This window comes from Nycticebus coucang, chromosome 1 (genome assembly GCF_027406575.1).
Source record: "Nycticebus coucang isolate mNycCou1 chromosome 1, mNycCou1.pri, whole genome shotgun sequence".
Classification (NCBI taxonomy): Eukaryota; Metazoa; Chordata; class Mammalia; order Primates; family Lorisidae; genus Nycticebus; species Nycticebus coucang.
This window is the reverse complement of record NC_069780.1, coordinates 93,316,256-93,388,344: the sequence shown is the minus strand read 5'-3', so window position 1 is coordinate 93,388,344 and position 72,089 is coordinate 93,316,256. Positions and strand designations below refer to the sequence as shown.

At 39.5% G+C, this 72,089-nt stretch overlaps 1 protein-coding gene and 2 pseudogenes across 1 annotated transcript; 2 read left to right on the top strand and 1 right to left on the bottom strand.

Annotated features, from left to right (window-relative positions):
• The first annotated feature begins 18,880 nt into the window (after positions 1-18,880).
• On the top strand, positions 18,881-43,706 carry FRG1 (FSHD region gene 1). Its single transcript, XM_053584034.1, has 9 exons — positions 18,881-19,083; positions 21,189-21,259; positions 28,807-28,932; positions 29,673-29,730; positions 31,454-31,568; positions 34,723-34,827; positions 41,146-41,237; positions 42,245-42,355; positions 43,608-43,706. Exons 1-9 carry the CDS (start codon positions 19,022-19,024, stop codon positions 43,642-43,644), a joined length of 777 nt encoding a protein of 258 aa, XP_053440009.1. The 5' UTR covers positions 18,881-19,021; the 3' UTR covers positions 43,645-43,706.
• A 3,515-nt stretch (positions 43,707-47,221) lies between these two features.
• On the bottom strand, positions 47,222-49,429 carry LOC128590746 (ceramide synthase 6-like; annotated as a pseudogene).
• A 304-nt stretch (positions 49,430-49,733) lies between these two features.
• On the top strand, positions 49,734-50,654 carry LOC128590735 (bromodomain testis-specific protein-like; annotated as a pseudogene).
• The last annotated feature ends 21,435 nt before the right edge of the window (positions 50,655-72,089 follow it).

Genomic DNA, 72,089 nt, shown 5'->3' with positions numbered 1-72,089 from the left:
ACTGCTTAGCACACTGTGGTCTCAGGTCAGCAGGCCCAGATTCCCATGTCACCGTTGTTCCTGGGATGCACAGTAAGTCCCTGCCTAGCAGTGAACACTGAACACAGACTATGTGGCCACCCCCTCTGACCAGTGTCCTCTCCCCTATACCACCTGCCAGCCAGTCTGACTCCCCTGCAGCTCTAACAGTGGCATGCACATGGCTTACTGTGGCCACCAGTGACTTAGTTGACTAAGTGAGAGTGCAAATCAGCTGGTGCTCATCCAGGGCTCTACTCAATGCATCAGTACACGTATTCAACAACTTGCCTCACTTTATTCGCATTTTTTTCATTTCACTACTTCTGAGAACTCCCCGTTTGGACAATACTGACCTCCCCATGCCCCATAAGCTTTATGAAAATGACACAGCAAATACGATGCCTGCACAGTGCAAACCGTGGCTGCATTCAATTTCTATCATCTACAAAACACAGAAGGTAATTTCTAAACCAGCAATAAAATCTATTTATAAAGAATGCTGATTTGTCTTTGGCAGTTCCCAGCACAGAGTTTCAATTTATTTCCCAACCATAAAAAGAACCATTACTCTTTTTTTAAACAATAATAATATCTTTTTGAAATGTTTTAATTTCCAACAACAACAAAAAAAACAACTTGAAAATTGCGGTGTAAATAGCTTTCTTAAAATGGAAACTAGACCCAGTTTGCTGATGGATGATTCCACTGTGCTTCAAGGGAGATGATTTCGTTGTCATTAGGAATGTGATATAATGTTTTCTAAAGCAATTGATATCCCTAAAAATATAATTATTATAACGGACTTACAGGGAGAAATGGTAATCTTCACTCTAACAATGCCAAATTTTAAGCTAACTCAGCACTGAAAATTATGTTTCTACAAAAAAACAAAAGCCCTACACACTCCTCCTAAACCACGTAATATTCTGAAACGTAGTGATTATGGAAAAGGAAAGGTGGTTAACTTTTGAGACTCCCTTGTGTTCTCAGGAGGCAGCTGCCTTCTGTTATTAAAAAGGAAACAGCACCACCGTGTGGAAAAATCAAGAAGGTGGCTAAATGTTGCTCAAACTGCATTAAGAATACCACTCAGGTTTGTGTCCAGGTTTTTTGCAAGGGAAATAGTACCATGTTTGTATTTAACAGATATCTTAACACTGCTTATGGAGATTTATAAATGATTCCAAAATGTCTTCAGGGAGCTACGTAGAAATATAACACAGACACTTTCTAGGGAAAAACAGGAGGCTGACTTCTTAGAATGTACCAAAACTCAGGAAAAAAAGACAAAGCGAAGCCCTTTAATTAGGCAGTATCAAGGATGCCTGTTCACAATACTTCTAATTTATGAATTCATAAACTAAAAATGGAATCTCAGCAATAATAGCCTAAAGAAAAAGGAAAGGAGATGACAATGATAACTATCCTCTCTGCACCCACAAACCTTCCCCTATTCAACAAGTCCGCATAGGCTGTAGTCCTGGCTACTTGGGAGGCTGAGGCAGGAGGATCATTTGATCCCAGGAGTTTGAGGTTGCTATAAGCTATAATGATACCATGGCACTCTACCCAAGTGACAGAGTGAGAGTCTGTCTCAGACAAAACCTACTTAGCTTTGTTTCAGGAGAGTGACTTCAGACTGAATCTGGCTTCTCTTCCATATTTTAATAGCCTTGAATAATGTCTTCCTTACTTGTTTAACTTGGTAAATTTTTTCTTTGACACCTCCACTCTCTCTAACTAAAACTTACACTGAAATCATAGTAGGATTCAAGGCAGCCAAAAGTGACCCACAAATACATTAAAATATCTCTTTAGGTTTTAAAAAACCACAATTCCCTCAATAAATGGTTTCTCCAGACTGTTGCCTTGTCCAGAGTGTCAAGTTCTTATTTTGAAATTGAAAAGGAGAATGCTGGTTTTGTTAAAGAGTTCCTACTCCTAATTTCTACTGTCACAATTTTCTTGCTTGTCATGGTAACAGATTCCTCTGGCTGAGCAAGATAAAGGTCAAAACAAAGAAGCACATAAATAACTGATTAATGTATCTTAGAAGGTCATCTCCACCATAATAGACAGTGTCACTTAATATTCTCAACCTCTTTATTAAATACAATATGCTTTTAATATCTTTTTTTTTTTTTCTTGAGACAGAGTCTGGCCCTCAGTAGAGTGCCGTGGCATCACAGCTCATAGCAACTTCAAACTCCTGGGCTTAAGTGATTCTCCTGCCTCAGCCTCCCAAGTAGCTGGGACCACAGGTGCCCACCACAATATCAAGCTATTTTTTGTTGCAGTTGTCATTGTTGTTTAGCTGATCCAGGCTGGGTTTGAACCTGCCAGCCTTAGTGTATGTGGCCAGTGCCCTACCCACTGAGCTACAGGCACTGCCTACTATCCCTTTTTATAGAAAATTAAAACTTACATATTGTAAACACCTAGCTTAAGGTCATGTGGCATGGTAGGATATGGTAGGAATACACAAGAAGATGTCCTTAAAAGTGGGAGGAAGGAGTGAAAGAATGAACTTAGTCTGGGTTAAGAAAGGAAAGAAAATTAAGAGAAGGCAAATTCTTGTTAGAAAATGCCCCGGCCTGCGGGTAATTCAACGGGGACCTGGGAAACAAAGGGGTCAGTCGAATGAGGGGACAAGAGACACGAAAGAATGAGAGCAAGTCAAGAGTCTGATCAAGCTCCGTCGAGTTTATTTTTCAGCTGGACTTATAAGCACACAAACGAGGAAGTAACTAAGGGCTATTCCTAACAGGGCGGGTAGGGGGCTAGTTTCTGGAAAATTACTAGGAGAAGGTCCCTAAGGCAGGGGGTGCATTTTTGAAGAGATACGCAAGCAGAAAGTACCGTTGCTGTTATGGTTGAATTCCTGAGAGTAGTTTGCTCGTAAAACCGCAAATCAAGCAGGCTAGCAAGGGACATTTTTGTGAGATGTTTTGGCTCCCGGAAAGAAAAGGTAAGGGCGTAGGGGAGGCCAGGGGCTGTGGTTCAGGCATGAAATCCCAGCACTCTGGGAGGCTGAGGAGGGTGGATCACTTGAGATCAGCCTGACCAAGAGCAAGACCCTGTCTCTACTAAAAATAGAAAAACTAGATAGGCGTTGTAGTGGGTGCCAGTAGTCCCATCTACTCAGGAGGCTGGGGCAGGAGGATCACTTGAGTCAGGAGTTTGTTGTGAGCTATGACACCATCACATTCTAGCCTGGGAGACAGAGAAAGACTCTGAGACTGTCTCAAAAAGAAAAAGAAAGAAAAGGTGAAAAGGTAAGGAAGGAACGGAACAGATCCTTCCAGCTATTGTATCCCCACAGAAACATCCGTATGGACAACGATCCACACATGAAATAATGTTCACAAGAGCTAAGAGAGGCCTGAATGCATGGATGAAGCTGTGAAGTCCCTTTCGACTGGACAGATGAGTGAAACCATGATTGGACAGTAAGGGACGCATCTCATGGAAAAATGAAGCCAAAGAAAATATGAGTAGCTATAATTATATCACATAAAAATGACTTCATACCAAAAACTATAAGAACAGACAATTCTATTATACATAGAATGATAAATGGGTCAATACAACAAGACGATGTAACAAATTGTATATAGATGAGGAGGAGGAGCAAGATGGCGGCCGAGTAACAGCTTCCTTGCATCTGGGCACCATGAGTCTGGGGAGATAGGACTCCAGGCATCTCTGGCTGGTGGGATCTGCCTATCATCACCCCTCTGAGGATACAGGGAGTCAGCGAGAGACTTCTGGACCCCAAGAGGAGGACTAAAACAGTGGAAAAATGGCAAGTGGTCGCGTGTGTTCAATACGTCTAAACCCGCCCACAACTGTAAGTTCAGTAGCAGCGAGACTGCAAACCAGAAAGGCCTTACCTGTGAACTGTTTTGGTGTCTTTGGACTTGGCACTCAGTTGAACTGCCTTGGGAGAGCCTGAGCGGGAGTGCGGAGAACTTTGGCCATTGTCTAGGGCCCCAGTCTGAGACGCTGAGCCAGACGGAGCTAATAGTGTTTGGCTGTGGGTCACAGGGAGCCATTGTGAGTGATCTGCCCCAGCAAGCTCCGCCCTCAGGGTCGCAGAACTAGAATTGGGTGGGAGCTGGTAACCCAGCGACCAAGTAGCCTAAGGGTGGGGTCTGAGACGCCTTGCAGCCCCAACCCTCAGGGGCAGAGTGAGACCGGTTTTGGCACACTGGGTAAGTGGATAGCCACTTCAGCAGTAATTCCAGTGACAAGCACTTTCCTGGGAAAACTTCTGCTCAGCAAGTTTACAAGTTCAAAGTGCCTTTTAAGTGGGCTGAAGAGAGATTTAGGGTGTCTACCTGCTGGGGTTTGAGAAATCAGCAGCCTCCAGTCGTATCAGAACTGTGATTAACATCTCATACCCTGGAAGACCATGTGTTGCCCAGACAATATTCAATAACTTATACATACTGCTTTGTTTTTAGTTGTGCTTTTTTTGTTTGTTTTTTTCTTTTTTGGTTTGGTTTTTTTGTTTGTTTATTTTGATGTTATTGATGTTGTTTTGTTTTTTAATTTCAACCTTTTCCATACAGGTCCTTTTTCTTTCTCAATTTTTCTAGTTTAATTATAATTTCCCATTGCTGCCTTTTTCAATAACTAGAACTTCATTTTTGCTAGTGTTTCTACCACTATTATTTGGTTTTTCACCCAATTTTATCCTGTAAAGTTTTCTGTTTGCTTGTTTTGGTTTGATTTATACCATTTTTGTCTTTCCTCTCTACTTGGTGGAAGTGGGGTACTGTGTCTGATCAGGTTAGCAAAGAGCTGCTGACCTCAAGGGAGCCACCCAACTGGGCACCCCTAGAAGGTGGGGTTTTTTTAAGGTTGGGTCAAAGTACCCTACTGTACACCTATATTGCTCTGTCTCCCTCTTTCTTTGCATCTCTTCGTTTTGTCAATATTCCTTTTACCCACCCCCTCTCCTTTCTCTATTTTTCTTTTTTTGTCTTATCACTCGGTCCTCTTTTCTTTCATCCCTTTATAGCTCTTCAACCTTCTCACCCTTCTGGTCCTGTAACTCTTAGTCCACAGGCACAAGAACTTAAAGAGCAAGAGGAAATGAAATGAAAATTAGGGCAAGGAAACAGATAAAAGAAATCACTCATGAGGAAGAATCAGCAGAAAACTCCAGGCAACATGAAGAACCAGTCCAGAACAACCCCGCCAAGGGACCATGAGGTAGCTACTGCAGAGGATTCCACCTATAAAGAAATGTTAGGAATGACAGAAAGGGAATTTAGAATACACATGTTGAAAACAATGAAAAAATGATGGAAACAATGAAGGAAACTGCTAATAAAGTGGAAAATAACCAAAAGGAAATCCAAAAACAGAATCAAATAAGAGATGAACGATATGAAAAATATAAAAAGGACATAGCAGAGCTGAAGGAACTCAAGCAATCAATTAGAGAATTTAAAGATGCAATGGAAAGTAGCTACTCGGGAGGCTGAGGCAAGAGAATCGCTTAAGCCCAGAAGTTGGAGGTTGCTGTGAGCTGTGTGAAGCCACGGCACTCTATTGAGGTCCATAAAGTGAGACTCTGTCTCTACAAAAAAAAAAAAAAAAAAAGATGCAATGCAAAGTATCAGCAACAGGTTAGACCATGCAGAAGAAAGAATTTCAGAGGTAGAAAACAAAGTTCTTGACATAACTCAGATAGTAAAAGAGGCAGAAAAGAAGAGAGAGAAAGCAGAACGTTCACTGTCAGAATTATGGGACTTTATGAAGCATTCCAACATACGAGTTATAGGCATCCCAGAAGGGGAAGAAGAATGCCCCAGAGGAATGGAAGCCATACTAGAGAATATTATAAAAGAAAATTTCCCAAATATCACCAAAGATTCTGACACACTGCTTTCAGAGGGATATCAGACCCCAGGTGGCCTCAACTCTAACCGAGCTTCTCCAAGACACATTGTGATGAACCTGTCCAAAGTCAAGACAAAAGAAAAGATTCTGCAAGCTGCCAGGTGTAAGCGCCAGTTGACCTACAGGGGCAAATCCATCAGAGTGACCACAGACTTCTCTAATGAAACTTTCCAAGCAAGAAGACAATGGTCATCTACCTTTAATCTACTTAAACAGAACAATTTCCAGCCCAGAATTCTGTACCCTGCTAAGCTAAGCTTCAAAACTAACAGAGAAATCAAATCATTTACGGATATACAAACATTGAGGAAATTCGCCACAACAAGACCAGCTCTACAGGAAATACTTCAACCTGTTCTGCACACTGACCACCACAATGGATCAGCAGCAAAGTAAGAACCTCAGAAATTGAAGGACAGAAAAACCTCCACACTGATGCAAAAGATAAAACTAAGCAATGGAATCACACAAAATAAGATGAATAGAACACTACCTACTTATCAATTATCTCAATAAATGTTAATGGCTTGAATTCCCCACTGAAGAGACATAGATTGGTTGACTGGATTAAAAAACACAAGCTATCCATTTGCTGTCTGCAAGAAACACACCTGGCTTCAAAAGACAAATTAAAGCTCTGAGTCAAGGGTTGGAAGACAATTTTTCAGGCAAATGGCATTCAGAAGAAAAGAGGAGTTGCAATCTTATTTTCAGATTCATGTGGATTTAAAGCAACTAAAGTCAAAAAAGACAAAGATGGTCACTTTATATTGGTCAAGGGAAAAATACAACAAGAAGAGGTTTCAATTCTAAATATTTATGCACCCAATTTAAATGCTCCCAGATTCTTGAAACAGACCTTCCTCAGTCTGAGCAATATGATATCTGATAATACCATAATAACAGGGGACCTTAACACTCCTCTTACAGAGCTGGACAGATCCTCTAAACAGAAATAAAACAAAGATATAAGAGATTTAAATGAGACCCTAGAACAACTGTGCTTGATAGACGCATATAGAACACTCCATCCCAAAGATAAAGAATATACATTCTTCTCATCACCCCATGGAACATTCTCCAAAATTGATCATATCCTGGGACACAAAACAAATATCAACAGAATCAAAAGAATGGAAATTTTACCTTGTATCTTTTCAGACCATAAGGCACTAAAGGTGGAACTCAACTCTAACAAAAACTTTTGACCCCACCCAAAGGCATGGAAATTAAACAATCTTCTGTTGAATAACACATGGGTGCAGGAAGAAATAAAACAGGAAATCATTAACTTCCTTGAGCATAACAACAATGAAGACACAAGCTACCAAAACCTGTGGGATATTGCAAAAGCAGTTTTGAGAGGAAAATTCATCGCTTTAGATGCCTACATATGAAAAACAGAAAGAGAACGCATCAACAATCTCACAAGAGCTCTTATGGAATTGGAAAAAGAAGAACAATCTAAGCCTAAACTCAGTAGAAGAAAAGAAATATCCAAAATCAAATCAGAAATCAATGAAATTGAAAACAAAAGAATCATTCAGAAAATTAATGAAACAAGGAGTTGGTTTTTTTGAAAAAATAAATAAAATAGATAAACCATTGGCCAGACTAACGAGGAATAGAAAAGTAAAATCTCTAGTAACCTCAATCAGAAATGATAAAGGGGAAATAACAACTGATCCCACAGAGATACAAGAGCTCATCTCTGAATACTACCAGAAACTCTATGCCCAGAAATTTGACAATGTGAAGGAAATGGATCAATATGTGGAATCACACCCTCTCCCTAGACTCAGCCAGGAAGAAATAGAGCTCCTGAACAGACCAATTTCAAGCACTGAGATCAAAGAAACAATAAAAAATCTTCCAACCAAAAAATGCCCTGGTCCAGATGGCTTCACTCCAGAATTCTATCAAACCTTCAAGGAAGAGCTTATTCCTGTACTGCAGAAATTATTCCAAAACATTGAGGAAGAAGGAATCTTCCCCAACACATTCTATGAAGCAAACATCACCCTGATACCAAAACCAGGAAAGGACCCAACCAAAAAGGAGAATTTCAGACCAATCTCACTCATGAATATAGATGCAAAAATTCTCAACAAAATCCTAGCCAATAGATTACAGCTTATCATCAAAAAAGTCATTCATCATGATCAAGTAGGCTTCATCCCAGGGATGCAAGGCTGGTTTAACATATGCAAGTCCATAAACGTTATCCACCATATTAACAGAGGCAAAAATAAAGATCACATGATCCTCTCAATAGATGCAGAAAAGGCATTTGATAAAATCCAGCATCCTTTTCTAATTAGAAACTGAAGAGTATAGGCATAGGTGGCACATTTCTAAAACTGATTGAAGCTATCTATGACAAACCCACAGCCAATATTTTACTGAATGGAGTAAAACTCAAAGCTTTTCCTCTTAGAACTGGAACCAGACAAGGTTGTCCTCTGTCACCCTTACTATTCAACATAGTGCTGGAAGTTCTAGCCAATACAATTAGGCAAGACAAGGAAATAAAGGGAATCCAAATGGGAGCAGAGGAGGTCAAACTCTCCCTCTTTGCTGACGACATGACCTTATACTTAGAGAACCCCAGGACTCAACCACAAGACTCCTAGAAGTCATCAAAAAATACAGTAATGTTTCAGGATATAAAATCAATGTCCAGAAGTCAGTAGCCTTTGTATACACCAATAACAGTCAAGATGAGAAGCTAATTAAGGACACAACTCCCTTCACCATAGTTTCAAAGAAAATGAAATACCTAGGAATATACCTAACGAAGGAGGTGAAGGACCTCTATAAAGAAAATTATGAAAACCTCAGAAAGTAAATAGCAGAGGATATTAACAAATGGAAGAACATACTATGCTCATGGACGGGAAGAATCAACATTGTTAAAGTGTCCATACTTCCCAAAGCAATCTACCTATTCAATGCCATTCCTGTCAAAATACCAACATCATACTTTCCAGATTTGGAGAAAGTGATTCTGCGTTTTGTATGGAACCGGAAAAAAACCCGTATAGCTAAGGCAGTTCTTAGTAATAAAAATAAGGCTGGGGGCATCAGCATACCAGATTTTAGTCTGTACTACAAAGCCATAGTGCTCAAGACAGCATGGTACTGGCACAAAAACAGAGACATAGACACTTGGAATCGAATTGAAAACCAAGAAATGAAACTAACATCTTACAACCACCTAATCTTCGATAAACCAAACAAGAATATACCTTGGGGGAAAGACTCCCTATTCAATAAATGGTGTTGGGAGAACTGGATGTCTACATGTAAAAGACTGAAACTGGACCCACACCTTTCCCCACTCACAAAAATTGATTCAAGATGGATAAAGGACTTAAATTTAAGGCATGAAACAATAAAAATCCTCCAAGAAAGCATAGGAAAAACACTGGAAGATATTGGCCTGGGGAAAGACTTCATGAAAAAGACTGCCATGGCAATTGCAACAACAAAAATAAACAAATGGGACTTCATTAAACTGAAAAGCTTCTATACAGCTAAGGAGACAATAACCAAAGCAAAGAGACAACCCACAGAATGGGAAAGGATATTTGCATATTTTCAATCAGAAAAAAGCTTGATAACTAGGATCTATAGAGAACTCAAATTAATCCACATGAAAAAAGCCAATAATCCCATATATCAGTGGGCAAGAGACATGATTAGAACCTTCTCTAAAGATGACAGATGAATGGCTAACAAACACATGAAAAAATGTTCACCATCTCTATATATTAGAGAAATGCAAATCAAAACAACCCTGAGATATCATCTAACCCCAGTGAGAAAGGCCCACATCACAAAATCGCAAAACTGCAGATGCTGGCGTGGATGTGGAGAGAAGGGAACACTTTTACACTGCTGGTGGGACTGCAAACTAGTACAACCTTTCTGGAAGGAAGTATGGAGAAACCTCAAAGCACTCAACCTAGACCTCCCATTTGATCCTGCAATCCCATTACTGGGCATCTACCCAGAAGGAAAAAAATCCTTTTATCATAAGGACACTTGTACTAGACTGTTTATTGCAGCTCAATTTACAATCGCCAAAATGTGGAAACAGCCTAAATGCCCACCAACCCAGGAATGGATTAACAAGCTGTGGTATATGTATACCATGGAATACTATTCAGCTATTAAAAAAAATGGAGACTTTACATCCTTCGTATTAACCTGGATGGAAGTGGAAGACATTATTCTTAGTAAAGCATCACAAGAATGGAGAAGCATGAATCCTATGTACTCAATTTTGATATGAGGACAATTAAAGATAATTAAGGTTATGGGGGGGGAGGAAAAGCAGAAAGAGGGACGGAGGGAGGGGGTGGGGCCTTGGTGTGTGTCACAATTTATGGGGGCAAGACATGATTGCAAGAGGGACTTTACCTAACAATTGTAATCAGTGTAACCTGGCTTATTGTACCCTCAATGAATCCCCAACAATAAAAAAAAAAAAAAAAAAACATTCAGTGGGGAAAAGATTCCCTATTCAACAAATGGTGCTGGGTGAACTGGCTGGCAACCTATAGAAGACTGAACCTGGACCCACGCCTTTCACCATTAACTAAGATAGACTCTCACTGGATTAAAGATTTAAACTTAAGACATGAAACTATAAAAATACTAGAAGAAAGTGCAGGGAAAACTCTTGAGGAAATTGGCCTGGGTGAATATTTCATGAGGAGGACTCCCCTGTCCCGGGCAATTGAAGCAGCATCAAAAATACACTACTGGGACCTGATCAAACTAAAAATCTTCTCCACAGCTAAGAACACAGTAAGTAAAGCAAGCAAACAGAATGGGAGAAGATATTTGCAGGTTATGTCTCCGACAAAGGTTTAATAACCAGAATCCACAGAGAACTCAAATGTATTACCAAGAAAAGAACAAGTGATCCCATCGCAGGCTGGGCAAGGAACTTGAAGAGAAACTTCTCTGAAGAAGACACGCACGGCCTACAGACATATGAAAAAATGCTCATCATCTTTAATCATGAGAGAAATGCAAATCAAAACTACTTTGAGATAATATCTAACTCCAGTAAGATTAGCCCATATCACAAAATCCCAAGACCAGAGATGTTGGCCTGGATGTGGAGAAAAGGGAACACTTCTACACTGCTGGTGGGAATGCAAACTAATACATTCCTTTTGAAAAGATGTTTGGAGAACACTTAGAGATCTAAAAATAGATACACCATTCAATCCTATAATTCCTCTACTACGTATATATCCAGAAGACCAAAAATCACATTATAACAAAGATATTTGTACCAGAATGTTTATTGCAGCCCTGTTCATAATTGCTAAGTCATGGAAGAAGCCCAAGTGCCCATCCACCCATGAATGGATCAATAAATTGTGGTATATGTACACCATGGAATATTATGCAGCCTTAAATAAAGATGGAGACTTTACCTCTTTCGTGTTTACATGGATAAAGCTGGAACATATTCTTCTTAGCAGAGTATCTCAAGAATGGAAGAAAAAGTATCCAATGTACTCAGCCCTACTATGAAACTAATTTATAGCTTTCATAAGAAAGCTATAACCCAATTATAACCTAAGAATATGGGGAAAGGGGAAAGGGAGGGGGAAGGAGAAAGAGGATAGGTGGAGGGAGGGTGATTGGTGGGATTACACCTACGGTGCATCTTACAAGGGTACATGTGAAATTTACTAAATGTAGAATATAAATGTCTTAACACAATAACTAAGAAAATGCTGTGAAGGCTATGTTAACCAGTTTGATGTAAAGGCTATGTTAACCAGTTTGATGAAATATTTCAAATTGTATATAAAACCAGTGTATGGTGCCCCATGATTGCATTAATGTACACAGCTATGATGTAATAATAATAATCTGTTTTTGCCAGGCACGGGGGCTAACACCATAATCCCAGAACTCTAGAAGGCCAAGGCAGGAGGATCTCTTGAGCTCAGAAGTTCCAAACCAACCTGAGCAAGAGCAAGACCCCGTCTCAACTAAAAATAGAAAAACTACTCACTGGGGATGGTGGTGGACACATGTAGTCCCAGCCACTTTGGAGTCTGAGGCAGGAGGATCATTTGAACTCAGAAGTGTGAGGTTGCTGTGAGCTATGATGCCAGGGGATTCTACACAGAATGACAGAGTGAGACTCTGTCACAAAAAAGAAAGAATTCAGTTTTGAGTTGATGAAGCAAATCTATTTCCGTGTCCCTTAGTGCCTAGTAGGTGTGGCTCTTTTTTTTTTATCATTTGTTTTCTTAATTTATTTTTGGATTGACATAAGGGAGGATAGACTGTATCTTTGTGAAGGGGATACTCTAGGATAGGGCAAAAAGACCAGATAATAAATATCATAGGCATTATAAGCCATACTGTCTCTATAGCCACTATTCAACCCTACCCTTGTAGCAGGAAAGCGTCATAGATTTGTTCCAATTAAACTTTATTTACCAAAACAGGTAGCTAACTGGACTGCCATGTACAGAACTAACTTTTTTGTTTGTTTGTTTGTTTTTATTCCACAGACAAACCACATGGACCAGGAAAAGCTAGCTCTTTTTTGTACCATTTTCTAAATCTGTAGTTCTGAACCTTTTTATCCACCAAAGATTGCTTTTAATGTCCTCCAAATGTATGTTTTGAAAACCTTAAAAAAAATCCAAAGAATATTTATTATATAATTATTTTGTGGACGGTGTCTGTGGCTCAAAGGGGTGAGGCGCCAGTCCCATATGCTGGAGGTGGCGGGTTCAAACCCAGCCCCTGCAAAAAAATAAAACCAAAAAAAAAAAAAAATTATTTTGTTTTCCTATTTTGTTTATTTTTTTGTTTGTTTTCCTATTTTAATTAATGACATATAAGGCTAACCAATAGACCAGAATGTGATAGCCAACATTATTCTGTTGACTTAATTCTGGATAGAAATGAAATATTCAGCATATATATATTTTTTAATCTATGTAGCAGTATCTAGGATAAATGCACAATTTGTTGAGATTCTTGAAATATTAAGTACAACTTTTGGACACTCCCACAACTGGTCCTCATTATGACATTCAAGGATTCCTTAGGATTCTGGGGATCTTAGACTGCAAGCCACTGCTCTGTATGAATAAATGAATGAGTGAATGAATAGACCAACAAAGAAAAAATAAAGGGAAGGCTCAGCACCTGTAGCACAGTGGTTACAGAACCAGGCAGATGCACCGAGGATGGTGGGTGCAAGCCCAGCCTGTGCCAGCTAAACAACAATGACAACTGCAACAAAAAATAGTCGGGCATTGTGGCAGGCACCTGTAGTCCCAGCTACTGGGGAAGCTGAGGCAAGAGAATCACTTATGCCCAGGAGTTGGAAGTTGCCGTAAGCTGTGATGCCACAGGGCACTCTACTGAGGGTGACATAGTGAGACTGTCTCAAATAAATAAATAAATAAATAAAATAAAGGGAAGAAAGACATGTCTGATAATCATAAATTAATAAAGTGTATTTTAGCAATCAGTTTGTCAACTTTGGGTTGCCATAGCCAATAAGATGCCAACATGGACTTCACAGTGATTTGGCCTACTCAAATTTTACTTTAGGCAGGGCACAGCAGCTTACGTGTGTAACCTCAGCACTTTGTGAGGCTGAGGAAGCAGGATCACTTGAGGCCAGGAGTTTCAAGACCAGCCTAGGCAACACAGCAAGACCCTGTTTCTTTAAAAAAAAAAAAAATAGAAAAACTTACAGGGCACCATGGCAGGCACCTGTAGTCCCAGCTACTCAGGAGACTAAGGCAGGAGGATAGCTTGAGCCCAAGAATTCAAGGTTAACATGAAGTATGATGGCACTACTGCATTTCATCCTTGGCAACAGGGTAAGAACCTATTTCTAAAAAAAGAAAAAGAATTTTAATTTAGCCCTTTGACTGCATTAGTAACATCCTGAAACACTCCAAAATTCTCACTTAATTCTGTGAATAATTCAGTTAGTAGTCATCCTACACATTCCTTAATGAAAGAAACGGTGCTAGAAATCAGACTGATTACAGAACCAAAAGAGTTTTATTTCTTTGTTTTTTTGCAGGGAAGGCAGGTCATTATCTAGCTTAAATGACACAAAAGTAATCAGTCAATATTTTTCAGCAACCAGTGGCTTTATAGTTTACTTGTACATATCAATTCCTGAGTTCAGCTCTATTTCCTCCAGTCTTCTTTTTGTTATCATAAAATTTACTCATCTAGGGCGGTGCCTGTGGCTCAGTGAGTGGGGCGCCGACCCCATATGCCGAGGGTGGCGGGTTCAAACCCAGCCCCGGCCAAACTGCAACAAAAAAACAGCCGGGTGCTGTGGCGGGCACCTGTGGTCCCAGCTGCTCGGGAGGCTGAGGCAAGAGAATCGCTTAAGCCCAGGAGCTGGAGGTTGCTGTGAGCTGTGTGATGCCACGGCACTCTACCAAGGGCCATAAAGTGAGACTCTGTCTCTACAAAAAAAAAAAAAATTTACTCATCTATTTTTTTCATATCAGATCTACAGGTTTCCTGTTTTTGTTTCATCCAAACTACCAAATACCATTTTAGTGGAGATAGTACAATAAATAGTACAAACCTAATATAGACTTCACTATTTCTATTTACATATCCTCTACCTTTAAGCTGAAATCACTTTTTTCTTTGAGTTTTCCAAATAATATTTTATTACTGAATATCTTTTCCATGTTATACTTGGTAAGTGTAAAACATACTTTGAATTGGCCAGTTTAATAGGTTACAGGGTGTTTTAATTTTGGGAGTAGAAAGTAGCTTCAGGGAACCAGAAGCTTCTACTTCTTTCTTTTTTTTTTTTTTTTATTGTTGGGGATTCATTGAGGGTACAAGAAGCCAGGTTACACTGATTGCAATTGTTAGGTAAAGTCCCTCTTGCAATCATGTCTTGTCCCCATAAAGTGTGACACACACCAAGGCCCCACCCCCCTCCCTCCGTTCCTCTTTCTGCTTTTCCTTCCTCCCCACTTTTTTGTTTTTGAGACAGAGTTTCACTCTGTTGCCCTTGGTAGAATACCATGGCATCAGAGCTCACAGCAACCTTAAATTCTTGGGCTTCAGCAATCCTCCTATCTCAGCCTCCCCAGTAGCTGGGAGGTGCCTGCCCCCACACCCAGCTAGTTTTTCTATTTTTAGTAGGGATGGGGTATCGCTCTTGCTCAGGCTAGTCTCAAACTCCTGAGTGCAAAAGATCTGGCATGATGAAGTCTAGGAGCCATAATGCCAGACGCATGGTATACAGACACATGAAAAAATGCTCGTCTTCTTTAATCATCAGAGAAATGCAAATCCAAACCACTTTGAGATCCATCTAACTCCAGTAAGAGTATCCCGCATAACAAAATCCCAAAACTACAGATGTTGGTGTGGATGTGGAGAAAAGGGAACACTTCTGCACTGCTGGTGGGAATGCAAGCTAGTATGTTCCTCTTGGAAAGAAGTTGGGAGAACACTCATCTAAACACTCATCTAAAACTTGACCTGCCATTGGATCCTGCAATTCCTCTACTAGGAGTATATCCAAAAGACCAAAAATCACTTTGCAAAAAAGATATTTGCACCAGATTATTCATTGCAACTCAATTTGTAATAGTCAAGTCATGGAAGAAGCCCAAGTGCCCATCGACCCATGAATGGATTAATAAATTGTGTCATATGTATACCATGGAATACTATGCAGCCTTAAAAAAAGATGAAGCCTTTACCGCTTTTATGTTTACATGGAAGGATCTAGAACATATTCTCCTGAGTAAAATGTCTCAAGAATGGTGGGAAAAGTATCCAATGTACTCAGTACTTCTATGAAACCTGCTTGTATTTACTCACACTTTCTTATGAATGATAGAACTCAACTATAGCCCAGGATGAAGGAGAGAAATCAGAGTGGGAAGGGAGGGGAGGGGGAAGGTTTTGTGGGTAAAAGGCGGGACCACTCCTATGGAGCATATGACAAGGGTACAAGTCAAATCTGTCAAGTGTAGAACATTGATATTTTGGCACAACAATCAAGTACATGAGGTGAAAGCCATGTTGATTGGTTTGTTCTAACCACATCAGATTGTATTTTTAAAAAATCAGCACATTAGGGCAGCGCCTGTGGCTCAAGGAGTAGGGCGCTGGTCCCATACACCGGAGGTGGTGGGTTCAAACCCAGCCCCAGCCAAAAAAAAAAAAAAAATCAGCACATTGTACCCCACATGTGCATGAATGTATTCATGATCTATGTGTATTTGACTTAATAAAAAAAAAAAAAATGAAAGTGCTTCTCCAAAGATTGCCTCAATGTCAAGTCAAGATGCCCAATGGCCATCTTGTTCTCCTAAACTTCTACATTATTAAGTAACTTTACTCCTCTGGAAATTCTTTGTCTTGATTTTTGTAATTTTACTCTAACCCTGATCATTCCTCTTTCACTTCCTTATCTTGATTTCTTCTTTGCATCACCATTTGTAGACTCATGTTGCATGGCTTAGTTTTTGATCTTCTTTTCTCACCATCTCAGCCTTTCTATGTGATGGAACATCCAATATTGATGTTGGTGATGATCACAGCTAACATCCACTGAGGACTTAAGTGTATTGTAAGCACCTTTGTAACTTACACCATTTAACCCTCACAGCTGGAAAAGATACTATTTCTAAACTCATCTGTTAAGATGAGGAAATTGAGAATTTTGTCAAAACCCTGAAAAGCCAACAGGAATAGCTTCCCTTCATCTTCTTTGTTGATGAAAATCATGGCATGTGGGTTCCTATGGTGTAAGGAATAGGGAAGTGCAGTATTGTGAAGATACCAAAGGTGTTGTAATAGTAGGTAAGGACGGTAATCTATAAATCACTTGTGATGGTTTTGTTTCCAGAGCCAGGTTTGAGATGGGCCAATTCTGATTTTATGATGCCACAGAGAATCACAAGTTTAATAATATCTCCTAAGATTCTTGCAGCCAAACTGGTCTCTATGTTTTCCATTTTATGTAAAAAGCCATGGCTTGAGTGGGACGATCTTGGCATCACACGCACAAATTATCAAAACCACTGCTGAGAATAATAATCCCAGTTCACTGCTCTCTTCATCTCACTCTCTGGCTAGGTAGGTCTGTACAAAAATTCTGAGACAGAAATCTGTCTCACTTCTAAGAAAAAGTCGACAGTGTCCTTCGTGATTCACTGGTGCAAATTTCAACTTCCTCAGTTTATGGGTGTTACTGGGAGAGCTCCAATTGTTTCTATCCACGTAGATTTTACATTTCTGGATTTTTGTGTAACGCAGAACTTTCGTGATGACCCATGTATTCCATCACTTTCAACAGCTTACTGCTTTCATTAAAACTTTCCAACTATAATAGGACCCCAAGGTACCTTCTCAATCCTAGTTCCCACACCCCACTCTACAGGCCCTGTCCTCCTGGGCAAGAGCCCTGCCCTTTTCCACCTCCAGGTCTTCTGCCCCTGCTGCTTCTGCCATGTGACCTGCTTGCCCTGTCCCCATCTCCATCTGTCAAAATTCCACTCATTGTTTAAGCCCCTTCTCACAGGCCACCTCAAACATTAAGTTTCTCCTGACCCTTGAAACAAGACATGGACACCTAGTCCTTTGAACCTGAAAGCATGTTGCCACCATGTCACGCTTTATTTTCCCGTACTTCTCTCAAGGCATTCTGCTGTCTAGAAATAAGAGGTAACCTTTACCATGCACTCTGTGCCTATCACGGATTTTTAAAGTGTTATGCTACATTGAGGTCTCACCCCATTTCATAGCTGAAGAAACTTAGCTAGATTGAGGTCAAAGAACTTGCCACACACATCACCCAGCTTGGGAAGAGCGAGGTAGGTCTGTGTGCCCAGGTTCTGCTCCATCCTTACCTCAGATGAAGGCCCTTAACACCAGCCCTAGAGTGCGAAGCATTTTCTGCATCCCTCAAGCACAGTGGCTTACAGAGAGGGCTGAGACTTCTAAGGGCCCCATGATGTGGCATTTCCACTCCCCTCTAGTTTCTTCCCAGTCCGACCACATCCCTGACCATCCCTTCACTGACCCACAGCTTAACTTTGGGCTTTGGGAGGTGAACACTCAACAGCCTGAGGTGTGCAAACAAGGACTAATAAGCTACAGCTCCTGTCCTAAAGAAAAATAAAAGCGCACAATTGTCTAAGAGTTAGTTATACAGCAGGGAGCTGGAGGAAGCGCGGGTCACTTCGAGATGGCCTTCCGGAGAAAGGATGCTGCAGTTCATCTTAAAGGTTGAAAACGATTCCAAGTGAGGTTAAGAATTCAGGGCGGCCGAGGGGGCCAAATCAGGAACAGTTTATTAACTGACGCTGGGCCCCCATCCCCACCCCACCCACCTGCTCACAAGAAACGCGAGATCGACACAGGGGACAGTCACCGCCAGGGGTCGCCCGGCGGCCCGCGGAGGCGGCGGAAAAGGTGCCGGGCGCACCACCCAGACCCACTGATAGCCTCAGCCTCCCGGCCAAACCCTGCCCCCGCCCCCCCAACTCGGCTGAGGCCCCAAATATTTGATATTGTCTCCTACTTGTCACCTGCACAACACTCACTAGTTAAACAAGCCCAGGAAGGTTCGCCGGAACCCGGACCCTCGTGGCGCGCCGGGCTGCTGATCTCCTTCCCTCTCCCTTCGACCCTCAGCCTCCTCCCCTCGGTCTCCGGTCCCCTCCGCCCCCCTCGGCGCCACCTTCCCTCTCCTCGGCTCTCGGTGCCCTCTCCTTACTCCCTCTCCCCTCGGCCCCAGGGTCCCCTCCCCGCGGCGCCGTCTCTGCGGCCCAAGCCCCGCGGCTTCGGCGATCGGAGGGGCGCGGAGCGGCTGACAGACTTGGTCCTCTGCGCCCGCCTTAGCTCGGCGCTGGTAAACAGGAAGTGGAGCTTTCGGTTCCGGATTCCCGCGGCGCAGGGGCGTGAGGCCCTGGAGTGTGGGAGGCGCGCAGGCAGCTGAGTTGCTCTCTTTGCCCGCGTTTCCACTCGCCCTTAACTTTGCGCTCCAGCTTCAGGTCAGGTGTCTGGTCCCTTCAGAAACATGGCGGAATATTCCTACGTGAAGTCCACCAAGCTGGTGCTCAAGGGGACGAAGACAAAGAGGTGAGACAAGGAGCTCGCGCGGGAGACGCTTCTGCTGCTTCCTGACAGCCCCTCCCCGCCGGCCCTGGGAGCCGCGTCTGTTTAGCCTTTCGCCCTTGGGCCTCGCCTCCTGGGCCTCGCCTCCTGGGCCTGACCGAGGCTACGACTCAAGTCTCGGAATCCCTGCGGAGCCGGGGAAGCTGTGGCGCCCTGGGAGCGGAGAGGGGGCGGGGACGGGGACGGTAGCCCCAGAGCTGCAAGTTCGGTTCCCCGGAGGCCTCCTGCAGACTTGTGCGTGGCGGCTGTGCATGAGTCGGATCACACAGGTCGCAGTAATAACTCCCTTTTTTAGGGGTGATTATTTTCATTATTATTTCCTATCCCCTTAAAAGAGAACATTGACTCATTTCTTTAACGTAAGATACGGAGTGGAACTGGGCTAAATCAGTGGTTTAAGGATAGGGGCTGTGATAGGGATATGGGCCCTACCGTTTCCTAAATTTTTCGACCTATGACAGATTGGTTAATTCTCTTCTACTCATTTATACTTTAAAAGGATTATGAGAATTAAATGAGGTAACGTGTGTTCAGTAAATAAATTGAGCCAAATGCAAGGACGTTTGTGATTTATGATTATTAGCTATTGAGGGAAAGATAGCTGTCCATTCAGATCTGCACCTTTTTTTTTTTAACTGATAGATTTGTTCATGGTGACTCTACATGCGAATGTTTTGGGTACTTTTAGGTGAGATGAAAAGAAAGCATCAAGGAGGCAAGCTGAAGCCACTGCCCTTGAGAGGAGGAGAGATTTAGCCTCCTTCAAAAATCCATAGCTAAGAAGTGACAAAATTAGGTTTTAAAACCTCGCAGTCTGGCTTCTAGGGGTCTGGCATGATGATGAAGAACTTAACTCAATAAATCTGAGACTTTTACTGTCTGAATTTGCTGGGAGAAGAACAAAGTTATCTTCTGAAAACTTACTTGATGATGGAAATGCAACAAAGTACTATCTGAAACTTATCATAATGGTTGAATTTATTTATGCATGTATTCTGTGTGCCAAGAATTGTTCTAAGCACTTGTACATTAACTTTTTTAAAAAAAATCACCCTTGTATTTTTCATTGACATACAATTTATGTATTACAAAATTCACCTTCTCAAAATGTATAGTTCAGAGGTCTTTAGTACGTTCATGAGATTCACCACTGTGTAGTTGCTCAACATTTTCTTCACCACAAAGGGAAGTCTCTTAGCTGATGAGCCGTAATACCTGGTTCTCCCCTGGTCCCACTCCCTGTCAGCCCCCTCTCTGCTTGTATATATTCTGAATATTTCATAAAAACAGAATCATGTATGACTTTCTGTATCTGGCTTCACTTTCTTAGCATAACATTCTTGAGATTCATCCACGTTGAGCATGTACTTATTTCATTTTATGGCTGAGTTTTAATATACCGTTATGTGGATATAACACATTTTGTTTATCCATTCATCAGTTGGTGGATGCTTAGATTGTTTCAACTTTTTGCCTGAATAATGTTGCTGTAAAAAAATAAATAAATAAATAAAAAATGTTGCTCTAAATATTCTCTGTAGGTATTTGTATGGACATACATTTTTGTGTTTGTCTTGGATATACATATTTAAGAATGGATTTGCTGGGTCATTTGGTGATTTTTTTAACTTTTTGAGGAACCCCAATCTGTTTCTGAAGAGGCTGCTCCATTTTACCTTTCCACCAGCCATGTGTGAAGGTACATATTAACTCTAAATCCTCACAGTAACCTTAAGAGGTTATTATCTACATTTTCTAAGTGGGAAACTGACTCACAGAGAGATTGTGTAGTACCTTCCTCAAAAATCATAGAGCTAAGAAATGACACAATGAGGATTTAAAACCTGGTGATCTGGCTCCAGAGTCTGCTTTTAACTGTAACCCAAATGTACAGGGCCAGAAGCAACATCTCAGTACTGTAGGTAAGAGGGCATGTCAGTATAAATCACTGTAAATCAATAATTTATAAATGGACATACACTTAAAAGACTCTTTAAGTTTCCATCTTGTGATATTTAACATACAAGTCCATATACCTAAACTCCTCTGTATAAATTTATCTCCTGTAGTAAAAAGAAAAAAAGCAAAGATAGGAAGAGAACTAGAGAAGAGGACGAAAAAACCCAACTTGATATTGTTGGTAAGTCAATTTCAGATTCTTTATTCTGAGAAAAGTGTTTTTTGAGATGTCATTTAAAATATTTTCCTGGTTAGATGTGTATGACCTATTCCTATTTGTCTTAAAGTGCTCAAATATGAGTTATAGTTGTAGATTCCTTTTATTCTTTAGTAAAGAGATGGCACTGATGCCTTTTTTACAGTACAGTAACAAAGCGCAAGAGACAGGAAACATAACAGTCTGATTTAATAGGCACCATTAGACTACATAACAGCCAGAGATTAATTTTAAGTGCCTAGTGTAAATAAATTATTATATAAACAAATGTTTTATGAATTATTTTCTCAGAACACATGTGCATCTTAGTAGATGCATTTAGTTGATCTACTTCTAGTAGTAGAAGTAAGTTATTTGTCACTAAAAAAAGTATATTCCCAGTAAAAACCATGATTTTATAAACAAGGAAATGAATGGAAATCTTAAACAGAATAAAACATCGAGGTTGCCTATAAATGATACTATAAACTGATCCAGATGTTTTAGCCAGCCTATTTTCCATTTAGTCTTTACCTTTCCATACCTATACTTTAAAGCAATTTTTTTTCCTGTTTTAAAACTTGACAAGTTTCACTTCTAAACTTCATATATTATGATACCTTTAAGCATATATAAAAATATGAAATGGTATAAAGGTAATGTCTTGAAATCAGGTAGTAAATCTTCCAACTTTTAACTTAACTTTTTCAAGATTCTAGGTCTTTTACATTTACATATGAATTTTATAATTAATTTATTAGTTCTTGCAATAAAGCCTTTTGAATTTTCTGAGAGTTTCATTGAAACCAGATTATTTGGGGAGAATCAACATTTTAATATAGAGTCCCAATAATTTGTAGTTTTTAATGTAGTAGTCTTACATGTCTGTTTAAAATTTATTCTTAAGTATTTTATAATTTCATACTACTGTAAATAGAATTTTTTAATTTTATTTTTCAGTTGTTTGCTGTCAGCAGATAGACACACAGTTGATTTTGATATATTGACCTTGTAGTCTGTAATGTTAAATCCACTTATTATTACTTCTAGTGTTCTTGTTCATGTAGAAAACTTCAAAAATCTACAGTCCCGTCTCCTGTGGCTATAGTTTTACTTCTTTGTGATTTTTTTTTTTTTTTTATTGTTGGGGATTCATTGAGGGTACAATAAGCCAGGTTACACTGATTGCAATTGTTAGGTAAAGTCCCTCTTGCAATCATGTCTTGCCCCCATAAAGTGCTTCTTTGTGATCTTTGTCTTCTGTCTCTCGCTCTTTTTTTTTTTAATTTCAGAGTGTTACAGAGGTACAAATGTTTTGGTTACAAAGTTCGTTTTGTACATCTCAGGTCATAGTTATAAGTGTGCCCTTCACCCACAATGTATGCTTTGTACCCATTAGGTGTGAATTAACCCAGCCTCTTCTCCCTTCTCACCTATTTGATGCCCCTTGAACTTTACTTTCCTGTGTGCACATTAGCCTTAATCAACTATCTCCCATTTACTATGAGAGATAGTCATTTACTACTCCTATTGGTGTTTGGTGGTTTTCCATTCTTGCTTAGTTCACTTAGAAGAATTGTCTCCAGATCCATCCAGGTTTATTTCTTTTTATTGCTTTACTATACTAGCCAGGATTTCTGTAATGTTGAACAGAAGTCGAGAGTGTGGACTTCATTACTTTGTTCCCAGTATTAGGCAGAAACCTTTCAGTAGTGTGCCTTATGGTGTGACATTAGCTGTAGGATCATCATAGGTACTCTTCATCGAAACAGAGACGTTCCATTTAAACTTGATTTCTCCGAGGGCACCTGTGGCTCAAAGGAGTAGAGCGCCGGCCCCATATACCGGAGGTGGTAGGTTCAATCAAACCCAGACCCAGCCAAAAACTGCAAAAAATAAATAATAAACTTGATTTCTTGGGAGTTTTTAGCTTAAAGGTATTTGGTTCTATAAAATGATTTTTTCAGCATCTGTTGAGATGACTATGCAGCTCTCTTCATTCTGTCAACAAATTACTAGGTTTCATTTTCAATCCTAAACCAGGTTTACTTTCCTAAGATAAACCCCTCTTGGTTGAGATGCATTGTCACTGATGTGTTGCTAGATTTGATTTCTGGTATTTTTTAAAGGATTTTTACATCTGTGTTGATAAGAGGTATTGGACTATTGCTTCCTGTTCTTATAATGTCTTTATTTGGTTTTGGTATCAAGGTAATATTGGTGTCGTGTAATGAGCTTGAAAGTACTCTCTCTTTCCCTGTTTTTGGAAATAACTGTGTATGATTGGTGTTTTTTTCTTTACATGCTTAATAGAATTCACTAGTGAAGCCATCTGGACCTAGAGGGTTGGGTTTGGTTTTGTTGCAGGACCAGTGAATTGAAACCAATAGACTCTCACCAAAGATCATAAGGGAAGGAATTTTATTTATTTTAGCCAGAATCCTAAATGGCTGAACTCCTCAATCAGCTTTGTCCTCGTCCTTTTATTGGACTCACAGGTGTACAAAGGAATTGCCATATTATTTCTCATTGGAGGTGTCAAATCATGTGCAGGGTTTGTAGAAGCAGAAGCAAGCAGCAATTGTTAGTTTTAAGGACCTAGAAAGCAAAATTTTACAAATTCTTAAGGGCTGGGTTACCTTGGGGAGGACCTTGCAGGAGTGTTCCTGGGCTTCTCTGAGAAGCCTGTTTTTTTTTTTTTAGACTTTACTTTTCCTGGGTATCGACCCTCGGTTTGGTTTGTTTTTTGTGAGGAAATTGCATTTCTTTAATAGATATTTTATTTTTCTATTATGTCAATTTTGATAATTCGTATCTTTGAAGAAAATTTTTCTTTCATTGTTGTTGAATTTATTGACATCAAATTATTTAGGACATTCCCTTATTATCCTTACAGTGTCCTTTAGAATTTTTTGCAGTCTCTTCATTCCTCGTATTGATAGTGATTTTGCTATTTTTTCCTGGGTTAGTCCATCTGTTTAACAGTTGAGGTTAACCATTTATTTTCTTTACTGTTTGTTCATTTTCTATTTCATTTATTCATCTTTAATTTTTTCTTTCTTTACCTTCTAATCAGTTTACTTTGCGATTGTTTTATAGCTTCTTATGGTGGGACTTTGAGAACCTTTTCACTCCACTTTAGCTATAGCCCACAAATTTTGATGTTTTCTTCTCATTTTCTTTTTCTTTTTTTTGAGACAGAGTCTCACTTTGTCGCCCTCAGTAAAGTGCTGTGGCATTACAGCTCACAGCAACCTCCAGCTCTTGGGCTTAGGCGATTCTCTTGCCTCAGCCTCCTGAGTAGCTGGGATTTTCTTCTCATTGTCATTCAAATTTCCCTTGTGATTTTTTTTTCTTTGACCCATTGGTTATTTTTAAAGGGCACTGTTTAATTTCTACTACTTGGAGGCATTGTAGCTATCTTTATAGTATGGACCAGAGACCAACCTTCCTTAGTGAATTTCCACGCACACTTGAAAATAACTGGTATTGTACAGGTATTGACTCAGTCAGTTACATTAGGGGGCGGGATAGCTGTTCACATCTTCTGTGTCTGATTTTTGACTAATTCTGCAATGTACTGAGAGAGTCGTGATAAAATCTCTGGCTGTAATTCTGGATTCACCTGCTTCTGTCAGTTTTTGCTTAAAGTATTTTGGAAGTCTAAGGTACATACACAGTTAAAGATTGCTAGGTCTTCCTTACAAATTCAGCCTTTCACTTTGATAAAATAGTATCTTTATTTCTGATAAATATTTTGAAGTCTAGTTAAATTATTTGAAGATCCTTTTACTTCTATGAAGGTTGGAGTTTTGTTGGTTTGTTTATTCATTCTTATTAGGGTTTTGCCTTCAGACTTCTTCAAGGATGGCTGTTACTGGAGAAGTGGCCACAGTGGTATGTCCTTTCCACCTCATGTTCCCCAGACTTTCCTGATCTCTGACACGTCCACAAGGCCTTGTGACCTATGCCCAGCACACACAGCATGCCGGGAACCATCACATACTCTTTTGGGCAACCTCTTTTCTAGTACCTTGCCCCGTAAACCGCAGTCACTTAACACATGTGAGGAGTGAAGTTGCCTTGTCCTAGGTGCCACCTCCCTCCCCTGTGGTCCAGAAACTGAAAACGGGCAGAGAATTGGGGTTTTGTGAGGTTTGCTTCCTTATCTGGAGGATCACAGTCTCATCCTTCCTGATATGAAGAGAGTTTTCTCCCATATTCTGTCCAGTGTCCCACTTGTTTGTGGTGGGAGGTCAAGTTCACTCTGCCCTGGCTAGGAGAGGAAGTCCTTCTCTTTGCCCTCTTACCTTCTCTTTTGTGGATTTTCCAAGCTTAATATGTAAGTAACCATATGCCTGTTTTTGAAGAGGAAGAAAAAAACCTTTGAATTTTTTAAAGCTGTTCAGTTGGTTTTATGCAAAGATCTGAAGAGAAGACATAAAGCCAGTGTGGACTGGTAAAGAGTGTTGGGCGTCTAATGGACCCCAATCTGGGATAGTGGCCAGCAAGGGAGATGGTGCTGAGGAAAGGACAAAGCTTACACCAAAAGTAGTGCATAAATGCAAAAGCCTGTAAGGGCATACACTATTTCATGTGCCGGATGGCAGCATGAGAACAATGCAGCACCTGTCCTGCTTCCCAGAATCCTTTTATTGGGTACATAACTGTATACATGCAAGGATGTCCAGCAGTCAGTAGTCAGCACTCAAGGTTAAGAATTAGAGAGGGGAGATTACAGCCCCCAGGAAGTTGGGTAAAGGGTAAACAGGGACATAGGGTAGTGGAACATCTAAGATGGCCAGATAATGGTGCAATCAGAAGAGAGAGGAGGGAGAGCACATCTCATCTCCTCAGACAGACATCCCACCTTCTCTTGGTCTAAGCTACTAATTGATGATCTCAGCTGCCTGCTCTGCTGATTTCCCCATGCAGGGATAGTCACATAGACATTCCCCTGATTAAGCACTTTACCCTGAGTTGGAAGGTCTGTGAGGAATTCAGCTTGCCTACCTCCCACAATATAGGATGATGAAAATTCTGTTTTTGGTACAGAAAATGTCAAGTCTACCAGTAATAAAGAAGAGCATCTCTGTAAGAAAACAATTTCAGTAAGTTCCACCAGGTTTGCAAGTCACTGAACTAAAAATAGCATAGTTGGTAAAACTCCTAGATACCTTCTTTTTTCAGAAACTAAAGCCAGGTGAGCTCTGGGTCAGCAGCATTTGCATGAAGGGTACATAGGCTACCGTATGATAGGGAAGAAAATTCCATTTCTACATCGAAGAAACATGGTCCCTTTGTGCCAGGTATGTAATGACAGCAGTGACTGGAGGGGCCCTTAGCACAGAGGTGCTGGTTGCATCAGAGATGAGGAAAGCTTTCACACAACTACTTATCTGTGTGTCCTTGGGCGTGAGCAGCAGGGAGGCAGACTAACTGTGAAGAGAGTACAGATCCCTCCTCATCCTTTGGCATCTGTAGTAGCCTTGATGCCAGACTGAGAGGGGGCCATGGCAGCATCTTACTAACTCTGGCAGCATTGGTACTGGCATATTTGTCCATAGGGCAGTGTTGGTACTGGCATTATTTGTCCATGTGACATTTTTTTTTAATTTGTTTTTTATTTCAGATTATGAGGGTACAAATTTTTAGGTTACATCGTTCTCACTTGCAGGGTAAAGTTCCATTTGTAAAGGAACCTCTTACCCATGGGGCATGTTATGTGCACAGTGGGTGAGATCCCGCCTCATGCTCTCCCTTCTGCTGCCACTTGTCCTCCCCCTCCCCTTCTCACCTCCCTCTACCCCTGTACTAGACTATACTTGTGTTTTATTGTTCTTATGAGCATATAATTGTTTATATGTTGATTTCATATTAGTATGGAGTACCTTGTATATTCTTCTGTTCTTGCCATACTTTACTAAGAAGAATGTATTTCAACTTCATCCAGGTAAATGTAAAAGATACAAAGTCTCCATCTTTTTCAGTGGCTGAATAATATTCTGTGGTAAACATATACCACAGTTTGTTGATCCATTCAAGGGTTGATGGGCACTTAGAATGCTTCCATGACTTGGCAATTATTAATTGAGCCACAATAAACATTCTAGCGCAAATGTCTTTGTGGTAAAATGTTTTTTTGTTCTACTGGGTAGATACCTAGTGGGATTGCAAGGTTAAATGGAAGGTCTAATTTTAGATCTTTGAGGATTCTCCATACTTCTCTCCAAAAAGGCTATATAGTTTGCAATCCTACCAGCAGTATAGAAGTGTTCCCTTCTCTCCACATCCTCACCAGCATCTGGTGTTTTGTGACTTCCTGATGTGGGCTAATCATGCTGGGTTTAGGTGATACCTTACAGTGATTTTGATTTGCATTTCTCTGATGATTAAAGACAATGAGCATTTTTTCATGTGTTTGTTGGCCATTTGTCTGTCATCCTCGGAGAAGAAAGCAGCATTTGGTGCCTTCTCTGTGCCAGACTCCCTAACAAGGTGCACCTGGTTCCTACCTGTTTAGACATAGCAGACCTTACATCTAAACAATTAAATGAAAAATTACAGTATGTGCCAAGCTTTGTCATGTGTTGTAAGACAACACAGCCGTCTGCATGAGGCGTAAAAGGAAATAACTTTAAGCATGTGTCTGTATTTTGTTTTAAAAAATGACAAGTTTTTTGGGGCGGCGCCTGTGGCTCAGTGAGTAGGGCGCCGGCCCCATATGCCGAGGGTGGCGGGTTCAAACCCAGCCCTGGCCAAACTGCAACATAAAAATAGCCGGGCGTTGTGGCGGGCGCCTGTAGTCCCAGCTACTCGGGAGGCTGAGGCAAGAGAATCGCGTAAGCCCAAGAGTTAGAGGTTGCTGTGAGCCGTGTAACGCCACGGCACTCTACCAAGGGCGGTACAGTGAGACTCTGTCTCTACAAAAATATAAATAAATAAAAAATGACAAGTTTTGGAATGGATGGGTAGATGGGTTTCGGAATAAAAGAGACTGTTCTCTCTGATCCTCATCAGAATCTGATCCTGATTGTAGGGTTTGTTAGGTGAATCAACACACATAAGTACAAATAGGTGCTTGTAAAGCTAGTGAAATCTCAATAAGATTCATAGATCACATTGATGTCAGTGTCTTAGTTTTGCAAGATGTCACCATTGGGAGAAAGTAAGTCCAAGGGACATGAGATCTCTATATTTCTTAAAACTGCAGAATAAAAAGTTTTAAGAGGCTGGGCATGGTGGCTTACGCCTGTAATCTTAGCACTCCGGGAGGCCAAGGCAGGTGGATTACTTGAACTCATGAGATCCAGATCCCATCTCTACTAAAAGTACAAAAACTGAAACAAGAGGATCGCTTGAGCCCAAATTGGAGGTTGCTGTGAGCCATGATGCCACGACACTCTACCCAGGGCAACAGTTTTGAGACTCTGTCTCAAAAAAAGTTTTAAGAGAGAAGTTAACAACCATAAGCAAAAACCCCTTATGTCAAAAGTGAAATGCAAAGTTTAAATATTGTTTATATTTTTCAGGAATCTGGTGGACAGTAACAAACTTCGGTGAAATTTCAGGAACTATAGCCATCGAAATGGATAAAGGAACTTACATACATGCACTTGACAATGGTCTTTTCACATTGGGGGCCCCACATAAAGAAGGTTTGTGTCTGGTAGAAGCCGTGAATGGGAACAGCAGTGGACAGAAGCCAAATTCTAACCAGCCTCATGCGTACTCCAAAGCATTGGAGCCATTACCTTTGACTCTTCCTTATTTTTCCTTCCTCAGTGTTTATCAACCATTGGCAACTCCCACTTTCCAGTCTAAGCATTTGGAAACATTTTGTATAGATTTGGAAGTCAAAAACAGCACAAATGATTAAAATAGTAAATGGGAAGACAAAAGAAAACCTGCTGAGTTAGAGCTTTAGATTTCTTTTTTGTCTTTTGCTAGACTTATTTTCAAAACTAACCTAGGTATATTTAACAATTTGAGGTTTTCCCATTCTTTTCAGCCTATCACAGAAAGTGCTAATGAGATATGAAGTAATTAAAAGGTGAAAGCAGTATCATTTGGTCAGAATGGCCATTCTGTTATTTATTGAATAACAAATAGCATTTAGTTTTTAAAATATTGTGCTTACTTAAAAAATTAAGAGAAAATAGCCTGAAAGTGATTAAATAAGTATCATGCCAGTCTATTTTATTAAATAGGTAATACCACTTGTAAGAAGATAAAATAGGTCTTGAGTCTATGAATACTATATTATTACAATTATGTCTTAATAGTCATAGTTTAATTTTAATAGAGAAAATCTACTTTTTTAAAGCAAAAGAATATGTCTTACATCTACATTTATAATAAAAATCAAATTTATTTTCAAATATTTTTTCTTCTATAGTTGATGAAGGCCCCAGTCCTCCAGAACAGTTTACAGCTGTCAAATTATCTGAGTCCAGGTAAGCTTGAGTTAAAATATAATTTAGAAACATTTATTTTTTAATTTCCTTGTTAAAAATTTAAACAAGTCTGTTTAGCAGATGTAAGCCTATGGAGTAATTTTTATGTGAAAAACAAAATAATTTGTTTTGGAAAGTGATATTGTGATTTGCTATTACTAGATTTCCTATTAAACTAGGCTGGAAAAAAATATGTAAGTTTTAAAAAATTAAGCTTAATTAGGTCACAGACCAAACAAGATAGACCATGTGAAGAAAATAAGCATAATACAAAACCTGGCCCAGTGTTTCTATCATACGTAGGTCACTATGGAAGTTTTGAGACAGACTGTGTTATGGTCCATTATTTTACTTTGGCATCCTTTGTGATTTACCCATGCAAGTTTCAACTTTCTCGGCTTATCAGTGTTACTGGGAAGGCTCCATTTGTGTCTGTCCACTTGGATTTTGTTTCTTGATTTTTGTGCATCTCAAAACTTTTGTAATGACCCACATATCTAAACTCATTGATCAGAAGTCAGGAGACCAACAGGAGTATAAAAGAAAGGGTGCCTTGAAACCAACAGGGAATATTACATCATCATAAAGACATAAAGAATATTTTGCTCATTTTTACAGTCATTTTACAAGGTGACCTTTTTTATTCTCACAGTGCTGAGTGATACTTTAGGTAGTACATAGTAGCAATTGGTTACATCTACATGATAATTTGTGTTATATTATAATTAACCTATACGTGAGTATGAAATCCATTTTGGCATCCCTGGAGATTGGTAAAGTAAAAAATTAGAAATTTTTTTTTTTTTTTTTAAGCACATTAGGAGATTATTTCTGCACTTTTTTTGAAAGTCTGGAAAGTATGGTAAAAGACAAAAAAAAAGCAAAAGAAGAAAAGAAAGATAAAAATGGCTTTACTGTTGTAAACATAAAATTATCGATAAAGTTCATTAACAAGTGAAAATATGTGGAACAACCTTAATATGCAGCGAGTTCTTGCTCTTCTAATGAGCGTACTGAAATCATGACACTGATTAACCCTACAGAAAGATGGACAAGGGCCACAACCATGTCATTTAAAAAGCAAAAAGTAAAGGAAAAAGTACTACTCTAATAACTAAAATGCATATTTAATGGCATAATGGTTTTTTCCATATCAAGTTTTCAGTTATTTCTTAAAAGGTGTAGTTTGTAAAGAGCTCATGGTACAAAAGGTGCTCACTTGATCTGATGTAAGAATGTAATTTGATACAGCTTTTTCTGGAAGGCAGTTTGACAGCTAACAACAAATGCTTTAAAATGGATAGCCTTCCGTCCAATAATTTTTTTCCTAAGAATTTCTGGTAAAGATAAAACAGCAATTTTATTTACAGAAAAGATATCAGTAAGACTATAATAGAAAGGAAAAACAAATTTTTATCTGTAATAGAACATAACTCTTAAAAGTAGTAAATTTGAAGAAGAATAATGAATTTAGAAAATGTTTGCTATATAATATATAACGTAAGATATTATATAATGCTTATATTTGAAAACCAGAATATAAAATTGTCTATAGAACCGCAATGTTCAATATTGTAGCAGCTAGCTACATGGAGCTTTTGAAAATTTGAAATAAGCCTAGTCTGAAATTTTCTGTGTATACACATATACATTGTTTTTATGTTCCATATTTAATGTTCTTTCACTCAGTTTTTAACATTTTATCTCTTTTGTTAATCTAAAGAATTGCCCTGAAATCTGGCTACGGAAAATATCTTGGTATAAATTCAGATGGACTTGTTGTTGGGCGGTCAGATGCAATTGGACCAAGAGAACAGTGGGAACCAGTCTTTCAAGATGTACGTGCTAGTACTGTTGGTAAAAGTTTCCTGTTAGTGCAAGACAGAATCTTAAGCAGTCAACAAAAATACATTTTTAAAAGCAAAAAAATGTAGATACAATAATATAATACATTAAATTAGAAAAAAATCAGTATAAACTTACAACCTTAAAGAAATCTTATAGGTGCTATTGCTGTTTAGTATAACCGAACAGAGTAGTAGTGCTTTTGCGCACCATCGTTTCTGTTCACCCTGAGTGCCTAGATGTAGGTCTGTCTTATTTTATTTTCTACTAAAGAACAAGACTCTGGGAACAATAGCCAACTTTAAATCGCAGGGATGGTTTGGGAGTATCCTCTTATTAGGAGAAATCATGAAATAGGAGAACAGGAGAGCAAGCTGAAACCTAGTTGTAATAGGTTGTGCATAAAATAATAAAGAGTGATTATGATTCATTGAAATACAGTCTCTAAAAGTCTTTTGGTTCATAATGAAGCTTGAGAAAAGAACAAATAGTGTACAAAAAGACAGTTTTAATACAAAAGAAGGGAGAGATAATACATTCTTACTCATTTTAATAAGTAGGCAATTGCAAAATTTAGCTATTTTGTTAGGTTTTTGTTGATACAGAATACATAGTATCCTTTTCCTGTTTGCATGAACAATGAAGATTTTTTAAAAACTATGCAAGAGCTAAACAAGATCCAAAAAGTAGGTAACCTTATCAAGAGCAGTAAGGACCAGTGGGCACCAGGTAAAACAACCAAGTGAAAGAGAAATTCCGTCATTGAGTAGCAACTGAAGGAGCTAAGGCGATTTTGCCTGAAAATATGACTCCTTGGTATAAAGAGTATTTTGAATTAAAGGCCATTCATGATCAGGAAACACTGAAAGAGGCCTTTCCTCTATATAAAACCTGTTGGGAGGGGCTGCTGACCTTATTACATGCTAATAGGCCTAGCCTCAGGGTCATTTGAAGCATGATACCGGTCTCTCCTGTTAATCTACAAATTAATCTGTTTCCACCCATCTACACACATCCCCCCACCCCCAGCAACCACTTGCTGCACCTGTACTTTCCACATTCTCCCCCCTCCCTTCCAAAAGGCATCTATAAAAGTCTCTGACCATCTCTAAGACTTTGGGTAAATGATCTTGTGGTTCTCTCCATGTGCATGGTATTTGGAAATAAACCTTTCTCTTTCATAATTGTGAGTTGATCTTTCAATGAACCCACCAAGGGAAAAGGGAAAGTTTCGCTGTGATCCCTTCACAATCTTGGTCATAACAGATTCAAAATAGGATTCAACAGTGTTTTCCAAGATGATAAATTAGCTAAACATCTCCCCCAAAAGATAATTACTTAGACTCATTCCATTTATCCCCTAGGGTAAAATCTTGAGTCAGTCACTTTCCTATGCTTTCTTTGAGGATTTTTATTGTTTCATGCCTTAAATTTAAGTCCTTTATCCATTTGAATCAATTTTTGTGAGTGGGGAAAGGTGTGGGTCCAGTTTCAGTCTTTTACATGTAGACATCCAGTTCTCCCAACACCATTTATTGAATAGGGAGTCTCCCCCAAGGTATGTTCTTGTTTGGTTTATCGAAGATCAGGCTGTTGTAAGATGTGAGTCAGTCACTTTCAAACTGTTTTGAACCCACCCCAGGCAGAAAGGCATTTTTACATTTCAGACCAGCACTAGCACTCACTTGTGTAACTAAAGAGCTGTATGTAACAATACTTAAGCATCCTTTTGTTACACTGATACTTTTCATTCTCACCCCTTCTCCCATGTCCTCAGTGGGAAACCACTGAATTGATTTCATGACCTGCCAATGGGTTGCAACCCCCTCTAGATGATCTTAATAATTAGGAGAGTTATTGATAATAAAAATTAAGCCAACAGAAAAGGGCCAAGATGATGAGTCAGATACTACAAATTATACAAAACTTGAGGAACTTTTATTTTATTTTTAGGAAGGTTACTCGATTTCAAAGGTTTCAATTTAAGTGAAAAAGGAACTTAAAAGTAACACAAGTTAAACTTTACTGCAGAAAGGGGTGCAGCTGACCATCTGCAACATGAGTTAGTCACCATGGGCCTACAACAGCACCCAGCGCTCAACAGGGGTCATTTAGACAGCAGCCTACTCCCCCCTCCCCTGCCACTTTAACTAAGAATTGAGATCAGATTCATGTTCTTAGCACTTTCATAACTAGATACAAGGTTATGCATTTTATAATCATTATATTTGTAAAAACTTTGCCTGATGTTTAAGGTATTCCAAAAGAATCAGTGAAGTACACATTATAACCAAATCTTGTATTTGTTCAGAGAATTTAATTAACCAAGTTTATAATCCAGGTTTACATACACAAGAAAGTGTTCAAAGTTTTGTTTAATAGGAATCAGAATACTACATCCAACATTAAACACCCAAAAAGATTATGAATATTTGTTGCCACACCGAAAAGTCCCTCAGACATTGATTCTTTTCTTTTTCTTTTTTTTTTTTTTTTTGTTGTTGAGACAGAGTTTCAAGCTGTTGCCCTGGGTAGAGCGCTGTGACATAACTCACAGCAACCTCCAACTCCTATTGTCTCAGTTTTTCTATTTTTAGTAGTGACAGGGTCTCACGGTGGCTCAGGTTGGTTGCTAACTCATGAGCTCAAGCAGTCCACCCACCTTGGCTTCCCAGAGTGCTAGGATTATAGGTGCAGACACTGATTCTTAAATTCGAAGCCACCAAAGGTCTTTTATATATTTTTTATAGTTTCTAATTATGAAGAAAAGAAATTTTACTTAAAACACTGTTTGAAGAAATTATATATAATTCATAATTTTTATTATTTTTAAAACCTAATTTTTTAAAAACCAGACTAAATCATTTATGTCCTCAATAAATCTCTTAGGCCAAAGGAAATAATTCTGTTTCATCTAGTCAGAATTTAGTCCTACTAGAAAAATAAACTAAAAATGTTCACTGTTGTAATCTTCAGTACAATGATAGGTGATTTTGGATTTCTTTTCCGTATGTTTTTGTATTTTCTGGGTTTTCTTCAAGCTCTTGTGCCTACTTTTAAAATAAGAGGAAAAATTAGTCTAAAGGCTTAAGATTTTATTCTCAGTTAATTCTTATTTCTCTATTCTTGTTGTTTTGTTTTACTTAGGGCAAAATGGCTTTGTTGGCCTCAAATAGCTGCTTTATTAGATGCAATGAAGCAGGTGACATAGAAGCAAAAAGTAAAACAGCAGGAGAAGAAGAAATGATAAAGGTAATCGTGACATTTTTCTATAGATGAACATGTCACATGTGCTGACAATATCTCTTTAAAAACAATCATCATTTACTATCACTTTAAAATTTAATTAATGGCTCTTTATAATATATTCCAAATAAGCTTTATTTTAATCATAAATCCTGATTCATGACTTATTTTACACATTGTAGTAGAGAAATTACCATACCTACAAGCTACTGTGTATTAGTATCTTTTTCTCAGTAGTTCCACCTGCTTTCAGACTTTTTTTTTGTTTCTTCTTGCTGGCATTTTAAAAATTAGTTTGCAAAATATGTAAAATATGCACATGGTTGAAAAATTTTGAGATGAAACAGATAAAGACATACTCCTCCCATCTGCCTATTCACCTGTCTCCTAGTTATCCTGTTCCTGTCCCTCCTCCTTTGTTTTTTATATTGTCTCCTCAAGTTTCTTTGCAAATATATAAATATGTTTATAATTTTCAACATATTTACACTGAAGGCAGCCTCCTGTACATAGTCATTGTAGACTGATTGTTTTCTTAGTACTGTATCCTAAAGATTTTTCCTGTCAGTATATATGTAGAAAGTTGTCTCCTTATTCCTCCTCCCTCCCTCCCTTCTTCCCTTCTTCCATCCCTCCATGCCTTCATCCCTTCATTCCTCTGTTCTTCCATCTCTCCATTCCTTGTCCTTTCATCCCTCCATCTCTTCATCCTTCCATCCTTCCCTCTTTCCCTATCCCTCTCTATTCCTTCATCCTTCCATTCCTCTGTCTTTTTGTCCTTCCATCCTTCCATCCTCCTATCCTTCCATCCTTCTGATCCTCTGTCCATTCATTCTACTGTCCCTCCATCCCTCTGTCCTTCTGTCCTTCCATCCCTCATCCCTCCATCTCTCCATCTTTCTGTCCCTCCATCCCTCTGTTCCTTCATCCCTCCTCTTTCTTTCCATCCCTCCATCCTCCATCGCTCATCCTTCTGTTTCTCCATTCCTCCATCCTTCTGTCCATCTATCCCTTTATCCCTCCATCCCTTTTTCCCTCCCTTTTAATAGCTACCTAGTACTGTTGAAGAGATTCACTTTTATTTAATCATTCTCTTTGGAGATGGAAATTTTCTATTTTTAATAGAGATGGGACCTTGCTCTTGCTTAGGCTGGTCTTGATTTCCTCAGCTCTCACAGTGCCGCAGCATGTAACTTGGAATATGCTTTAATTTGTAAGTGTGCAGGTGGAGGTGAAGATGAATTCCCAGAAGCAGAACTGAAGGGTCATGTGGTGTATGCATTTGTGATTTTGGTAGATTCTGCCAAGTCCCCTTCCGTGGAGGCTGTACTAATTTACACGTCTCCAGACACACATGAGGAGGTTACAGATGGTTTGTGTTTCCTTAACACTTGAGCTTCTGTGATAAGCTGGTTACTCTAGAAAACATAAAGTCAGAACAGAACTTCTCAGGATTTGGCCCCCTCAAACTTTTGATCTTCTTATGAATAAATTCAAGTCATCTTTACATGAGGAGAAACATGAATCACATAAAGCAAATGTTCATTTTACTCTATAAGTATCACTAGGCCAGAAATACAAGTTCCTCAGTCCAGGCTACACTCCACAATCCTACTCTTTGTTTTTTTTACTTCATTGTAAAACGTGCACAACGCGTGCACACCAAGATCGGTCTAAGGAATAACTACAGTCCTCTTTACACATTGCTTTTCTTTTTCTTGTCATTCTACCTGCTTATGGAGCATTCTGAGCCTTGTTTGATTTGTGTCTTTTGGGAATCACAAGTTGTAGCTAGTCTCATCCAGATTAGCTCTTCACGAGGCATAAGAGCAGAGAGGGCTAGAGATGGGGGGACTTTTCTAAAATATTTTTCATTTTAATAAATAAAACATAAAAATCCATGTTACATTTTTTTCTATTCCTAGTGTAATTTGAAAGCACTTATCAAATATCTATACATGCTTTATGTTAGATTTTCTGTCATATATTTTATTCTTTTTTTTTTTTTTTTTTTTTTTTGTGGTTTTTGGCTGGGGCTGGGTTTGAACCCGCCACCTCCGGCATATGGGACCAGCGCCCTATTCCTTGAGCCACAGGCGCCACCCTATTCTTAAAATATTCTTGATTTTCATGATAGTCAGTTTACAGTCTTTCATAATCTTTGTATTTTGAAACATATTGCTTATCTTTTCCTTTTGAGACAGTCTTACTATGTTGCCATGGGTAGAATTCTGTGGCATCATAGCTCTCAGCTACCTCAAATTACTCTTGGGCTCAAGGGAAGCTCCTGCCTCAGCCTCCCAAGTAGTCAGAACTATAGGCACCTGCCACCACACACAGCTAATTTTCTATTTTTAGTAGAGATGGAGTCTTGCTCTTGCTCAGGCTGGTCTTGAACTCCTGAGCTCAAGTGATCCTCCTGCCTCAGCCTCCCAGAGTGCTAGGATTACAGGCGTAAGCCATCGTGCCCAGCCTGTTGCTAATATGTTAAATGAGAATAACAGGACCACTAACTCTTTATTACATTTTTTGGAATTGGTTCATGGAAAAAGAAATAGCACTCTCGAAGACAGCATAAGAATTAGAAATTTCATATGTTTTCCATAGTTTCACAACCTTTGGCCTTTACACTGCCAGAAGTCTCAAATAACTTCAGTCTAAAACTCATGAATTCTTTTCTTTTCTTTGAAAAGTGAAGTGTTAGTCATTATATTCTAAAAGTACTTTTACATACTTAAATCTAAGCCAAGTAGCTGCAGGCACTAGTCTGCTGAGTTGGGCACATGATTATTATTATCTTGTCACAATGTCACTGTTCACAATGTCACACCCACTATCTTAAGTTTACACACAGGGAAACCGCCTTTCACCTCCTTACATGCTTAGTTGTTTCACTCAGTTGATAGAAGTCGTATAGCTAAGAGATGGTGAGGTCAGTGTGCAAACCAGCCCCTTACTCAGAAGCTACTCTAGAGCATTTCATTTATACTGTTTCTCAGGAAACAGGTTGCTGAGAAAATGCTGATGGGTTTCTAACTAGCTTATATTTAATTCAGTTTACTTGCATTTCATTTGTATCATGTTTAAATAATTTTGCATCTGGATGTCATTATAAAAATGTGTTACTGAGGCCAGGTTTGATGGCTCAGGCTTGTAATCCCAGCATTCTGGGAGGCCGAGGCAGGTGGGTCCCTTGAGCTCAGGAGTTCAAGACCAGCCTGAGCAAGAGCAAGACCCTATCTCTACCAAAAATAGAAAAACTAGCCAGGCGTAGTGTCGGGGGCTTGTAGTCTGAGCTACTCTGGAGGCTGAGGCAGGAGGATCATTGAGCCCAGGAGTTTGAGGTATCTGTGGGCTATGACAATACAGCACTCTAGCCTGGGTGTCAGAGACTTCACTCAAAAAAAAAAAAAAGTATTATTGAAGACCAACCACGCAAATATAGTGCAGTACTTTGCACTTCTATAGAGAAAGAGACTCTGTTGTATTTATCATTAATTAAAGCAGTTTTCAGATGAAGAACCTGTTAAATTTCCCTGGGTCTCTGTGGTTAGTCAAGAGCCTGGAAACTCTTAGCAGTGATTCCCCAGGACTCTGTCCCCTGTCTGTTTAAGCTGCAGTCTGTATAGGTCCCTGCCAGCCATCCACCTTGGTGACCTTGTCCTACCCACAGGACACAGACCCATCCTACCAAAGGTGGTGTCGCACCACAGGCCCTCACCAGGAATGTCCCCATCTTCTGAACCCCTCTGACCAAAACTATCACATGCATCATTTCACAGACAAGTTATTGGTCATCACTTATTAAGTAATCTTGGATTGGACTTTATCCCTTTGGAGACTTGGGTCCTTTGGGTTGTAAACTACTAGTTCCAAGGGCAATCTAAATTGATTCATTTATGGCACTTTTTAGTGAATATCTGTCTAGATATGTGAGGATGTAAGAAGCATTTAAAGGCTTAGATTCCAATTATGTAAAAGGAAATTGTGTGATGTTAAAAGTTTTGATCTGTTTGGTAATAATCTATACAAAGTAAAACCGTTGCTGCCTTAAGCTAGGATAAATGGATCCTAACGTATTTACTTTTGGGCCAACCAATTAAACTAAATTATTGCTTAGTTGCTCAGTAGGCTCTGTTCTGTAAAATGTTTTTCAAATAATTTTCTCTCGGTGTGTGAATGGAATTTGGGGCCAACTGATGGACCACCTGCTGCCGGAATGTGAAGATCATTACTGAAGATCATACTGACTCCTCCGAGGAGGTGCCTTCCTTGGCTGTCTAAAGACACCTTCAGGTGGACATGGGCCCAGGCAAGAGACGCGAGGGGTCAGGCAGTGCAGAAATCTCAGAGTTGTGTTCACTGTCAAGTCTCCTGGTTTTTTCGAGAGCTATAGCCAAGAGATAGCTCTCCTTTTGTTCTGCTAACCTAACACTATCAGGTATGGGTTCTTCAGCTGAGCATTTAATTTTCAGACAGAGTGAGGCAGGAGATCCAGGGAGTGATTTCCTCCCAAGTGAAAGCACGGACAGTGGCTTCCATGTTTTCTCAGGTTCACCTTGATTCCTGCTGCTCATGCACAGCCAGAGAGCACAGACACCAGCAGCAGTGGGGAAAGTGCCCAGTTTGGTTCTGCTGATGGACAGCCCAGAGATTCTGCACCCCTTCCTCAAATGGAAAAGAAGCCCAAGTATACAGTTGATAGCTGTAACTGGGCAGTTGGGGAACCAGTGCATGTTAAGTACCACCTCAGAGCTCATCAAAATGACAGCTTTTTCACCTACCCTGTGGAAGGTTGTGGAGAAGCTTCTACGTGGCACAGAGGCTGAAGTTACACGGTGAGGAGAAGCCCTGTGTCTGGCTGCGGTAAGCAGCTCACTGCAGCTGCCAGCATGAGGAACCACTAACAAATCCTTTGTCAAGCCCAAGTATATGTCCGTTCCTTTGCCTCCAAAAACACCTGGAGCTTCACACAGGAGAGAAGCCTCAGCAGCACTAAGTCTGGGGGACCTTTCCTCAGTGGGAGCAGGAATTTTTACATGAGAAAGCGTCACTCACAGCTGGGAGTCATGGGGAGGAAAAAACTCCTGAGCCACAGTAGGCAGCATTTGTTGGAAGGAGCTTCACTGCCAAGTAAACCTGGTATCTGAATTCCCAGCCCAGCCTTGGTGGTGAATTCTTGGACCTACCAAATACCAGTTCTATCCTGTAAGTTGATGATGAGGTACTAGTTAACGGTTCCCCAGGTCTCCTGTATTCAGTGCCCAATGTGAGACATCACTCGGTGACCATGCAGTCAGGGAAGCAGCCATGCAAGTTTTCTGCCTTAACTGCAGTGAATCCACAGGAGTGACTAAACCGGGGCAATATCACTGACAGACAGGAGCCTGGCTGCTGACTCCACAGGCACAGCTCTGTGTGATCTCAAAGCCCATAGCAGGAGCAGGTTTTGTAACCAAGACCTGCCAGAACCAGGATGAATCTGGGAAGGACAGGAATCCATTTTGCCTCAGTCTGTCCTTCCCAGCAAGGAAGATGGATGTAGAAGGCTTCTCCTCTAACTACCATGAGATCCAGATGGAGAATGAAACTCAGACAGTGGGCTACAAAGTTTTGGGATAGACGTCTCCCAAAAGGCAGTTTGATTAATGTGTTGGCTGGAGTTTCTCATTCTGACTGCTGAGAGGAGGTTTTCCTCTGAAGGTTTCATCCCTGACCCAGCTGTCTTCACATCGGTGGACAAAGCCTTGCCACCCTCAGAACTACATTGGAAGTTGGGCTTTCAAGATGCTTGGTTGCTCTGCAGAAGGGAGTGATAGCAATTCTATGGTGACATACTCCCTTTAGCAACCTGAGTGAGGCACTTTCTGCCACTGGGCTATGTGAAATGAATTAATTACCCTCCCCTTGGCCAGGACTGAATTCCCATCTCTCCCATTCCTTCTGCCTCGTCCCTTTGCCACCTTCTTGATGGAACAAACAGTAGCATGTTAAATGAGGGATATTTTGTGTTTTGTTTTCTAAAGTTAAAAAGTCACGATTCAGAGCTTCAGTTTTCACATTATATAAACAAAACAGCCCAGTGAAGATTTGTAAATAAATAGTTTTCTTTCTAATGTTTCTGACGCAAGGGCAATTACCATATATATAAAAAAAAAAAAAATACCCAGAACCTGTCTTTTTCTGAATCTAATCACTAAGTTCATTGTTTTCTTCTTTTACATAAGAAATCCCCATCCCCTAGAATATTCTCATACAGGAAATAAAGTGGGGAAGGTGGACAATAAGTATGTTACTTCTTGGTTTCTCATTTCCACTGTCCAGATTCGATCCTGTGCTGAAAGGGAAACCAAGAAAAAAGACGACATCCCAGAAGAAGACAAAGGGAACGTAAAGCAGTGTGAAATCAATTACGTGTATGTATGGTTGACAGTGGCACACTGCTCGGGTGCTTTTAAGGATAGGGACGGCAGCACAATGTAGACTCTAAGAAAGGGGTGTCAGCCGTTTTTCTTCTCTGCTGCATTTTGGAAGAAGAGCTGTCTTCGGCCACACAGTAAATACACAAACACTAATGACAGCTGATGACCAAAAAAATGTCTGTTGATATTTTTGCAATATCAGACATGCAGATAAGCAAAACAGGCCTCAAAAAATCCTCATGTGGCCCAGAGCCTTAGATTGGACACCATGCTGGGACAAAGCACAGAGCTATGTGCTTTCTGTTCTTGAGACTTGATTTTCCTAACCATCTGCTAGTTCCAAGGGCCCTTGGGTTGGTCATTTTTCCTTTCTCATTAGTAGGACAGCTATAATGCCAACCAAAGGCTATCCCTATGGCCAGGACATAGAGCCTCCAGCACATTCCCTGACAGAAGTAGAACTTGTGGATCTGCCCAAACAATGGCCCTGTGAATAGTGGGTCACAAACGCCATCTCTGTAGTTGAAAAGCTGGAGGTTAGGGCGGCGCCTGTGGCTCAGTGAGTAGGGTGCTGGCCCCATATGCCGAGGGTGGCGGGTTCAAACCCAGCCCCGGCCAAACTGCAACAAAAAAATAGCTGGGCATTGTGGCGGGTGCCTGTAGTCCCAGCTACTCGGGAGGCTGAGGCAAGAGAATTGCGTAAGCCCAAGAGTTAGAGGTTGCTGTGAGCCGTGTGACGCCACGGCACTCTACCCGAGGGCGGTACAGTGAGACTCTCGTCTCTACAAAAAAAAAAAAAAGCTGGAGGTTATTTAAAAAATCCCAGTATATTCTTTAAATAAGTGAGAAATTAACAGTATTTGTGAATTTAGCTGGAGGTTATTTAAAAAATCCCAGTATATTCTTTAAATAAGTGAGAAATTAACAGTATTTGTGAATTTATCGGTAAGAATGTGTAATCAAAGTTTGGAGTATTTTCAATGAAGACATTTTCTTTACAGAAAGAAATTTCAGAGCTTCCAAGACCACAAACTTAAAATAAGTAAAGAAGACAGTAAAATTCTTAAAAAGGCTCGGAAAGATGGATTTTTGCATGAGACCCTTCTAGACAGGTAAATGTATATTTATCTCCACTCATTTCCAGTAGCCAGTAGAAGTGGCATACATAAACTACAATAATTGTAGTTTTCATGGTTTTGTCTTTATTTCTAATTTCCGAATTTGGTAATATGACTTAGTGAGGATATTGTCAGTCTAATCAGATTCTTGTAATAAATTCAAGTTTGATTAGATATTTATTAAAATTTATTAAAAGATTTTGTTAAATCTCTTGATCATCTTTTTATGACTATTATTAGAACCAGAGTTAGAAAGTAGTTAATGTCAGAATTCTTTGGATTCTACTAAAGCAGTTCCAGTTTCTTTAAAATAAAATAAAAATTAAGTATAAAAGTTAAATAAATGGGGCAGTACCTGTGGCTCAAAGGAGTAGGGCACTGGCCCCATATGCCAGAGGTGGTGGGTTCAAACCCGCCCCGGCCAAAAGCTGCAAAAAAAAAAAAAAAAAGTTAAATAAATGAAGTTCAAGCAGTTTTAAGTTAGACTTAGAAGGGTGCAAGATATTCACTGAGTACATCATTCATGTATGTTTATTACTATTCCTATTTAGATCAGTAATGACCTAGGTTGTAACATAAAAAATAGGTAAGTAGGTTTAGCTATGAGCCTATAAGTATAAATCAAATAGGTGCCAGATCTTGAAAATCTCCAGATGCTCATTCATATCTTAGGTTCCAGAATTATCCTTGTCTTTTTTCATATTACTTGATGAAGGCAATGATTAGTTACATACTTCCTGTTAACTAATTGGTAGAGTTCTTACCTGAAATCAGTAAATAATGTAATAGTATTTTTCAGCTGAGCAGATAGTATGTATCTAATTTTAAAAATCAAGAAGAGAATATAATCAGGATATAGACTTGAGGATAGAATAAGCTATACCACATATATCCCATAACTTTATCACTTGTACAAATATGGCATTGCCACTCTGTTAAATAAAAAGCTAAGGCATAGTTAAATTCAGAAGTAGTTAAAATTGCTATTGTTGATTGAAAAGACCCTGAGGCAACATTGGTTAACTTATTAGGAAACAACTTTCATAAGATTAAAATCTACTTGTGTATAGAAACCATTGAAAAGTTAAATTATAATAAAATATTTTCATATATGTAGTATGGTAATATAGTAACCCAGATTGAACACACAAGCAATTTGTAAGCATGAGTTTTATATTTAGTAAGTTGACTGTTCATGGTATGTTTTACATAGATTAATTTTTATTGTTTGTCTTTGTTTAAATAGGAGAGCCAAATTGAAAGCCGACAGATACTGCAAATGACCGGGATTTTTGTTTCTGCCCTTTTTTTTCCTGAATAAAATATTAGAAGTGCTTTTACAGAATTCTTGTTTGAATACAAAGGGGAAGAATCAGATACTTTCTGCTTAAGATGAAGGCATTCAGTTTGCTCGGATTTAAACTCTTAAATACTCAGAATGGAAAGTTTGGCCACAGAATTGGACATCTGGCAGTTCACCCACCATTTTGACTAATGGTGATTTGATCTTAGCTTGTTCTTTGCCTATATTTCTGCTTTATTCATCTCTATAAGGACATCATCTATGGCAGACTGGTAGGAATAGGATACTAATAAAACCCTGGGGTGGGCTGGCAATCATGTTCATTTTTACAGCATACCCTTAAATAATCCAAAATAGTGTTAGTTGTTCTCCTACTCTCAATATCCATAGAACTGAACTTAAACTGTTATTTGTCTTATATGCTGAACTTAGGTGTTCTGTGACCTGCACTGTGCTGAATTTAGCTCTGTGGATAGGAGGCTGAAAAAATTCTACCACTCTCAGCTATGTGGGAACACAAATAGGGTTGACAAAGGAGAGGGAAGTTTCTACTACATATGGTCAATGGTTTTTATGAAAAGAATATGGATAAAGATGAGTCAGTGATATTTTGGCTTTCTCACATTTTTAGAGAAACATTCATATACATAGATCACGCATTTTTATATCATTTTTTGACCTGAGGCCAAATTCTGCTTGATTGTCTACTTTTTCCCTCACTAAGAGATCTAGAAATGTTACGACATTGGAGAATAAAGTATTATTTTTTCTAGAGTCCTTTCTACATAGTCTTTTGTATCCTGTGAAGGTTTGACTGTGACAAGGAAGAAGGAGATATCAACACCAGCTAAGTTAATGAGAAACAACACTCCCATTAATCTATAGCTGGATTTACAAAATATACTTCCAAAGATACGCCGGGCACACAGGGAAATGCAATGACATATTTTTTCTCTCTCAGGCTTATCAGCCTACCATAAAAAAGCTGTAGGCAGAGACATATTCTACACTCTAAAAGGCCCGTAAACTCAATTTTGAATAGCAAAAAACTTTGTCCTAAAATGTAAAATGAAATAAAAATCTGTAGATATGTAGAGGACTATGTTAAGTAAACTCACTCAGAGAAGCTCTGAGTATTCCCAGTCCTCTTTCTAACTGACTTCTGGGAAAAACAAAAGACTTATTTAGATTTGCCTTTGATAAGGACAGACTCCATTTACTTCATTTTATGCAAGTTATCTAAACCTTTAAGCTGATCTTGAAATTTCTCTAGAGTGTCACTTGAGCACTCTGCTCCTCCAGCTGCTTTTGCCTACCTAGAAAACTTGCCCCAGACAAGTTCTGATGACTAAGTGTTTTTGGTGTTTTCTGATTGCTCTTACAAAATTAACCATCTACAAATTACACACCTGTTTTCTGAAATAAAATAATAAGGCCCTACAAGCCGAATTAGTTGTACTGTTTTCTCAGTAAGCAAGCAAACATATTTCCAAGCCTCTTCAATTATTACTAAGGACCATACCAGAAACATGCTATCTCATAAATAGGTGGGGTTGGAGATGATACTATTTGAGAAGTTTTTGTTTGGAGCATTCTTTTTTTTTTTTTTAATTATTGTTAAATCATAGCTGTGTACATTAGTGCATACAATGTGCTGGTTTCATATACATTCTGAAATATTCTCATCAAACTGTTCGACATAGCCTTCGTGGCATTTTCTTAGTTATTACATGTAGACATTTGTATTCTGCATTTAGTAAGTTTCTCCTGTACCCATTCTAAGATGCACTGTAGGTGTGGCCCCACCAGTTACCCTCCCTCTACCCTGACTTCCTTCATCCCTTCCCCTCCCTTGGCTCTTTCCCCATATTCTTGTGCTATAGTTGGGTTATAGCCTTCATGTGAAAGCTATAAATTAGCTTCATAGTAGGGATGCGTACATTGGATACTTCTTCTTCCATTCTTGAGATATGTTCCTAAGAAGAATATGTTCCAGGGCGGCACCTGTGGCTCAAGGAGTAGGGTGCCGATCCCATATGCCGGAGGTGGCGGGTTCAAACCTAGCCCTGGCCAAAAACAAACAAAAAAAAGGAGTATGTTCCAGCTCCATCCATGTAAACATGAAAGAGGTAAAGTCTCCATCTTTCTTTAAGGCTGCATAATATTCCATGGTATACATGTACCACAAATTGTTAATCCATTCGTGGGTCCATGAGCACTTAGGCTTCTTCCATGACTTATGAATAGGGCTGCAATAAACATTCTGGTACAGATGTCTTTGTTATATTGTGATTTTTGGTCTTCTGGGTATATACCGAGTAAAGGAATTATAGGATCGAATGGCAGGTCTATTTTTAGATCTCTAAGTATTCTCCAAACATCCTTCCAAAAGGAACGTATTAGTGTGCATTCCAATCAGCAGTGTAGAAGTGTGTCTTTTTCTCCACATCCACGCCAACATCTCTGGTTTTGGGATTTTCTTATTTTCTTTCTTTTCTTTTCTTTTCTATCTCAAAGTAGTTTTGATTTGCATTTCTCTGATGATTAAGGATGATGAGCATTTTTTCATGTGTCTGTAGATTGTGCGTCTGTCTTCTTTAGGGAAGTTTCTCTTCAAGTCCCTTGCCCACCCTGAGATGGGATCACTTGTTCTTTTCTTGCTAATACATTTGAGTTCTCTGGTTATTAAACCTTTATCGGAGGTATAACCTGCAAATATTTTCTGTTTGGAGCATTCTTTTAACTATTAACTCACAGTTTTGCAAATTGTGGGCACAAAGCTTTATTAAGCTTTTTCACAAAATCAATGACTATGAACAGTTCTGAGCAGGACAGGCAGTCTTGCTGTTGTCTTCACTATACCCTGATTCTCACATTTATATTACTACATTTTTGTTTTAGACTCTTGTTTTAGATAATGGTCTTTTTGATTTATGAAATAAGTATCTATAATCCCTTTTTATTTGCTTTTATTGAAAATTAGAAGATATAAAAATCTTGGGCTTATGCATGATTTTCTGTACTTAAGTACCACTGCCATATAAAGGCCTTTTATGGAAACTAGTGGTACCCTAATTGTAGGTATTACCATTGCTCAATAGAATTTTTGTTTTTCTGGAAATAGCTTCATTTGAAAAAATACCCCTGGAAATGAAGCAGTTCTTCAAAGAAGACTTGGAGTGCAATGACACTCCATTTCTAATAGTAGGAAAGTCATCTCAGTTGTAATGTTTAAGGAGAAAAGCAAAGGATAAAATAGTTTTTTTCCCATCAGCTTAATTTTGTTCAGCAAAATAAAAACAAGACTTAATACTAGATAGGGACTTTTCCTTGCAAGTTGTGCTTTGCCCTGGAGGTGATCTTTGCCAACTCTTGAAAGACTCCTTTTTTCTTGTCCAAAAAAACCCTCAGCTTCTTTTCTGTCATGATATGACAGGAGACTGCAATAATTACAGGAGTATTGGCAAGACTAGTTGAAATCTGATACTCTCTTTATGTTACTCCCTGAACACAGGACAAATTCCCAATATTAAAAGTGATGTCTTTTTTTTTTTGTAGAGACAGAGTCTCACTTTACGGCCTTCGGTAGAGTGCCATGATGTCACAGGACTCACAGCAACCTCTAGCTCTTGGGCTTCTGTGATTCTCCTGCCTCAGCCTCCCAAGCAGCTGGGACTACAGGCACCCGCCACAACGCCCGGCTATTTTTCGGTTGCAGTTCAGCCAAGGCTGGGTTTGAACCCGCAACCCTTGGTATATGGGGCCGGCACCCTACTCACTGAGCCACAGGCTTCTTTTGTTACTATGAGCTTAAGCAAACATCTTTCTTTAGAGTCAGAGCACTGACCTCATCATTAGAGAGAGAGAAATAACTCTATAACCTACAAGGTTATTCTTCCACTAGCTATCACATTCACTGAGAAAGTCTATTCCAAAGCAACTTAATACAAAACAACTTCTAAAAAGTCCTCCAATAACAGTCATCTTGAATTTGAACTACCAATTGACCATGAAGAGAGATAATATAGGGCAGTGCCTGTGGCTCAAAGGAGTAGGACACCGGCCCCATGTACCAGAGGTGGCGGGTTCAAAACTAACCCTGGCCAAAAACTGCAAAAAAAAAGTGATAATTAAAAACCTAGCTCATCGTGTTTAAACAGCCATTGGGATTGCACAGGTAATTTCAAAATGGGCCCACTGACACAAAGCAAACCTATTCAGAGCTGTGTGAGAGTCTTGCACTGGGCTTTGCTTACTCTAAGTGACAAATTAAGCTGATGCTCACAGCACATGGGACCACAGCAAGAGAAAGGGCTATATGCAGATGGAGTATCTCCTGCACTGTCATAAACCCAGAGAGGAAAAGGAGTGAGGAAACTTTGTTGTCCACAGATTTACAAACAAATACAAACAATAAATAGTATTCTAAGACAGTACAAATGCAAATACTGTTCCCTTGTGTCAGTAACATGTAGCATACCTACATAGAATGGTAATTCTTCATTCATAGGACACATGGCAGTGCACTATTCAAAATACTTTGATTTTGTTTTGGGTGCTGAGATACTATGAAAGCAACTGCATTTGCAACTTACTAAATACTTCAGGAACAAACAGTTCACTTAGTTCAGACTTGTAGTTTGGGGGAGTAATCATCCATGGAGCAAGGGCCAGTCAGGAGACACCTGTTTGTACTTACTGATCGCATTGGTGGTTGTTGCAGTGTTGAGGTTCTTCCCTGGATGGTCCAAGTCCTCATCTGAGCTGGACTCGATATCACTTTGGTCATCTTTAGACACCTTGCCTCTTGAAGCAGCTTTGCCAGCTATTTTAATGATAAAGTAAAACCAGAAGCAGTTCATCTCTTGTATTAGCAATAGCAGTAGGTGTAAAACCCACCAGGAAGGGTAAGGTCCAGTGATCTCCCAGCTTTCAAATAATGTGGTATTTAACACCCAGATTGGAAATTTAGCCTGTCTTGTGGCAATAGACACCGTGGCAAACATAACAAACAGGAGATCACACATTTTCTAAAACTTGGCATAATTTGCCATTTTGGCAGCCTCTAGAAGAGCATCACGTGAATCATGAAGACAAAGGACCAGGCTCCCTACTTGGGCCACGTTGTTGACATATGAAAAGGAAATACTTACAAGGTGGTGTAGGAAGTCCTCTCTTTTGATATCAATGAACTGAGTAAATTGAAGACCAGTAAAATGACAGCTCCAGGATATAACAGTAGTGAAGGTCAGTTGTGGGTGGCTGATAGGGGTAGTTGTACCAGCAGTGCCTTGTATTCCACAACCAGGGAGTCTTTTTCAGGAATCACACTCCATAGGTAAACACATAAATGGAAAATGAAAATCTCCACGTGGTGTTCTTAAAATTACCTGCCCCTAAGGCCAAAGGCTCCTCATTCTGGCCTCTATCACCTCCATCTCCTTCATATGGTACTTTGGGCACCAGGCCAAGACCAATATCTTTACTGAATATAGATGCAAAGATTCTCGATAAAATCTTAGCAGAAGGAATTCAGCTATACATTGAAAAACACTGTTCATCATGACCAGGAAGGCTTCATCCCAGGGATGCAAGGCTGGTTCAACATATGCAAATCCATTCATGTAATTCACCACATAAACAAAAGTAAAAATAAAGACCATATAATCTTCTGAATAGGTGCAAAAAAAGCATTTGACAAGGGCCATTGGGGCGAGAGCTGGCCGTGAAGCGCAGTGGAGAACTGCTGCCCTGCACTGCTTCATCTTGTGCAAACTGAAAGGGACACGCAGATAAAAGTCTTTTTCATAACAGGAATTCATGGACTTTTCCTGCTAAGTCCTCCATTTGTGTTTTTGAAAGGCTAAAAGACAGACTGAAATGGTGAAATAATTTAAAACATCCAAGACTAAGGCATACATAATGAAACAGCTTTTACTACTTGTATAGAAAAAGGACATATACTTGTAGACAACATTAGAATATCAGGATTTGAAGCAGTTAAGGATGTCTCTCAAGTCGACAAATAGCTATTGTTAACCCTCCTCCACCAGAAATGTGTGATTAACAAATCAGCTGCAGTATCTACAAAAAGTAGTCCTAAAGGCTTTATGACAGCATAGTTTTTCTTGACCTTTTCAACATCCTGTGGATGCCATGAAACTAAAGCTGAGGATTCTTATACCGTTACAAAAAAAAAAAAAAAAAAAAAAAAACAATGGATTTAAATACAATTAAGAAGCGCTTGGAGAATAAATATTATGTGAAGGCTTCAGAATGTATAGAAGACTTGAATACAATGTTCTCAAATTGCTATTTATACAACAAGCCTGGAGATGACACTGTTCTTATGGCACAAGCTCTAGAGAAGTTGTTCATCCAGAAATTATCTCAGATGCCACAAGAAGAGCAAGTTGTGGGTGGTAAGGAAAGAAAAAAGAAAAGTAAGCTAGAAGGCACTCAACACAATGAAACAGTTTCTTCTGTTAAAGAAAAACCATCCCCCAAAGCAACAGAGAAGGTATTGAAGCAACTCCTGTGTTTCCTGAGGCACCTGTTTCTCCTTTAAATGTGGCACAAGGAGCTCCACTCAACTCTAGCTCACCAACTGTAGCCCAAGTTACAAGGGGTGTGAAGAGGAAAGCAGATACAACAACTCCTATGACATCAGTGATTAAAGCAAATAATGAATCTTCTCCAACACTCACAGAAAAACAATCAGCAAAAATGCCACCAATAAAAGAAAATGTTCAGAAGAATGTTTTGCCTGATTCTCAGCAACAATATAACGTTGGAAAGAGTGTTAAAGTAACTGAACAATTAAGGCACCGCAGTGAGTTTCTTAAAGAAATGCTTGCAATGAAACACTTTTCATATGCATGGCCCTTTTATAATCCTCTTGATGTTAATGCTTTGGGACTCCATAACTACTATGACATTGTCAAACATCCGATGGATCTTAGAACTATTAAGGTAAATTTCTCTTCTTGATCATAAAAGTAATTAATTGCAAAGAAATTTTAAAGTCCAGGAAAAGATGAAGGTATTTAAAATCACTGTTTATACCACTTGGAGTTAATCATTGGGACTTTTTTTTTTTTTCTCCGCCAATCATTGGGACATTTTAAAAATATGTCTTTCCATTTTCTTCTACTTAAACACATCTACATTTCTATAATACAGTATTTGAGTTACATAGAATACTATATTTAAAAGGCCAGCTTGAGGGCGGTACCTGTGGCTCAGAAGAGTAGGCGCCAGCCCCATATGCCAGAGGTGGCGGGTTCAAACCCAGCCCCTGCCAAAAGCTACAAAAAAAATAAATAAATAAAAGGCCAGCTTGAAACACATGAAGAACACGAAGGAGTAACTGGGGAACAATGAAGTGGAAGGAAATCTAGGTCTTCAACAAGAAAGATCATTGCAAAGAGGCCAAGAGCTGCCTTTAAACATGAAAATAGCTTACTCATTTTACATTTATAATGTTTTCTCTAAAAGCAATGTGTAAAATGGTTAGGATGTGTAAACTGGTTAGGATTTCAGTGACTAGAAAATGGTGACTTTAATTTAGTTCTCTGGAATTATTCTCAATTGTCAGTGATTTGATTATGTTTCCTATTTTTGTTTTGCATTTCTTTAATTAAAAGTGAGGTCTGGCTAAAACAAAAAAAAAGCATTTGACAAAATTCAGCACTCCTCTTTGATAAGAACACTTAGGAAAGTAGGCATAGATGGGACATTCCTTAAATTGATAGAAGCCATCTACAACAAAACCACAGCCAACATCATATTGAATGGAGAAAAATTGAAAACATTCCTGCTTAGAACTGGAACCAGACAAGATGTCCACCTCTACTATTCAACATACAGCTGGAAGTTCTAGCCAGAGCAATTAGATAAGAGAAAGATATCGAGGATATCTAAATAGGGATAGATGAAGTCAAACTATTGCTTTTTGCTGACAACCTGATCTTATAACTAGAAAACCCCAAGGACGTAGTCAAGAACTGATAGGTAAATACAGCAAAGTCTCAGGATATGAAATCCATGTCCACAAATTAGTTGCTTTCATATACACCAGCAACACACTCAGAATCAAATCAAAGACTCAATCCCCTTCACAGTGGCCATCATGATGAAATATCTTGGAATGTATTTAACGAAAACAGAAGGATCTCTATAGAGAGAACTGTAAGACACTGAGAAAAGAAATCACATAGGATGTTAACAGAGGGAAAATCATGTCATGTTCATGGATTGGCAGAATCAACATTGTTACAAAGGGTATACTACCCATAGTGATTTAAAGATTCAATGCAATCCCCATCAAAATACCAAAATCATATTTTTCAGATTTGAGAAAATAGTCCTACGCTTCATAAGAAACCATAGGAGACCCCAAACAGCCAGTGCAATCCTACGAAATAAGAACAAATCTGGAGGCATCACTTTACTAGAATTCAGGCTATTGGTTTTGGCAAAAAAAAAAAAAAAAAGAGAGACACAGACCTTTGGAACAGAACAGAATCTGGAGATGAAACCATCCTCTTATGGCCATGTGGTGTTTGACAAATCAAACAAAAACATACACTGGGGAAAAGAATCTCGACTCAATCGATGGTGCTGGGAGAACTGCTTAGCCACATGTCATAGACTGAAACAGGACGTGCACTTCTCACCAGTCAAAAAATTAACCCACAGTGGAGAAAAGAGTTAAACCTAAGACATGAAACTACAAAACCCTAGAAAAAAGAGTGGGAAAAATCTTTAAAATTATCAGCATAGGGAATGAATTTATGAAATGACCCCATAGACAATTTTAGTAACAATAAATTAATTAATTAATTAATTAATTGGACCTGCACAGGCAAGGACACAATCAACAAAGCTAATAGACAACCCACTGGATGGGAGAAGATATTTGCATGGTGCATATGCAACACAGGGCTGATAACCAGAAGCTATAAAGATCTCAACCAAATCAACAGGAAAAGATCAAACAATAACATTGAAAAGTGGTAAGAGACAGGATCAGAAAACTTTCTTACAAAAATAGACTAATGACCAACAAGCACACGAAAAATGCTTATCAACTCTAATCATCAGGGAAATGAATATCAAAACGACATTGAGATATAACCTAACTCCAGAAAGAATGGCTCACATAAAACCCCGGAGCAACAGATGCTGGCATGGGTGCAGAGAGAAAGGAAGACTCACACACAATTAGTGGGCCTGCATACTAGTAAACGTCCATGGAAAGGAGTATGGAGATTCCTTAAAGAACTAAAAGTAGATCTACCATTTGATACTGCACTGCCTCTACTGAAGATTTACCCAAAGAAAAAAGGCATTTTATAAAAAAAAACCCTTGTACTTGAATGTTCATAGCAGTACAATTCACAATCACAAGGACATGGAAACAACCCAAGTGCCTATCAATGGGTTAATAAAATGTGGTGTGTGTATACCATGGAATACTCATCAGCCATGAATAAGACTGTGACCTGGTATCTTTGGTAACAACCTGGATGGAATTGGTGATAATTCTCGGAAGTGAAGTATCATAAGAATAGAAAAACAAACACTACATGTAACCAATGATAAATTGGAACTAGTTGCTCAACACGTATAAGTTCATTTGGAAACAAATTCAACAAAATTTAATTAGGGGCAAGGAGAAGGAGACGGGTAAATTCCCACCCAATGGGTACACTGTACAGGTGTATTACACACTTTCTGGGACAAAGACACACCCCTAACTCTGATTTATCCACACAAAAGCAAACTATGTAAATGTAACAAAATTGTATGTACACCTATAACAATGTGAAGTAAGAGTGCGTGTGTGTGTGTGTGTGTTTGTGTGTGAAGTTTATACATTGGGAAACGGTGAGCTTTATGTCTCATGAAGTGTTTTCAACCTGCATTGCCTATTCTAACAGGCTGGGAATCACAGCTGCCAGCCACAAGCCAGGAAGGCACATTTCAAGGAAGAGACAAAACAACAGGATCTTAGACTGAGCAGGATGGCTAAAATGTACTCTGAGGAGTCATTAATATCAATGAGAAGATAACCTATGCCTGTATATCTGTGATTTATACCTCCTCTTCCAGGATGACTAGGAACTCACTTTAAGGTATTTCTGGAGTCCCCTTGGCCAAGAGGGGTCTGTTCAGTTTGTAGGGGGCTTAGGATATTATTTTTAGCTCACAGTCTGAAGATGAGATATGAATATTGATCCAATTTTAATTTCATAATTTTGATAATTATGCTATGTCTACACAAGATAATTTCTTATTTTTCAGATATTTGCATGGTGCATATGCAACACAGGGCTAAAGGACTAAAGTACTTATCAATAAAGACAGAACAGGTCTGCAACTTACAAAGAGCACAGGAAACAATCTGTATGTTCATAGAGATAAAAAGGAAAAGGAAAAGAAAGGATAGAGCAGATGTAGTAAAATGTTAACACAGAGGTATTGGTACAAGAGTTCTTTGTACTATTCTTATAATTTTTTTCTATAAGCGTGAACTTTCAAAAAATGGAATACTTCCAAAAATAAAAATAAATTTTAAAAATATTAATGAATTATAATCCACTGAACAAAATCAACCATGACTCCGTACTGATACAAGTATATGAAGATTTTTATGAGGAATACAGATATTTACATAGTCTCAAATTACCAACCCCCCAAATCCTAATGAATTACGTACAAGGTAAAAAAGTAACTTAACAAATGAGAAACCCAACAGAGACCACTGTTAGTGATCAATGCTAAAATCTCCAGTAAGAGGGAAAATCGATGTATTAATAAGACACATGATAGGATGCAATGAGAACATCTCAGGATTACTTCCATGGTACTCTTGTCCAAAAGCACATGCTCTAATCACAATGAAACCTCAAAAAACCCAATGCAAAGACATTCTACGTTACTGGATTTTGCTCTTCAAAAGTTTCAGGGTCAGGAAGGTCAAGGAATGACTGAGGGCCTGTTCCAGACCGAAAAAAATCTAAGAGACATGATAACCAAATGCAATCTGTGGATCTGAAGAGCATTACAGACAATTAATAAAAGAACCTGATGATCAAATGATTGCTTGTACTAGTGTTAGCATTCTGATTATTGAATTTGTACTGCAGTTATGTAAACCATCCTGATTTGTAGAAATAGCCAGATGGCACAGTGTCAGCAATTCATGTTCAAATGGTTCAGGGACACTAAACTTTTCTCTAATTTAAAGAATTTCAAAAAGTTAATCAGAAATGAACAAACAGATAAGTAAAAAGTCTGAGGCGAATTTTATTTTTCCATGAGTAAAGAGCCATATGAATCAGTGCTTAAAATTAAAATTCTGTAAGTTTGATAGCACTGTAGCAATTGGAATACATGTGAACATCGACAATGACAACAGTACCAGGGCCAGAATGAGGTCTGTTGAAATCTAAATCTGTCACTCAGTACAGTGACACAAACTGTACAAGAGAAATTAGCCATCAATCAACTCCATTAAAGTACTCTTGACAATTTGGCAGCCTGAGTATATTTTCATGAGATAAATCTAAACAGTATTACACATACATATTCTCAGACTTGATATTATTGGATTTTATTTGCACAGTCTGCTTAAAAAGTCTTCCAGGCACATAATTTTTCCTTAAAATCAGGATATATTCTCATGACACTTTTCAAACTAGATCTCTAATGTAGATTTCAATTATCAGTAGATAGTAGAGCAGCTCTATAGGATTCAGATTCCAATTCAGCAGCAACCGAAAAGAAAAAGAAAAAATTATATTCTGTCCCTAAAAGATTTCAGATAAAGCTTGAATCAGTAAAAAAGAGTTGAGATCTTTATCATTAATAAGAATGAAAAATATGAATGTATGAGTACAATAATAAATAATAGTAAATAATAAAGCTCCTTGTGTGACCCCAGGATGAAAAAGAGGGACAGTTGAAACTAACACCCAAAGAAGGAAAGTCAGATGCAGCCTGTATCCCAAGGGAAACAATCATCCCCCAAACCGCATTTTCAACTTGGAAACTCTCAAAGGATCAAAGAGAGATTCTATCCACACTGCCCACAGTCCCACTGCCTGCCATATGCTCCCTCTCACCCTTTTTAGCCTCCCAAGGAAGAAATGATTCACTTAGACAGACTTTCATATGCACCTTACTTTTAGTGCAAAAAGTATTTGGTTTTTTGGGTGGCGCCTGGGTTCAGTGAGTAGGGCGCCGGCCCCATATACCGAGGGAGGCGGGTTCAAACCCTAACCCCAGCTGAACTACAACCAAAAAATAGCCGGGCATTGTGGCGGGCGCCTGTAGTCCCAGCTGCTCGGGAGGCTGAGGCAGGAGAATCGCTGAAGCCCAAGAGCTAGAGGTTGCTGTGAGTCCTGTGACATCATGGCACTCTACTGAAGGCAGTAAAGTGAGACTCTGTCTCTACAAAAAATAAATAAATAAATAAATAAATAAATAAAGTATTTGGTTTTTGTGTTTGTGTATGGGAATGTGAGTTCAGATCAGCTGACGTGGTAGTGAGCATGAGTAACTCAGCAAACAGCTCATAGCTTATTGTGATCTCCAAGGCCCTGTATGTATTGAACTGTAGAGGGTCTCTACTTACAGTGTCATTCTGATAAATAGTATTTGAATGTACTGTGCAGACAGCCTCATCCTTAAAAGGGGAGAATTTTCTTCCTACCTTTCTTCTTTCTCTCCTTCCCGTTTTCCCATCATTCAGTAATTGCCTAAGTGTCAGGCACAATGCCAAGCCTTTCTAGCCTTTGACCCTGACCTGACAAGACAAAATTATAAAATGAGTTCTTCCTGTATCCACAGAAAGCATTGCCCATAGACAATTCAGTTGTGACCAAAGAGGGAGTCAGCCTTGGTTCTTTCCTTAGAAATCTGCCTTCTAATGGTGCATTTAGAGACAAGGAAACCTGATATGGGGAAAAAGAGGATCCCCTGGCCTGCTGTTTGTGGAAAATAGGATGGAAATTTCTCAGAAAATTAAAAATAGCATTACCATATGACCAGGAGATGAAATCAGTAACTCAAGGAGACATCTGCACTGCACTGTTCACAACAGCCAAGATGTAGAGCCAACCTCAGTGTCTCTCAGCAGACGAATGGCTAAAGAAAATATGGTCTTCAGACACAATGGAATATTACTTAGCCTATAAAAACAAGACAATCTTGTCAGCTGCAACATCATGAAAGACCTGGAAGACATTATTCTAAATGAACAAGCCAGACAGATAAAGAAAAATACTGTACAACCTCACTTATATGTGAAACTGAACAGTATATATTTCAGTTATGCAAGATAAATACATTCTGGAGATCTACAGCATAATGCCTGTAGCTAACGATACCGTATTAGATACTTGAAATTTTCTCAGAGAGTAAGTCTTATATTAAGGGTTCTTGCTGTAATATAATACTAATAATAATGGAGATGGGAGGAAACTTTGGCAGATGAAGCATATGTCTTCAGCCTTGATGGTTTTATGAGTGTACACTTATTCCAAACTCATTGAGTTGTATACATTAAATGTGTACAGCTTTGCACATGACAACCATACCACAATGAAGTGGTAATAGATAGGTAAATATAGAGATAAATAAATAAAATAGGGTATGCGGCCACCAAAAGTCAGAGAATGGCAGAGATTAAAGATGGCAGCCGAGTAACAGCTTCCCTGCAACTGGGAACAGCGAGTCTGGGGAGACAAGACCCCAGGCATCTCTGGCCGGTGGGATCTGCCTATAATTATCCCTTTGAGGATACAGGGAGCCAGCAAGGGACTTCTGGACCCCAAGAGGAGGACAAAAACAGTGGAAAACTGGCAAGTGGTTGCGTGTGTTCAATCGACCTAATCACGCCGGTAACCGTAAGTACAAGCAGCAGTGAGACTGCAAACCAGAAAGGCCTTACCTGTGAACTGTTTTGGTGTTCTTGGACTTGGCACTCAATTGAACTGCATTGGGGAGAGCTTGAACAGGAGTGTGGAGAACTTTGGGCATTGTCTGGGGCCCCAGACTGAGCCACTGAGCTGGGCGCAAGAAGCCATTGTGAAAGAACTGCCCCGACAAGCTCCGCCCTCAGGGTCTCAGAGCAAGGATTGGGCGGGTCAAAGTAACCTACTGACTGAGCAGCCTAAAGGCAGGGACTGAGCTGCCTTACAGCCTTAATCCTTGGGGGCAGAGTGAGATGGTTTTGGCACACTGGAGCCTTGGGCTGTTGCCCAGGGTAGAGTGCCGTGACGTCACAGCTCATAGCAACCTCAAACTGCTGGGCTTGGTGCCGCCCAGACCTCCATAAGAGCTGTGCAGCGACCCCGACCGGTGACCCGCACCCACCAGGCCTCTGCATTCCCTGACCAGGAACTGCGGGAGCCACGCAACCCTGCGTTCTCCCTCCTGTGTCCTCCCAGTTTCCACACTAGCACATTCATCTGGACAGGGACTCTGGCAGCTGCGTGCCCTTTGGAGCCCTCCCTGCCTCTGCACAGAGCTCTTCTCCTGGCCAGAGACTGCTGGAGCCTTGGGCTCTCTGTGCCAAAGTCACTGGGCGCCTGGCACTCCCAGAAACATGCGCACCACCCCCAGCCCTGTTTCTGTATCCAGGTTTGTCGCAAACCAGAGCTGCTTCCACAACCAGAACTCCCTAGCTAGAGCAGCCCCACAGGAACTACACAGGGTCACTCCCTGCAAAGATCCAGCAACAATAGAGTGATCCCGCTAGGGTCTAATCTTCGAGAGACACCTCCCCAACTCTGAGGACAGCCAGAGGCAACGGTGAAAAACAATCATGAGACAGAATCAACAGAAAAACTCTGGCAATATGAATAATCAGAGTAGATCAACTCCCCCAAGGAGCAATGGGGCAGAAACAGCACTAGACCCCATGCACAAACAAATAGCTGAGATGTCAGAAATTGAATTCAGGATCTGGATAGTAAATAAGATTGAATTAGAATTCCAAAAGTTATCCCAAGAATTCAACAGATCCAAAGACCAAATGACCAAAGATTTCGACACATTGAGACAAGAAGTTGCATCCCTCAAAGATCTGAGAAACACAGTAGAATCCCTCAGTAACAGAATGGAGCAAGCAGAAGAAAGGATTTCTGACATTGAAGACAAAGCTTTCGAATGCTCCCAAACCCTCAAAGAAGAAGAGAAATGGAGAGCAAAAACAGACCACTCTCTCAGAGAGCTCTCGGATAATTTGAAGAAAACCAATATTCGTCTTATAGGGATCCCCGAAAGTGACGAAGTGGCTTCACAAGGCAGAGTCTCTTCTCCATGAGATTATGAAGGAGAACTTTCCAGGCATGCCAAGAGATTCCAAAATTCAGATAGCAGACAGTTTCAGAACTCCAGCACGACTCAACCCAAATAAGACATCCCCCAGACACATCATAATCAATTTCACTAAAGTTAATATGAAGGAGAAAATTCTGAAAGCTGCCAGACGAAAGAAAACCATTACCTACAAGGGCAAGAATATCAGAATAACTGCAGATCTCTCTGCTGAAACATTTCAAGATAGAAGAGGATGGGCATTGACTTTTAATCTCCTAAAACAAAATAACTTTCAACCCAGGATCCTGTACCCAGCTAAACTGAGCTTCATTTATGATGGAGAAATTAAATACTTCAACGACATTCACATATTGAAGAAATTTGGCACAACTAAACCAGCTCTCCAGGACATTCTTAGACCTATCCTCCATAAAGACCAGCATAATTCTCCACCACAAAAGTAAACCCACCCCAAAATTTTTTGATCAAATTCCAACTTCCACAGTCGCAAAAGGATTAAAAATGTCCACCGGTCTCTCGAAAGGCTTATCAATACTCTCAATTAATGTGAATGGTTTAAATTGTCCTCTAAAGAGGCATAGGTTGGCGGACTAGATACAAAAACTCAAGCCAGATATCTGCTGCATCCAAGAATCGCATCTTACATTAAAAGATAGATATAGACTCAAGGTGAAGGGATGGTCATCTATATTCCAGGCAAATGGAAAGCAGAAAAAAGCAGGCGTTGCAATCCTATTCGCAGATGCAATAGGCTTTAAACCAACCAAAATAATTAAGGATAAGGATGGACACTTCATATTTGTTAAAGGTAATACGCAATATGATGAGATCTCAATTATTAATATTTATGCACCCAACCAAAACACACCTCAATTTATAAGAGAAACTCTAACAGACATGAGCAAATGGATTTCCTCCACTTCCATAGTAGTTGGAGATTTTAACACCCCTTTAGGAGTCCTGGATAGATCCTCCAAAAAGAAGCTAAGCAAAGAAATTTTAGATTTAAACTCAACCATTCAACATCTGGACTTAACAGACATCTACAGAATATTTCATCCCAAAAAAACTGAATACACATTCTTCTCATCAGCCCACGGAACATATTCCAAAATCGACCACATCCTAGGCCACAAATCTAACCTCAGCAAATTTAAAAAAATAGAAATTATTCTTTGCATCTTCTCAGACCATCATGGAATAAAAGTTGAACTCAATAACAACAGGAACCTGCGTACCCATACAAAAACATGGAAGCTAAACAACCTTATGCTGAAGGATACATGGGTTATAGACAAGATTAAGAAGGAAATCACCATATTTTTGGAACAAAACAACAATCAAGACACGAATTACCAGAACCTCTGGGATACTGCAAAGGCAGTCCTAAAAGGGAAATTTATAGCACTGCAAGCCTTCCTCAAGAAAACGGAAAGAGAGGAAGTCAATAACTTAATAGAACATCTCAAGCAACTAGAGAAAGAAGAACACTTCAACCCCAAATGCAGCTGAAGAAAAGAAATAACCAAAATCAGAGCAGAATTAAATGAAATTGAAAACAAAAGAATTATACAACAGATCAATAAATCCAAAAGCTGGTTTTTTGAAAAGATCAATAAAATAGATAAACATTTGGCCAACCTAACCAGGAAAAAAAGAGTAAAATCTCTAATTTCATTAATCAGAAGTGGTAATGATGAAATAACAACAGACCCCTCAGAAATTCAAACAATCCTTAATGAATACTACAAAAAACTCTACTCTCACAAATATGAAAATCTGAAAGAAATCGACCAATACCTGGAAGCACGCCACCTACCAAGACTTAGCCAGAATGAAGTGGAAATGTTGAACAGGCCTATATCAAGTTCTGAAATAGCATCAACTATACAAAATCTCCCTAAAAAGAAAAGCCCAGGACCAGATGGCTTCATGTCAGACTTCTACCAAACATTTAAAGAAGAACTAGTACCTATACTACTAAACCTCTTCCAAAATATAGAAAAAGTAGGAATATTACCCAACACATTCTATGAAGCAAACATCACCTTGATCCCTAAACCAGGGAAAGACCCAACAGGAAAAGAAAATTATACACCAATGTCACTAATGAATATAGATGCTAAACTACTCAATAAGATCCTAACAAACAGAATCCAACAACACATCAAAAAAATTATACACCATGACCAAGTCAGATTTATCCCAGGGTCTCAAGGCTGGTTCAATATACATAAATCTATAAATGTAATTCAACACATAAACAAACTTAAAAATAAAGGCCATATGATTCTTTCAACTGATGCGGAAAAAGCTTTTGATAATATCCAGCATCCCTTCATGATCAGCACTTAAGAAAATTGGTATAGAAGGGACATTTCTTAAACTAATAGAGGCCATCTACAGCAAACCCACAGCCAATATCGTATTGAATGGAGTTAAATTGAAATCATTTCCACTTAGATCAGGAACCAGGCAAGGTTTCCCATTGTCTCCATTGCTCTTTAACATTGTAATGGAAGTTTTAGCCATTGCAGTTAGGGAAGAAAAGGCAATCAAGGGTATCCACATAGGGTCAGAAGAGATCAAACTTTCACTCTTCGCAGATGATATGATCGTATATCTGGAAAACACTAGGGATTCTACTACAAAACTTTTAGAAGTGATCAAGGAATATAGCAATGTCTCAGGCTACAAAATCAACACCCATAAATCTGTAGCCTTTATATATACCAACAATAGCCAAGCCGAACAAACAGTCAAGGACTCTATTCCTTTCACAGTAGTGCCAAAGAAGATGAAATATTTGGGAGTATACCTAACAAAGGACGTGAAAGATCTCTACAAAGAGAACTATGAAACTCTAAGAAAAGAAATAGCCGAAGATGTTAACAGATGGAAAAACATACCATGCTCATGGCTGGGAAGAATCAACATTGTTAAAATGTCCATACTGCCCACAGCAATATATAATTTTAATGCAATTCCTATTAAAGCTCCATCGTCATACTTTAAAGAACTTGAAAAAATAATACTTCGTTTTATATGGAATCAGAAAAAACCTTGAATAGCCAAAACATTACTGAGCAATAAAAACAAAGCAGGAGGAATCACGCTACCAGACCTGAGACCGTAGTATAAAACCATAGTGATCAAAACAGCATGGTACTGGCACGAAAGCAGAGAAGTAGATGTCTGGAACAGAATAGAGAACCAAGAGATGGATACAGCTACTTACCGTTATTTGATCTTTGACAAGCCAATTAAAAACATTCAGTGGGGAAAAGATTCCCTATTTAACAAATGGTGCTGGGTGAACTGGCTGGCAACCTGTAGAAGATTGAAACTGGACCCACACCTTTCACCATTAACTAAGATAGACTCTCACTGGATAAAAGATTTAAACTTAAGACATGAAACTATAAAAATACTTGAAGAGGGCGGCGCCTGTGGCTCACAGAGTAGGACACTGGTCCCATATGCCAGAGGTGGTGGGTTCAAACCCAGCCCTGGCCAAAAAAAAAAAAAAAAAACACAAGAAAAAAAAAAATACTTGAAGAAAGTGCAGGGAAAACTCTTGAAGGAATCGGCCTGGGTGAATATTTTATGAGGAGGACTCCCCAGGCAATTGAAGCAGTATCAAAAATACACTACTGGGACCTCATCAAACTAAAAAGCTTCTGCACATCCAAGAACATAGTGAGTAAAGCAAGCAGACAGCCCTCAGAATGGGAGAAAATATTTGCAGGTTTTACCTCCAATAAAGGCCTAATAACCAGAATCCAAAGAGAACTCAAACGTATTAACAAGAAAAGAACACGTGACCCCATCTCAGGGTGGGCAAGGGACTTGAAGAGAAACTTCTCTAAAGAAGACCAACACAAGATCTACAAATACATGAAAAAAATCTCATCATCCTTAATCATCAGAGAAATGCAAATCAAAACTACCCTGAGATATCACCTAACCCCAGTAAGAGTAGCCCACATAACAAAATCCCAAAACCAGAAATGTTGGCGTGGATGTGGAGGAAAGGGCACACTTCTACACTGCTGGTGGGAATGCCCACTAATACGTTCCTTCTGGAAGGATGTTTGGAGAATACTTAGAGACCTAAAAATAGACCTGCCATTCGATCCTATAATTCCTTTACTAGGTTTATACCCAGAAGACCAAAAGTCACACTATAATAAAGACATCTGTACCAGAATGTTTATTGCAGCCCAATTCATAATTGCTAAGTCATGGAAGAAGTCTAAGTGCCCATCGACCCACGAATGGACTAGCAAATTGTGGTACATGTATACCATGGAATACTATGCAGCCTTAAAGAAAGATGGAGACTTTACCTCTTTCATGTTTACATGGATGAAGCTGGAACATATTCAGACATGGCAGGGACAACGTCATGCTCATTATCTTAATTTTAACATCCATTGCCAGCCAACTCACCATTTTCTGGAATTAAAGGCCTATTCTACCCTCCCAAAAAATTTTTAGGGAGGAATATGTGAGGCTGCTTGTGGGAAAGGAGTTCTTCTTTGGGAGAAAGTATGCAGAATTTACCAAAAAGAGATGGGTGGAACATGAATTTAAAATCAGCCATAATGAGTTTTACGTCTCCTTACTCAGTCATTTTCAAAATATAGCCTTATTATGGCAATACTATAAAAGTAAGGCTGACCAGTTACTAAAATCTGGATATGACATAGATTTTAGTGTAGCAAGGAGATGACAAAATTTTATTTTATTGGGCTGTGCCTGTGGCTCAAAGGGGTAGGGTGCCGGCCCCATATGCTGGAGGTGGCGGGTTCAAACCCAGTCCCGGCCAAAAACTGCAAAAAAAAAAAAAAAAAGAAAAGAAAATTTTTATTTTATTAAGAGCTATTGACGCATTTTCTCTTTAGAGGAAAGTGTCTCTTCCTTAGCAAAATGTCTTGAAGAGCCAGTGGGTTGTAAATAAAATAAAATGAAATGAAATAGTTTCCAACATATTGTTCAGAAGAAAGACCAGTAAAACAAAAATAATTCTAATTTCTCTGCATAATAATGCAAGGAAAAAAATACGTTTCCAAGGGCAGACTGAGAGGGTAGAGACAGAATAAGTCGGTGGAGGAAATAGGAAGGTAAAGGCAGCAGGGAGAGAGTCCAGAAAAATGGACTCGGCCCCAGTAGAAGAGACCTCAAGAGGAGGGAGAGGGATTCTCACTGGTGGGAAGGGCCGGGGATAGCTGCATTTAAAAATCAAAAGGAATTCCCCATAATTAGTTTTAAACAATTTTCTATTCTCTGCAACAATGCAATCCCCCTGTTTTCTCAAACTCTTTATACTCACATTCTTTCAATAAGCATTATTTAGGGAAGATGAAGGGGAAAAATAGCAACTGTGTTTGAGTTTGAGAAGAGAAAACCACCTGGGCTAGACAGACGTGAGATTAAGCTTCTACTAAAAGCAGAAAGCTTAGGAGAAAATTAACACACCTCCCCTCACCCTTACTTACCCCTGAGAATGTCTATAGAAAATGGAAAGCAAAATATTCTGAGTTTCTCTTTACATGTGCAACATGATCTCAAGCTATTTTCTCCTCCCTCCCTCATCCCCTCCTTCTTTTCTTTTTTTCTTTCTCTCTCTCTCTCTTTCTCTCTTTCGATAGTCTTGCTCTGTTGCCCAAGCTAGAATGCAGTGACCTAGGGGCATCATCATAGCTCACAGAAACCTCACATTCCTGGGCTCCACTGATCCTCCTCCTCAGCCTCCCAAACAGCTGAGAATACAGGCATGTCCCATCATTCCTGGCTAATTTTTCTTTTTTTTGTAGAGATGAGGTGCTGCTCTTGGTCAGGCTGGTTTTGAACTCCTGACCTCAAGCAATCCTCCTGTCTCCAAAAGTGCTAGGATTACAGGAATGAGCAATGGTGCCCCAGCTTCAAGCCATTTTCATTTGAATACGAATGGTTGGAGTGATCAATAAGTACGGTAGAACTGGGGAACACTCAGAGAGAAGACATCTGGATTATATTAAGTGTCATCTCCCCTTATGCAAAATTCTCCCTTATTAAAGATTAGGTAGCATCCCCACCTTTCCAGAAGCCAATGTCATTATCAACATACTCTAATAATCATTATGAAAGAAGCTGACAAAATTCAAATATAGACTGTGCAGCTAGAAAAAATAGTTCTATCTCAAAAGTGATTACTCAGGAGCACAGCTGCCAAAGCATGATTTCTTCTTTTACATACAGAACAAAAAATGTCCTGTGAACCTTTGTGGTGGCAAAGGAAAGAAGAATGAATTTACAAGTCCTGGAAGTCTGAGTGATTTTGACGATGATACAAAGTTAAGGTGAAGCTGAGTTGCTGGAAATAACGCCCACAACACCAGCGGGTTGTAAAGATTCAGAAAACGCTACACAAGGTAGCTGGCTGCAGGGCTGAGGCTGCTGACAATACTGTTTCCTCAGGATTTCTGCACTTTTGATAAAGGAATTGTAACACCAAGTTCTGACAATACCTGTGTGTTTGCTGTTCAGCACAATCTCTTGATGACAGTTGTAAAGAAGTTATTTTCACTATGCACTTGGGCCAGGCTCTGGGCCAGTCCTCCGGGAATCCTTCCTCAACCCTCCCAAAATGAAGTAGGGTTCCTCCTATGCTAAAAACAATCCTGCAGGTGGCTGAATAAGAAGCTTGGTGAAATAACCCCCTGACACACATCTCAGAAAGCAGAATCGAACATGATAACCTCAAGGGCTGCATACTCAGCCGGGCTGATCTGAAAATTCCAGAACAGAGAGAGGCTCCACGGGTGTGGCTTCTAAGTGTCCCCAGTATCTCCCAACAGTCCTACTCAGGTTGGTGGTCGGTGTTTACCCGTCCAGGATGAGGTCTGCTAAAAGATAAACTCAGGCACATTAAAATAAAGAGTTTGTATAAGCAGACAGCAATTCCTGAATCAGGCAGCTGCAAACCAGAAGTGGCTCAGCACTCACCCAAAGAAGTGCGAGGGAAAACTTGTATTAAGTGAATGAAAAAGATAAGCGAAGAAAATATTTGATGAGCTAAGATCAGATAGTTGCCTCATGAGGATGGTATCAGCAGAAAACCCCTGATAAAGTTAGTAATGCTCAGGTGGCTTGTGACTGAATTTGTTCACCTAAGTACCCCAGGGCAGTTGCCTCTCCTAACCTGGCTCCCTCAGGTTACAGGCAAGTTCTAAGGGGGCCTACCTGCTTCCTCTCACCCTAACCCACCCTGAAACTCCAGCAGACTTAGTTTATGTTGTTCACAAGCCACCTGTAACAAACAAAGCCTCCTGCAGGTAAGTCCTTGTTCTCGTGTGCAGCAGTGCTGGTGTGCTGCTTCCATCACACCGTGGTGCTGCGACAGCGACAGCGGGGTGGTAGTGACTGTTCTGTGAATATGCATTACCTCCTCTGCCACGGTAGCAGCACTGCAGGCTGGCCAGGGCTGTGGCCCTATCCCTGTGGAATCTCAATGATTCTGATTGTGACAGACGCATGAAATCTATCACAGCTTTTAGTCATAATGACCCAAGAGTTGCATTACTTTTATTTCTCATCCATCAACCTGTAAGTTCCTTGAGAGCAGAAGAATCAATAAACTCTCAGTGAAGCCATGAATGAACCTTGAATGGGGTCAGAGTATGCCACCTCTCCCTGTGCTCCTTTAGCATAAAGAACTTTAAGCTGAGAACATTTGAGATTCTACTGATGCAGAAAGAAGGCTTCCCAGAGCTTCCCTTATCTGACTAAAAGCAGAAACTCCTGACAAATGAGGACTGCCATAAATTCCCTCTCCCTGCAAAGTTTTAAGGCCATGAAAGAAGAAAGGCGACACCAAGATGGCCCTAAACAAGCAAACCTTGCCAAGACAGCTTGTATCGTCTACTAGTTTTCCCAAAACTCTTTTGTCTTGTAATGTCTCCACAATGTATTGTTCTTCATTAAAAGTAGTATATAAGCTCTTGGGCCTATCTGCTTCTTTGGGTCTTTACCGTTTTTCCAGGAAAACCCCAACGTCATGCAAATATTAAATTTGAATGCCTTTTCTCCTATTAATCTGTCTTTTTTTAGTCTAATTTGTAGGTCCCTAATCTAAGGGGGTAGAGTGAAAAAAGCTTTTTCTTCCCCTACAAACCAAATTACAAATTTTATTTGGACAGAATCCAGGTCTTTGTATATTCCTAGCATTTAACACAATGCCTAAGTTTAATATATCATGGGCCCAATTTAGGGTCTCCAAAGGCAGACTCTACAAAGAAAACTCACTGGGAAGAACAAAGGAAAATAAATAGGAAAACCCTATTAAAAAGAGGCAAGAAGACAGCTAATTCTACCAGTTATTAAAATGTATAAAAAGTTTCTAAAACTAAGATTAATATCAGGACATGATAGATAAACCAATGGGATGGATTAAAAATCTAGAAACAGACCAATTGCATGTGGAAATAAAAGCTACAGTGGGTAAAAATAGACTTTTTATAGTTGGGTTGAGATAACTGGACAGACATATTGAAAAATTAGGTTCATTCCTCATGACAACATGATACATACAACATGATAACTTCTCAATAAGTCAGAAATTTAAAAGTAAAAATAAAACCACATAGGATTCTAGAAAGAAAAAAATTAATAAATTTGGAAAATTGTTCCATAAGCTAGGAATAAAAACCTTTTCAGACTCAAAACTCCAGAAACAATAAGAAAAAGACTGATAAATCTATCTACATTTAAGAAACATTTTTATGAGAAAAAACACCATGAGCAAAGGAAAAATTAATTACTGGAAAAAAAAATATTTTACATCACCCATAAGATAAATTTCCCAAACATAAAAAAAAAAAAACTCCTAAAAATACAAAAGAAAAACACCAAATAGTACTTAACCATATAAAAAGATACTGCTACTTAACCTCGATCTTAAAGAAAAATGCAAATGACATCTCAACACAATAGAAGACACCAGGTTCCTACTTATCAAGGCTGATCTAGCTACTACCTCTGGGGAATGTGCACTATGCCAGTAGCAAAAAGCAGCATGGAGCCCCCAACACAGGACCATCTATCAAGGAGATCAACCTGCCATTAGGTGGCAAGTTGATAACAGTGGACCTATTGGATTCTAGAAGAACAGACATTTCTATGGACAGAAATCAACACATAATCCAAGTAAAGGTTTCCTGCCCACAGGGCCTTACCCAGCACCACTATCTAAGGATTACAGAAGATTTAATCCATTGACACAGTATCCCACAAAAATACCTCACCAGACTAAAGGATAAACTTTACAGCAAAAAAGGAACAGCAGTGTGCATATGACAATGGCAATCCTGTGATATACACTGCAACACACGAAAGCTGCTAGCCAGAGAGCATGATGGACGAGTTGGCCAAAGGCACCGCTGAGCTCTAGCCTGGAGTTGACACTACATGAAGATGGGATTCCATCCCCCAGATGAAGCATATACTTTAACCTTTCCAATCCAATTTTTCTGCCACCCACAAACTCCCCAGCTTTGATTTATTTTGGGCGGGCCATTTTCCTACAAGGACACTGCACAAATAAAACACATGATCACATTGTTCACATCAATGCCCATGGCCTGCAGAGAAACAGAGAGAGTACAGCCTGTGCTGTCTATTGGTGAGAGTCCATACTACATAAGAAAATGCACCAGATGGTCTCAAAAAAAAAAAAGTGTGGGACATCTTCTGACAGCAAAATGGAATAAGAAAATCATCCCAACATAGGTTCGGAAAGGGTTTATCAGAGGCTACTAAATGGTGCTGTGTCTCTAATGGAATACCCAGGTTGAGAGCCAATGGAGGACATATGAGAAGCCCTGCTGACCACAACTCCCAGTGGCTGACTTAGAGAAGATGGGCTTCCTGCCCCTGCAATGCTAGGTTCTGTGGGTTTAGAAGTCCTGGCCCCCAAAGGAGGAACACTTCCACATAGAACAAGCCCCACTGAACTTCAAGCCATGGCTGTCACAGCAACTCTGATCTCCTACCCAAAGACCAACAAAAAAGAACTGGGAGGAGGAAGGCGGACTGTGGTCATGTAACAGGGGCAGAGAGGAACATGTCTGGCATCCAGGTGACACTTGTGGTCCTTCTGTGCATTCTTTCCGAATAATGATGGTAAGTAAAAGTAAATAGCCACACCACAGCCTGAGAACAGCAAGGCCACAGGCTCCTCCTCCTCAAGGATGAGAGTCTGGGTCACCTGATTCAGTGAGGCCCCTTTATCCCCACTCCATCCCCAGCCAGGTGCCAGTCCTGTTTGTAAACTGGTACATGTATACCTCTCTTTCCTTTTTCCATGAGGAAGCTCTGGAAAGGTGAATTCCATCCCAAGATGGTTCCTAGTCCCAAATCCTGATCAAGGCCTTGAAGCAGGAGTGTCCAACCTTTTTTGTTTCTCTGCCACACATTAAATACACAAACACTAATGAAAGCTAATTAGCAACAAAAATAAAAGGTTCATGCATACTTGTCTTAATAGCTGGTACCACAGATAAGAAAAAAAGTCAGCATGCAGGCTGGACAACCCTGCCTCACAGCAACGCAATGCACTATACCCCAGCACACACTTTCCCAGCCCTGGTCTGGCCACGCTGTCTCTAACAGACCGAGAACATGAGAGTGAAACAAGCTGAGGTGGGGCTTGGGGGGAAAAGGGGGTGGGGAAGGAGGCAGTGAAACACAACAAGAATTTCTGACCTTCAGAGAATCTCCACTTAGTCCTCAGGGATTGCACACTGAGTTAAAGAAGTGGCTAGAAATAATTAATTTTGTAAGTAAACTAATGTTACTTAATTTTATAGTAAACTAACTAAAAAAAAAAGAAAAAATCGAGAAAAAATAAAATCAATTCAAGGTAGGTGGCAGAACCAGGGAGCAGGCAGAGGGGAGCAGGGAAGGGGATGGGGTGCGCTTCCACTTAGTGGACACAATGTTAGGGTATATGGCATACTTTCTTGGGGAGGAACACAATTATAAGAGGGACTCTACTTACCAAATGCAAACACTGTAACCTAATTCTTTGTACCTTCAAATTAACTGAAACAGTAATAAAAAAGGGGGGGCGGGGGCGATCCACAAGCCCCAGGTCTATATGTAAAGTAATAATACCAAATAAACATTGCTTGTTGAAGCAGTCACCATGTGGGACTAGATTTTCAAATTTAATAATGTGGCATTGATGAAACTACTCCTAAAACACTCTTTAGAAATACTGTGTAAGCCAGTGAAGATGGAGAACTGAACACGATTTATCTTCATTCTCACCCCCAAATCCTACTGAAGTGATAGTGAAGAGGGAAAAGGCATCAACACTCAAGGACAAGGAGAACAAAGGAAAAGAAAATAGAACATGAGAGATGTCAACAAAGTTTTGGAAGACAGAAAGCAGATGGATGTGGTAACTGTAGCAGACCAGGAAAGGTGACACCCACATCTGCAAAAAAGCCACCAAGAAGCCACTTCCAGCCCAAGAAAACCAGAAGGGCAGAAGAGTTGGAATGACAGGGGACTTCAGGGATGCAACTGCAGGGTGCACTGAAAATGGGGCAGCTAGACCCAAATCCTCATTCCCTTTCTGCAGAGCCAGGCAATACCTCCACACATACCTGATAAGAGACACCATTTACTTGCTTTGAAATCATGTGATTGCACGACAACCCAACTGCTCCCTTTGCCTAAACCTTCTTCACTCCCTTCCCTCGTGTAATACAACAGAGAAAATAATCCAGATGGGCCCTGAAGGCAGCAACAAGGCCCTGTAATAAAGAAAGGAGAATTAAAAGTCCACACACTGAATACTGAAATCCAAACTTCCCTTGCTCAGCTCCTAGGAAACTGGCAAAAAAAGCCGTATATCCCCAATCCCCAGGTCAGGAAGCTGGAGGATTCTACTCTGTAGAAATTCAGTTACTACCTCCCACAGTACATAGCCACCCACTACTAATGCTGCTACAGTGAGCTGGCAGCCAAGGGTCACTAGACTTCAGAGAGAGACCGGGAACATGAAAGTGAGAGACAAAAACCAAGAGAAACAAGAAACCTGGGAGGAGAAAAAGACACAATGTAGAAAAATAACCTTAAAAATAACCTATAATTATAAGTAGCCTCGAAGAGAAGAAATTGAAACAATAGCAGGAAGCTTTAGAATGGAACATTTAAAGAAGAGCACCTGGAAATAGAACAGCAGAAATGTTGAAATGTGAGGTAAGGGTTGTAAGATAAAGCTGAAGAAATTTCTCAGAACATAGATGGAAGAGAAAACAAGAGATAATTAGGAAGGTGAGTCCAAAATCTCTAACATCCTTCTAAGAAAAATTCCAAAAAGGATGGCACATCTCCTGGGTAAAAAGAGATCAACTGCAACTTGGACTTTACCTAATAAGCCCAATGTTATCGAACTATATGCACCATGACGTTAATCTGAAATTTGAAGGGAAAAAAAAGAAAGAAAAAATCCAAAATAGAGAGGGGAAATTGTCATGAAATATTAAAAGGAAGTTTTACAGAAATGAAGGAATTTCCAGATTAAAAGGTCTATCAGAATAACCAATACAATAAAAAATAACTCACACCAGTGTAAAGAGTCATGATTATTATAGAACAGTTGGAATAAAGAAAAGATCCTTAAAGCTTCCAAAAAGGAAAGTATACACACACACAAAAAACAACAAAACTCAGGAAGTTACCAGACTCTGAAAAGCAACTCTGAAACTTGAAAAGCAAGATGATTTCCAAATTCTGAGGAAGTATGATTTCCACCCAATGGCTTGGTTCCAGTCAAACCTCTGATAGCCATTAGCAAGGGTAGAATAAAGACATTTTAAGGCAGTATCACAGATTCCTCTCACATTCTCTTTCTTAGAAAGCTTCTAGAGAATGTGTTTCATGCACATGAGAATATAACCCAAAGAGGACAACATAAGACACAAAAAATAAGGGATTCAGAAAGGACAAAGTAAAGGGACTTCTGAGGATGAAGGTGCACTGAATAGCTGTGTACAGGTTTAGAGAATGACCAGTGCA

Excerpts from the sequence above, each read along its gene's own strand:
- FRG1 (XM_053584034.1), top strand. The coding sequence starts at position 19,022 with ATGGCGGAATATTCCTACGTGAAGTCCACCAAGCTGGTGCTCAAGGGG. Across the intron at positions 19,084-21,188 it reads AAGGGGACGAAGACAAAGAG|TAAAAAGAAAAAAAGCAAAG; the intron begins GTGAGACAAGGA and ends TATCTCCTGTAG. Across the intron at positions 21,260-28,806 it reads AACCCAACTTGATATTGTTG|GAATCTGGTGGACAGTAACA; the intron begins GTAAGTCAATTT and ends TATATTTTTCAG.